At 33.8% G+C, this 72,089-nt stretch overlaps 3 protein-coding genes, 1 long non-coding RNA gene and 1 pseudogene across 8 annotated transcripts in view; 2 read left to right on the plus strand and 3 right to left on the minus strand.

The window, feature by feature from the left end:
• LOC120090963 (heterogeneous nuclear ribonucleoprotein 1-like) overlaps positions 1 to 2,181 on the plus strand; it is a 3,242-nt gene extending 1,061 nt beyond the window's left edge. For all 3 annotated transcript variants that reach the window (XM_039048698.2, XM_039048696.2, XM_039048697.2), the window contains 2 exons: positions 161 to 1,364; positions 1,659 to 2,181. In XM_039048698.2, coding sequence (XP_038904626.1) covers positions 161 to 1,364; positions 1,659 to 1,672 — 1,218 coding nt within the window. In that variant the 3' untranslated portion in view covers positions 1,673 to 2,181. The remainder of the gene's footprint in view (positions 1 to 160; positions 1,365 to 1,658) is intronic.
• A 5,614-nt stretch (positions 2,182 to 7,795) lies between these two features.
• Positions 7,796 to 10,061, minus strand: LOC120089682 (uncharacterized). 2 transcript variants are annotated; one of them, XM_039047042.2, is made up of 2 exons: positions 9,610 to 10,061; positions 7,796 to 9,255 (listed from the first exon to the last, which is right to left on the minus strand). In XM_039047042.2, exon 2 carries the CDS (start codon positions 9,226 to 9,228, stop codon positions 8,038 to 8,040), a length of 1,191 nt encoding a protein of 396 aa, XP_038902970.1. In that variant the 5' UTR covers positions 9,229 to 9,255; positions 9,610 to 10,061; the 3' UTR covers positions 7,796 to 8,037. The 2 variants fall into 2 exon arrangements, with proteins under 2 accessions (XP_038902970.1, XP_038902971.1); XM_039047043.2 differs by having other exon boundaries at positions 9,519 to 9,619.
• A 26,308-nt stretch (positions 10,062 to 36,369) lies between these two features.
• On the plus strand, positions 36,370 to 38,719 carry LOC120091717 (uncharacterized). Of its 2 annotated transcripts, XR_005485819.2 has the most exons (3): positions 36,370 to 36,562; positions 36,664 to 36,929; positions 38,447 to 38,719. It is a non-coding gene; the product is annotated as an uncharacterized LOC120091717 (long non-coding RNA). The 2 variants fall into 2 exon arrangements; XR_016524309.1 differs by lacking the exon at positions 38,447 to 38,719 and having other exon boundaries at positions 36,664 to 37,021.
• A 1,107-nt stretch (positions 38,720 to 39,826) lies between these two features.
• On the minus strand, positions 39,827 to 42,912 carry LOC150032427 (uncharacterized). Its single transcript, XM_090306902.1, has 11 exons — positions 42,572 to 42,912; positions 42,401 to 42,524; positions 42,244 to 42,357; positions 42,018 to 42,153; positions 41,325 to 41,857; positions 41,163 to 41,279; positions 40,892 to 41,090; positions 40,624 to 40,735; positions 40,291 to 40,536; positions 40,134 to 40,206; positions 39,827 to 40,066 (listed from the first exon to the last, which is right to left on the minus strand). The coding sequence occupies exons 1-11, from the start codon at positions 42,910 to 42,912 to the stop codon at positions 39,827 to 39,829; spliced, it is 2,235 nt and encodes a 744-aa protein (XP_090163028.1).
• An 11,612-nt stretch (positions 42,913 to 54,524) lies between these two features.
• LOC150032428 (septum site-determining protein minD homolog, chloroplastic pseudogene) lies at positions 54,525 to 54,965 on the minus strand (annotated as a pseudogene).
• Between the last annotated feature and the right edge of the window lie 17,124 nt (positions 54,966 to 72,089).

A 72,089-nucleotide genomic window follows, 5' to 3' on the forward strand; every position in this document is an offset into this window, starting at 1 on the left:
GACGTTTTTCTTAGATTGAATCTGATTCTCCCTAAATTTAGATGTGAATGTGTTCTCTGGATGCAATTTGTATGATTTGAGTAGCTGAATTCTCTTCTGGGATTATGCCAAATTGGTGTTGCTTGTTTTCTTGTTAAATGTAGTCACTTTCAATTTTCAGGTTGAAGCTAAAAAGGCTGTTCCAAAGGATGACCAGAATATGTTGAATAGAAATAGTGGTAGCATTCATGGTTCTCCTAGCTCGGGAAGAACGAAAAAGATTTTCGTTGGAGGTTTAGCTTCGACAGTCACCGAGGCGGACTTTCAGAAGTATTTTGATCAGTTTGGAACAATCACTGATGTTGTTGTTATGTATGATCACAGCACCCAAAGGCCAAGGGGTTTTGGCTTCATTACTTATGACTCAGAGGACTCCGTCGACCGTGTGCTGCATAAAACTTTTCATGAACTCAATGGAAAGATGGTTGAGGTTAAGAGAGCAATCCCAAAAGAGCTAACCCCAGGGCCCAACCGGAGCCCTCTTGTAGGATATAACTATGGTATGAGTAGGCCTAGTGGTTTTCTTAACAGCTATACTCAAGGCTATAATATGAGTCCTTTAGGAGGTTATGGAGTCCGGGCTGATGGTAGATTGAGTCCAATAATTAGCAGTCGAACCGGGGTTCCTCATTTTGGTACTGCTAATTATGGAGTGGGTGTGAATTTGGAGCAAGGGATGAGACAAGGCTATGGCAGGACTTTGAACATTATGAATAGTCAAGCACAGGAACAAATGTTGAATTCCTATTATAATGGCAATTCGAATAGGTACATTGCCCCGATTGGCTATAGCGGGGGTAATGGAAGAGGCGATTCTCCCTTAAGCTCGAGTACATGGAATGTCTGGGGAAATGGAAGTATGAGCACTGCCATGAACTCTTCCGGCCCCGGCACTTTCTCTGGCTCTGGAATGGGGAACTTCAGAGTGGCATATGGAAATAATGACGATAATTGGAGTTTGCCTGCTGTTGCTAATCATGTTGGAGGGAATGTTCCTGGCTATACTTGTGGAAACAATAATGGTTATGCAATTGGAGACAATGGCTTTGGGTTCAGAGGAGGCTATGGAAGAAATGGAGTAGTCTCGAATGTGGCAACACGAAAAGCATTTGTTGAAACAACCAATGGTTATGAGAGGTCATATAGGGACTTGTATCGTGATGAAGCGGTGCACGATGAATCGACCTGGCAGTCTGCTGCTCCTGAACTGGATGGTTCCGTGTCTTTTGGTTATGGTCTTGGTAACCTTGCTTCAGATGATCCAGCCAAAAGTTCTGAGAGTTTTCTTGCAAGTTATGATGTTTCAAGCAGACAATCAACTAGAGGTAAACACACTTTGCTTTATTTATAGCCTTTATTAAAAACACTCATTAACTTGCATACCATTCAGTTTTAGACTAAATACTCGCATTCTCGGTAACTAGGATGATCTTTGATTAACTTCGAAGAATAAGAAAGTGGTTTATGATTCTAGAATTGAGACGAGGATTGAATTGCAATGCTACAGACTCTGTTACATCCTATTCCGTGGTTGTTTAAGGACTAACAAGAAATGCTGCCTTGAAAACTCTGAATATACATTAAATTTGAACCTTTTGGTATCTTACTGTTGTGAACAGGAATTGCTGCGTAGAAAGATTGTTTGTTGTTTGGATTTTCCAACATGATTGGAGGAGTTTGAATATAATGCAATGAATCAAACACACGAAGAAGGGACACGGATTCGTGATTTTTATACCGCTTATTCAGTTGATGAGCTAAAAGAAAAAAAAGAAAAAAAAAAAAAAAAGGAACACTGATCTCATAACTTTTGACTTGGTTCCTCGATCAGAAGGCGATACATATCATATATATAGATTTTGAAAGAAGAAAGGTGACAACCGAAATCGAGCACTGTAATTTTTTCTTTTGCATTTACGTTATTTTTTTGTTTTCGTTAACAAGACATAGGCTTGTTTCTTGGGATTTGATTGAGATGTAAAACCAGATTGGCAGATAGAGATACTCCAGAAGAGTGATATTTTCAATTATTTTTATCATGCATTCCATATCAAGTGAGGCATGGCAGTAGTAATATCATTAAATGAGAAAAACAGATGATTTGTTATTATTATTTTTTTCAATACCATATATCCTTTCTTATGCTGCTGTTGCTGGTGCTGTTAGATTGTTTATCAACCAATGAAAGATGAAAGATTTGATGTTGGTTGAATTGTGATTGTTCTTTCTTGGCCATTTTTGGACCAATGTGGTTGAGATGAAAGAAGTTAATTCAGTTGTTTGGTGTTTCTGCTTTTGCCATTTGTGTTCTTTGGGAGTGGGGGAATTCATATCAGATGATCTTTTATCTAATTTTTATGGCCATTTGATTCTCATCCTTGTAGATTAGGATATGCTTTGCTTTTGGCTTTTGCATCTCTTCCTTTGGAGTCTTCTCTACCTCTAAAGCATTTCTAAGAATTTAATGCTTGTGGTCCTTTCTCTTTCTCTCTCCTCTGTTACAAAAATATAACCAAAGATGCAATCTCTCACCCATTCCTTCACTCATCAAACATATACACCAATTTATGGATCAAATCACACCTTCTTCTTTCTTTCATTTTGGCCCTTATTGGGTCCAGACCAGGGTCCTTCCTCACATGTTTTATTTTTTTTTTATTTTATTTTTTTGGAATCAAATATCATTTTGAGACTTTGAAATTTGTTTCTTCAATTTCATACATGTAATTTCAGTAAATTTTAAACTTAGTTCCCAGTGTTGGTTTAATTATGGTTGATTTTTTAGGTTTCGTTTGATAACTATTTTGTTCTTTTGTTTTTGTTTATGAAAATTAGGTCTATTGACATTACTTCTACCTCCAAATTTCTTCTTTTATTATCTATTTTTTCATCAATGGTTTAAGAAATCAAACCAAATTTTGAGAACTAAAAAAAGTAGTTTTTTTTTTGGAATTTGGCTAAGAATTCAATCATTGTACTAATACACATTATTGTAAGAAATGTGGATAAAACCTAACGGGACTTTAAAAAACTTGTAGCATTTTTACTATAAATTTTGAAAATATATTAACATACTATATTGTTTTTATATGAAAATTATTATTATTATTATTATTATTTATCCAATTTCGATAAAAATTAATTGAGGGATTAAGTTTTAGGTTTATTGAAAGTATAGGGATCAAAATTGGAGATTAAAAATATAGGATTAAAATTAAACAAATTTCAAAGTGTACGGACCAAAATGTTAATTTAATCTTTTTTAAAACTTCTATTTATTAAAACATGTACTATTGACTTCGATGTTAGAAATTTAATTTGTTCCTCTACATTATTTACATTATTGTTAAACAAAATCCCTTTCTTTTCCATTTTTCTGTTATCATGTTCCAATTTTGGGTTTAAATACTGAAACTGCTCTTTTAATTACTATTATTATTGTTATTACTATTATTATTTATTTTTCAATTATTTTGTGTTAGTTCAAAATTTTGAGTAAGAAATTATTTTAGCTATTGACTTTTGTCTTTTTATTACTTATTTATAAAACAGGAAGTCAAATGGAATAGGTTTGTATTTATGCCAAATGGTTAATTGAAAATTAATGGAACGACTAAAAATATAATTTTATACAGTATTTAGAGACTAAAAAATATAAAGTTACCCACTTTGGTCAATAAGTTTTGAGTATAAATGTTACTCATTCTAAATTTTAGATTTTTAGTTTGAATTTAGTTTTTATTTGATCTTTAAATTTAAAAATATTGATTTTTTATAATTTTTTATATTTGAATTTTGAGTTTATTTTTTATTTGATTCCTAGATTTAAAGATTTGAAACTTATATTTATGGATTTTGATCTTGGACGTTAAGTTTCAATTAATTAATTTATTAAAATAATGCTGATGTAAAATTTTTTTAAAATCCATTTTAATAGTGACAAAAAATGAAGGAAAAAAATTTAAAAGTATAGTTAATTTCATTCTTTTATATTAAATTAATAGAAAATTAACACAAATAACTAGAAGTAAACATGAATAACAATTTATATCTAAGGTAAAAATGTAACAAGACCATAGATTATAAAGAAATTATTTTAAATGACACTTAAAATACTTATAAATTACATCGAAAATATTTATAAATAACATCGAAGTATCATAGTTTATATGTGATAGATCGTGATAGACTAGTTTAGATGTCTATCATGACATAGATAGATATAAATAATAGTCTATCGCAGTCTATCACGGTCTATAAATTTTACCATATTTGTAAATATTTTGGTTTGTTTCTATATTTGGAAATAGTCCCAGATTATATGGAAAATAAATTCAAAACTAGAGGGTAAAAGAATAACAATTTGAAATTCATTCACTAAATGAAAACCATACTCAAAATTCAATGACTAAAAATGTATTTTACCCAATAATATATTTCAAATTTGGTAACAAAGATGAAATAGTATCGTTTAAAAGTTTAATTTTAATAATATCATATAATTTAGCATAGTTCAATTGACATCGTAAAAAAAATATCATATAATTTAAATTACAATTTTTATGCTTCAATTTTAAAAGCTTCAATTACATCTTTAAACTCATGCCTAAAACATTTTTATATTATGAAACAGACCATTATACATATGAATTCTAATTGTCGGTAATTCTTTTATATATCTAATCGTTTTGTAATAAAAGACTAAGAGATCGTAGGTTCAATCTATAGTAGTCACCTATTTAAGATTTAATATTCCACAAAAATTTCCATGACACCTTTAGGATCAAGTGAGTTGTCTCGTATTTGTGCTAATTTGTTGATTGTACAAGATTTTTAAAATAACAGGTGTAGTGGGAGTAGATAAGAGATAAGAGATCGTAGTATTTTAAAATAAAAATATATATCATTTTTCAGATTTACTATTAATTATATAAGAATTTTATATTTTAAAATATATTAATTACATTATCTTTCATCAATAAATTTTTGAAATATTTAGTTCTTTTATTATTACATCATTTTCGAATTTTGACTTTGTATTTTTTCTTTATTAATCTTGGTTGATATCCGCTTAATGTAAAATATTTCAAATTATTTTTTCGTTTTAGAAGATTTCGTCGTTTTCTTTTATATTTGTAGTTGAAAATTGATTCATTCTCTATTGAGATCCCAATTATATATTGAATATACTGGTAGTATACTGAAATGTGTAAATATGCATAATATGTACCATGATTTATTTTTTGGTGTGTTTACAAATATACCGAAAAATGTAAATATTATTGCCTATATTGTTCAGTATATAAGACAATATATTATACCCATTTTCTTGTTCATGCAATTATCAAATATACTCTAGTTTGTTTCTATAAAATTTAAATATATAGTGTTATATATATCTAATATATTTTTTTCCTCCTTCGAAACTTCTTGTCATCTATTCTTACTTTTATTTATACGGATAATCATTTTTAGATTTTAAGAGAAACTTTTCTTATTTTTGGGAACTTCATAACAACAATGGTGTAATTATAACCTAGAAAGTCCAAAATATTTGTGTGTGCTGGGCCCATTTCATCATTTAAGGCCCATTTGGGTAGATTTGCAACCTTACACACACACACACACATATATATATATACCCAATTGTTTGAGTTTACTGTGATGGTTGTAATAAATTTGAGAAAAAGTAAGAGATGCTTGTTCTCTTGTTTTTTATTTCATAATGACTTAATTAAATTGTATGATTTAACCTATGAAGAAGAGATTTATAATAAAGGTTGTCTAAAGCAAGATCAAAGTCCATAGAGTACTAGGAAGAAATATAAGAGAACACATGTCCCAAAAAAGAAAAGTTAGCACCTCAAGGTTTGGGCTGACCAATTATATACCAATCAGGAAATAACCGAGTTATGCCTGATTTGATACCTTATAACCTCGAACACTGAAAATATCCCTAACATCATCGACGTTACACATAACTGAAGGCGAATGTTAGAGGAAGGACCTGTAAAGAGCTTCATTCAACGACCCCAAAAGAGACTCAGTCCCCTAACCTTACTTCTTGTATGTTTAGCTTAATTATACATTAATACACTCCCCATACTAACTTAAGTATAAGAGTACAATAAGCTCAACACCACATTGGTGCTAAGATCTCTTACACAAGTCAACTTGAAAAGCAAGACCAAAACGAAAGAAGCCGCGGGCGGAAGGTCAAGCTCATGAGGGGTCCGCAACGACAACAAGTTCACACGAGATGATCTGAATGACAAAAATCATAACTTGACATTGTAGGAACCACATGGAATAAATTTGTTTGAATAGTCGAAGTTATAAACAACACATGAATGATGAATGATGAATGAAACCTAAACATTAATGAAAAAGGGATAACAGCCATCCAAATCAGACCAACCAAACCGACCAACTGAGTTTGGGTTGGTTATGTCGGTTTTGTCAGACACCACATTTCTATCATGAGATTCTTCAACCAAATTGGCATTCTAATTCTACTCCATCCCCACTCACTACTCTTAAAATATATATACATATATAGTGTAAGGACAAAGGTTTGTTATACAAACCAAATTGTTCTCTTAGTGGAATTCGACGTGTCGATATTTTTATATATGAAATATCGACATATAAGGTGAATTAAAATTTTTCATATCGTAAAAAAATTCATAAAATATAAATTTTCATAATTTTTTCTAGAAACATCTATTGACATCGAGATTTCCATAAAATTGAGCTCTTGATATTTTCGTCGACATTGACGTTATAAATTTTAGTTTCTAGTGTGAAAGTACAAAATAATAATAATTATTAAAAAAAAAAAGAAAATTAGTTAGTAATCAAACAATTTTTTAATAGTTAGTTGTAAAATAACTTATCATAATTTAGTTGTAGTGACAACTATTGAAAATCATAACCTCGTATTTTATTTATGACTATTTTTTATTGGAATTAGAGTATTTTATCCATCAAAGTGAGCTTAACTCAACCGTAATTGATATGATCTTAAAATATTTTATCTAAATCAATCTTTCTAAAATCAATTTGAACCTTGGTTCATTATCAAAATATTTAGACCTTGTTCTTACACTTTGTTGTGCTTTTCCCATGAACATTACGATGGAGTGGAGAAAAATGAAAATAGTAATAAACATGGTTTTCACATTAGGGCTACGATAGACATGATTATCCCTAACGCGATCTTGTATAAAAAAAAATGGTGGTGCACTTTGACGTAAGTAAGAGGTTAGATTTCATTTATTTTTTAGATAGACAATTAATCATTAAAGGAGTTGAGAATGGGTTGTCTAAATCGATGCATTTTAAAAGAATGGACAAAATGGTATAGTTGAGAACCTAAGGTAATTCAGTCCCTTCCCCTACCAAGAGTTGATAAAAAGAACATTTACATCAATTATTTGAAAGCAAAAGTTAGACACTAATCACATGCCCACAGAGTGTCTCCATATTAGAATGTAATTGGATTCAAATTAGATTTCATCATATGAAATGAACAAAGACCTTGCTTTTCTCTTTTTGGGGTTTGGCCCCACCAACTTTTTCACCCTATGGCCATGTGCTTGTGGGACCCCTTTCCAATTATATGATTAGCTACATCATTACTTGAGCCCTCCTATAACTCTACTCATTCATTAGATATAGTATAATTAGAATAAAACATTCTACATAATCTTAGAGTAACGAGAATTTTATCAAATCATAGAGACTAATTATGAAGTTTTATCGAATTATAGAGATTAGATTCTAACTTGTAAAACCAAGTACACCAAATAACACCAACATTTGATAGGAACAAAACTAAGTAACTAAGTGACCGTGCTTGTTTGATTAAAAAGAAAAAACATCTCAAAATGCATAGAAGGGAAAATAGAAACAAAAGGAACCATACTACAAAACCATAATCCTTTTACTGATATAAGTTTTCTAATCCTAAGATCTAGTGCCGATGAACTCAGTCGATCAGAAGAACGCCCTGCTCCCGTAAAACACACGCGAGCCACTGTTTTTGGGCGATTGTAAGTTCGGGTCAGAGCTCGAGGTAGCTGAAGTTGGAGAACCATTAGTGTCAATATCCAAAGGAAGCTTCATCTTTGCCAATGACTCTGTGAATTGTTGCATACTTTTCATGTACATGTCCACAATGTCTTGTTGCACTACCTTGTCCTCTGCCTCAATGCTCACAGAAACTAATGGCTTTGTAATTGTTGCCTCAGTAGAAGAATCATTAACCTCACCATTTTCACCATTTTGTTCTTTCTCACTTGTTTCATTTGGTGCTGAAACATGTTCTTGAGTCGTCGTACATTTCGAACTGGCGGGAGCTTCCGATGGCGACGTTGGTGAAGAAACCGCATCATTTTGCACATTACTAGGTGGAGAATCTATCTTTGATTCTTCACTCGACTTGTCGTTTGACATCGAAAAGTTTTTGACAACTAAAATGCCCTGATTCTCACCTTCTGAAATGGGCAAGCTCTCAGAAGATTCCGAATCCAGATTCGAGCACGGGATACCGAAATACTCAGACACCATTATTTGATCTTCATTCGCAATCTTCGGATCGGGGAATTCGATCATGTCCAAATCGCTTGGATGTGACTTGGTTAAATCTGAATCCTCCACCCCTACAGTTGTTTCAATGGTCCGGATCGCCATGACCTCTGGAGACGCTCCATTATACGAAAGAGATAGCTGCACGAACCCGGCGGGAGAATGGAATAAATCTGTTGACGAAAGACTGAATTCTTTCTCTAACTTGTTATCAACAGCAACAACTTCTGTTAGAGGGATCAAAGCAAAACCAAGCAACTGATCTTCAAGATAATTCTTGACCCTGCTCAGCATCCATATCTCGCATTTAAGCATCGTATCGATCGACCGAACGTCGAGGCGAACACTCTCATTGAACACAGGATTCCTCCCACCACCATTGATGGTTTTGGTGGAAACAGAGTTTGCAGGATCTGTTGTAAATGAAAGCCTTGCATACACATCTTGCTTATGGTAAATACATATATTATGAATATCTCTTGCTTGGTGAACAAACACCTCAAGAACACCAACAACTTCCTTTCCTTCCTTCTCATTTCCCACAACACATTCCTTTTTCTCTTCCTCTAAAACACCCAATTTCTCAACTGGGGAAGCCATTATTATTATTATTCAAAAATCAAACACCTGCATCAAATTTCAAACAAACAACCCAAAACTCCTCATAAGATATTTATATATATATATACATAACTTTCATCACAGTTCTACACATCAATGAACTAAAAAAGGCCCCAAATCAGAGAGGAATAAACAGAAAAATCTCAACCAAACAAGCAAAAAAAAACCCTCAAAAGTAAAGATAGATTGAGAAAATAGAGAAAACCCAGAAGTTAAAAGTGGAAAATAAGCGAAACCCTAAAAACAAAATTCTAGAAGAATATACCAACCAAATTGACTTGAGGAGAATCCCAAGAGAAGAAGAGGAAATTGGATAAAAGAAAGCAAAATAAAGAAGGGTTGTGTTTGTTTGTATCTTACCTTTAGGCTCCAAAGTCCAGAATGATAATCCGGAAAATCTGGTGAACTTACAGAACTCGAAATCGGCTCTATAGTGGAAATAATTTATATATATTGTGTGTGTATATATTATATACAGGGAATTTTTTGTGGGTTTTCAGGATCCAGAGGAATGGGGTTTTTTAAATACAATACAAAGTTCCACGCCTGGGGCCCAAATTTGACCAATGAGACCAAAATTTTCATTCTTTTTTATTGAAAAGAACAACACTTTTAATTTATTCCCGTCAAGAAGGTAGTTTAATTCAGAGTGGTGGCTCTGTTCTGATCTGCAGAGTTTTTGTTACTCTTTTTCTGAGTGCTCTCCTCAGCTTTTGAATCATCAACATCTCTGTCTATGTTTAATTAGTGATGAACAAAGGTTACTCAATATGATGAACAAAGGTGGAGAAAAGATGGAGAATTTTCCATATTTCTATGAAGGTTGAATACTTGGTTCTATTTGGAAGAGTAATTCTGAAGTGAAAAGTACTTTTATTCATTCAAAATCAACTTTAATACAATCCACATGTGTTTAAAAGTATAGAATTAAATATTAAATTGATTTTGAACGATGAAATATGTGTTTCAGAATGATTTTAAACATGAGAAAAATGATTTTAATCATTTCAAAATCATCCCCGCATATTGTATAGTTGACTCCAATCCCATTGAAAGAATATTTTTTTTTTCCAAAATAAAGTTTGCCACTTAGACAAATTATGGTTGGATGATTGAGTAAAACTACACAAAGATAGGTCAATCTAAACTGCATCTAATGAAAATGTCGATGTTTTTTTTTTGTAAAAATTATAAAAACAAAAACAAAAACAAAAATATGTTAAAATTAGTAGATAAAAATTGATTATTACTCTTGGTTGTAATAAAAAAATTGACCTCTTGTTCTATTACCTATTTAGTTTGCATAAGAGTACTTTCTTAACCATTACTTTAAAGATGACTTCTATTCCATATTAATGAATTAATTCAACTCATTATTTTAATGGAGTTTTTTTTTTTCTTTCTTTTTTTTTTTTCCTGAAATTTGGAGATATTTTGTAGCTTTTCTTGATTATTTACTATTAATATATACTTTGATTTCTATATTGGGTTAACCAAGAATTTACGATTACAAATTTATACACAAATCATGTTAGAATGTTCCACTCAATCTCTCAGTTATTTTTGAGACAGTTCCAAATATAGACATTAGACCCAAAGTATTAGTAAATATAATATAGTGTAAAAAAATTACAAATATGACCAATATCACTAGTAAGAGTCTATCAACGATAGAAGTCTATCGCTGATAAACTTGACTATATTTGCAATTTTTTAAAAATGATGTTATACAATTGGTTATTATTCCTTAAAATGCTTCATTTGCCATTACCCATTATTTTTTATATACATTTATCAATAACATATTAATAATGGTTTAATACCCAAAAATATATCTTATCATTCTTAAATAAAGTACTTATTTTTACATACATGCCTATTATTAATGAATTAATCACAATGTGCGTTATCACAATTTCAACAAAATTTCATAATATTCGATTATTCATAATTTCTTATTGAAATATTTATCGAGATATCTTAAATTTGAGTAATAAATTTTGATATGGATATTTTCATTCTCTTGGGTCTAACAAATTCCTATATGAGACAATGATACCCATTTATTGCCTTTTTGTGTTTTGTCAGTAAAAGACACTTCTTTTGATATTTTCAATTATTAATGCTCCAACCCTTTTTGTCAGAAGCAAAAGCTTTATCAATGGCACTTTGTTCTTCAAATTAAACAACTGTCAAAGCCCTTTTGCGTTTGGAAAATATATCTCATTTCATACCAGTGAATGGAAAAATGGGATTTGGACTTGTCGGATATTATTGTGAATACGATCAAAGTCTTACATGATCAAATAAAAGGAAGATCGTGATATATATGTAAAAATAACTATCACTCGTTGGCGTGCATGAAGCTTTTTAGGTGAAACTAAAAATAAAGTTGTGGGAGTTTATGTCAAAAATATAATGTAATTATAGAGATATTTCATGGTTGTTGTCACCTAACAGACACAAAATTAAAAGTTTAAAGATATATTAGACACTTTGTAAAGTTCAAAAACTTTAATGAACATTAAATCGAAAGTTTATAAATGTATTAGATACTTGATAAAATTTAAGGATTTATTGAACGAAAAATTAAAAATTTAAAAACTTATGAGATACTCAAGATTAGTATGCCTGTTTGAAAACAAATGTTTGGATTTGTACTTCTAATAACATTTTAAAAAACCTTAATCAAATTATAGTAATTCTAAAGGTGTGGCTTTTCAGAGGAATGTTTTCCTTTTTAAATAAATTTTCTAAGCTGTCAAAGTTACTTTCAATAAGTGCAAATTAAACAAAATAAGGAAATATACCAATAATAAACAAGCTTAAATAACAAGTTTTAAATTTAAATATACCAATAATAAACAAGCTTAAATAACAAGTTTTAAAATTTTGAATTTGTCTCAACAATTTCTTTCTTTAGAGACATTACGGTGGCATTTGGACAAGAAATTGTGAACTGTATGAGATTATATAGTTTGAAGAGTTGTGAACTGTTTGGGTTTAGAGTATAACAAACTCTTTAGGCCAAGCAAGGAATAGAGTTCACAACTCCGCTCCTTTCAACTCCCTCTCCCCCAATTTCTTGGGTCAAACAACGCCTACAAGTTTACTATTTCCGGGCACCATAAACAATTGTAGTTGCAATGCATACTACCCCAAAGAGAAAATACCAAATAAGAGATTCTTATATTGGGACTATACTTTCAATTTTATGTGTAAATAAAAAATCTGTTTTAATTTTAGTATAATAAGTAGGGTATTGAGATTTGAATTTCTAACCTTAAGAAAAATAGTACATGTGTTAATTATCGCAACCTAGAAAGTAATATATAGATTTTGAACTTTCAATTTTATTTCTAGTCAGTTCTTTGACTCCAACCTTTTGATTTTGTGTCTAACAAATCATTTGATAGATCGGTGACTTATTTGACAATTTTAAAAATTCACTAATATATTAGACATAAAACTGAAAGGTTTTCTATTCAAATAGAAAAAAAAAAATCAATTTTATATTTTATTGATTCATTGGTTTTACAAAATGTTGAATGTGTGAGGGATTAGATACAAAATTGCAAGTTTGGAAACCTATTTAACATTTCTTAATGGATTTATAAGTAAAATGATCTTTTAAACCTATTCTTGAAAACTCAAGGACTAAAATGGCTAATTTGAAACATCAAGGAAAAAATGCACGCATTCTTGAAAACTTAATGACTAAATGGGTAATTTTCTTTAACTTCATTTATCCAAATTAATTATTTTACTAGTTTTTTTAATACACAATTGCATGATGAGAAATGAGCTTTCGACTTCAAAGGAGAGAGTACATATTGTCAATACTTTAAGGGGTGTTTGGTAACCCAATCCGAGTTGGATTGGGTGGGTTTAAATTACCCAACCACCATTTGGATTACCAATAAGCATTAAACGGTGGGTTTATATTGGGTTGTATGTCCTAAAACTCGCAGTTTGTAATGTCAAACATATTATATTATCAATAAAGATGTTATTGATATTTATTGAATAAAATTTGTTGTTGAGTCTGTAAATTGTATAATAACCAAATCCATTAAACTAAGATCCATGGCTATTACATGAATATTTGATCTTTATGTGGAGACATAAAGATAGATCGAGTTCAAGTAAATAGCAAAAACGGTCTATAGTATATGAATAAGGTTGGATACCTTATTCTGGTAACACTATTAGATAAGACCCACTTTGTATCTAATAGAAACAATGGGATCCTGAATCGTTCATGTTGAGACATGCGAGTGGGGGCATCATGTGCACAGAGTTTATATAAGATCAGGACCAAGAAACAAGTCACTCTTACTTTATAACGTTGTTTATTATTTAAGACTGACTGTTTCAAATCGATGACCTAGGTGACTCGACCTTAATCTTGAACTAACTATGAACTCCTGTTTATTCGGGTTTATACTTAGACTTGCATAAGTGAGGGTTGGCTCAATAGCATTGGCTCAATAAGCCTCTATTTCAGGGTAAGACCGGGTAAAGAGCTGGGGACTAGGGTGCAAGATGGAATTCACTCCTACCCATCTCTAGGGATAATAGAGAGGTTGTTCTCTTAAGTACTGATTTTAGGTCTTGAATAAGGGGCCCCACTCTATCATTGTCCCGAGAGAGACTCAGTTTAGTGATTGGATAAAAAACCTATTGTTCATTAGAGGATCAGTGGGACTTAAGGAGCAAGATGTAATATTGGGGGTAAAATAGCATTAGACCCAGCCATTATTAGGAACAACCAGTGAAAGGTCAACTTACTGATTATGGTTAAATCTAGTGGATAGAAATATATTTATAGTGAGGAGAGTGCTGAAGAAACTCTTATCACAGAGAACCTATAAGCGGAAGCAAGATTGTTCCAAGTTCATTGTGACAAAATTACAAGCATTCATAAACATACAAACAAGTTATGCATTTCAAAACAAATTACCACATGCTTTCACTAATAAATACAAAGGGACGAGAGACATATCTTTGAAGAACTTTTCTTCTAACTTTCTCTCACTCTCGTGGAGTATGGAACAACACCTCTCGCAATCACCCGGTTCGTCTACCCAATCGTCTGGTCATGAATAAACTTCTCCACGAACAAGTAACCTCTTTGGACACCACCACTCAGTGACCTTAGTATTCTCGGAATGAGAATCCAGGAGGTGTAGTTCTGTTAGATTTGGTAGAGGGAAGGAGGAAACAACAATCGTACTCAATGACCAAGCAAGTGGGAGAGGTTGTCTATCGTATAGACTGTTGTGCTTGATCGTTTAGTAAAGGTACACGATCGTTTAGTAAAACAGGTTAATCGTTTACACGATCGTTTGGTGAAGCTCGCTTAGGCGCGCAATCGTTTAGTAAAAGATAGCACGATCGTTTAGACAAATGCGTGTGTACATGATCGTTTAGACAAACACTTTGAGCTATCGTGTAGTCTCTCGTGATCTAAACGATAGGTAGTGTACTCGAATGAAGCAATGCAACGATCTTCCACAAAAATGAAAACATTTTTTATTTTATCCGTCAGTTATCAAAATTGAATAAAAGCTCTCATTTTCACACACGGTTAAGAAGAAACCACCAACAATTATTTCATAATTGTTTTAATTATAAATAAATATAATAACTAACTTATCATGTTTTAATATCACACCATATGCAACATTTAAACCATAGTCCTTTTCTTATTTACTTGACATAAATCATATTTACATCATTTTCCTCCAAATTGTATCTCATACATCATGTCAACTATACATCATAGTCCTACTATGAGTAGATACCTCTCGGGCCATGATAAGGTGTGTGGTGCCACATCGTTAAAACCCCGGAATCAGTCCTTAGGGGAGCAATCTATCTACTTACCCTTGCTTCGGGGAATGAGTAAATTCCATCTATAGTTGAATTTCCAACTTTCAAATCAGACGAATCCCCAAAGTGGTAGGTTTGAGTCGGTAATCTGGCCATTCACACCCACGTAAATCAAAGGACTGCCCTCAAAGGCAAGAGTTCCCAACTCACTCAGAATTAAGGTCATGTTACCTATAGTCATCCTAGTGAAGTGAAGTCTCTATCATGAACGACGTTATATAACGAGACTAAACACTTCGTGGTTCGATCTTATACAAACTCCTTTGTATAGAATACCCCTACTCGCATGTCTCCACATGAATGATCAGGATCAAACCATCTGTAGCACGTTACAACACTTGTAGCTATCTACAAAGCGGGCCGCATCCATGTGTCACCAGGATAAGGTTTCCCCTCATATATCTATATAAGACAAACCATTTTGGTTATCACTTAAGGCATGATCCACTTGTATGTCTCTACATACATGCTTAAGTTACAACGACAACCAGGGATCTTAGTTCATTGGTTCATGGTAAATGCAAATAAAACATCTCATGTTTCATAGATAACAGTGAAGAAAATATCTCATATTATTACATCACAAACATTTGTTCAATACTTATGTTTACAAACTACAGGACCCAACGAGAGTTTAAGGCATCAACCCCAACAAGTGGCAACCATCGAGCTATAGTGGGGTATCTCGGTGGTTAATAGAATATTGATTAATTCAGATTAAAGAGTTTAACCGATTAATCTCAAATCATTAGAGCTCGTGATCTGTAGGTCCATAAGGCCCTTCTAGTAGCTCGTAAAAGTGTTCAAATTCGAAATTAGGGTTAGGGTTTGGATAATTATATTCGATATAATTAACGTTTAATTTTGTTAAAAATTAAACGTTAATTGGAGAGTTCAAAATATTTAAGTAATGATTTAAATATTGATTGCATGAATAAGGATTCATGTGTAAATTAGGTATTTTATTAATTTAATATTTGATATTAAATTATTATTTAATTAATTAATTAAATCAAAATTAATTTCAAATTTAAAAAGGAAATTCAAATTTTTAAATTTAATTTAATTTATATTTAATTTATTTCTTAAATTAAATGTATTTAATTAATTTAAATTTTAAAATTTGATAATTTTAGTGGATTTACCAAAAATGGGATTTTAGAGGATTTTTCCACAATTCAACACTTAGCCCACTTCCTAAGTGCAATTTGAAGTGTCAAATTATTGAATGAGTGAGTGCTTGCATGTTTGAGCTTGATAAAAACTTCAATTTCTAAAATTGAATTGGGCATGCAATCTGAAATTTAGAGAAATTTATGCAAAAAGTCATTTTTGCTTTCAAAGCTCTCCAATTCTACCTTAATCCTTCTCAATTCAAAGTTCCACCACTTAAATCTAAGGTTGAGAATAGTAGAAAAGATTCTCTTGGTGGTCTACTAAAGATTTGAAGGTTCATTTCGTGGTTTTAGCAAGGAGTAAGTGGAATTATTCAAAGGTAATAAACTGAAACCCTTGTTTATGAAAAACTTATTTTTAAGCATGCTTTATACTCCTACTCCAATTAAGTGTAATTAGAGTGCTTAATGATTATGTTAGCTTCTACTTGATGCATTTTTATTCCATCATTTGGTATCAAAGCATGATTTAAGTACTCAACAGTTTGGTGAGTGAATTTCTAGAGATGCATGTTTGGTTGACTGATATGGTGTTCATCTAATTTTGGCATTAGATTTCTCTTTGATTTTGTGGCTATATATGTAATTGGCTCTTGATTGATGAGCTTAATTGTGTGCTTAAGGGTATGTAATTTTATTAGAGTCAATTGAGTTGAAACTAGGTTGTAATTGAAGATTGAAGCGAACAAGCTCAGTTGGAAAAACTAGAGAAGAAGCCACTACCAGGCAGTGTCGCGACACTACCCATACAGTACTGCAATGTTGTTCTTCCTGAAGCCTAAGGCATTGTAACGTCCCAGCACAAAATCGCACGCGCACGTGAATTGGTTTGCGAGAGCGGTCCTGTTCAATCGATTCTGTGACATGAGGTTCGGTTCGACCTAATTTAGACCGATTCAACCTTTTTTGGAGCTTTGGAGGGCCGTTCTCGTGGTTCGGGTCGGTTCGAGCAATCCAGAGACTTCTTCAAGTTGTTTTTAATTTTTTTTTTGTAATAAATTAGTTTTTGTTTGCTTAGAATGCCAAAGTTGGTCCATATCAACATTGTTTAAATATTTTATGCATGTGATGTATGTTCTATTTAAATTAAACATGTATGTGCATATTGTATGCCATGTAGATTTAAAATTTCACCATAGGAAAGCATGTTTCATGCATTAATATATATTATAAATTTGTTATAGTATATATAATATACATGTTTAGGGTTTCATAAGAATAATATAATTGTTATATTAATGTATGAAATGCTTAAGCATATGTTATAGCATGTCTATGATTTTTTAAGGGTTATAAAATGAATTAGATATTTAAAATCTTTAACAAAGATAAGATGCATGCTCACTTAGGTTTAATGACAACTTGTTTTAATAGTTAAAATAGGTCGTTATCTTATAAAATATGGTTACAAACTCAATCGGTCTATAATCTTGTCTAAGGTTGTAGACTTAAGTTGACGGTCTATGGAACACCTCCTACCTGGGGATGATAACCGAAATACTGAGCGTTGTTAACTGGATTTATGAGCATGCATGAGCGATGTAAGGTTTTAAAATTGGTTTATCACCTAAACATCGTAGGTTAAATCCAATTATAAACGTTATACTTGGATAAACCACACAGACTTAGGTTGTTTGGTTACCTGAAATAAACCTAAGTAAAAGTATATATCCAAACATTTAGAATACTTCAGTGGGAGATTAATAACATATACGATGTATTATTCTTAGCTCTCATGTCTCTAAAAGTTCACACCGTGAGATTCATGCTCGGCTTCATGTCACTCTGGGAGTGACCTCCATTCGAAAAGTGTTTTCATGGGTCAATAGCAAGGTGAATAGGGGAAGTAGTTCATAGGAAGTGGGTGAAGGATATGTGTCAACATGTCTTATGGTCTCTTCTATTAGTTTGGACCGTAAGACTCCTATATTGTGCCTACTTGTTGACTTTAGGCAATCTGTGCTAGTTGTTTAACAGACGGTCATCCCCTCGAAGGGTCGTAACATGGGATTCGGAACAACTCAAACTCCAGGAATGGATAAAATTTCTTAGGTCAATTCCCAATCTTGACTATCCAATTCGTTAGCATCGCTGGAGCCAACAACTGAAGTCTGAAAATGGAGGGTTACACTTATAAAGTATTAGTAAAGAATATTTGTTGGATACGACCCACTTTGTATCTAGTACAAACGATGTGATCCTGAATCGTTCATGTTGAGACATGCTAGTGGGAGCATCCTATGCAAAGAGTTTGTATAAGACCAGGACCAAGAAACAAGTCACTCTTACTTTATAATACTGTTTACTGTTTAAGACTGATTATTTTAAATCGATGACCTAGGTAACTTGACCTTAATCCTGAGCTAACTATGAACTCCTGTTTATTTGGAATTATCCTTAAATTTGCATAGGTGAGGGTTGACTCAATAGCGCCTACTCAATAAGCCTCCCATTTCAAGGTTAAGACTGGGTAGCTAGTTAGAGACATAGGTTGCAAGACGAAATTCACTCCTACCCATCTTTAGGAATAGTAGAGAGGTTATTCTCTTAAGTATTAATTCCAGGTCTTGAACAAGGGGGCCCACCCTCTCATTGGCCCAGGAGAACTCGGTTTAGTGATTGGATCACAAACCTATTATTCATTAGAGGATCAATGAGATTTAAGGAGCAAGATGTAATATCGAGGGTAAAACAACATTAGACCCAACCATTATTACGAACAACCAGTGAAGGGTTGACTTACTGATTATGGTTAAATCAAGTAGACAGAAATATATCTACAGTAAGGAGAGTGCAACCATCGAGCTATAGTGGTGTGTCTCGGTGGTTAACAGAATATTGATTAATTCGGATTAAAGAGTTTAACCGATTAATCTTAAATCGTTAGAGCTCATAATCTGCAGGTCCATAAGACCCCTTTACTAGCTCGTAAAAGATTAAACCTTGGATTAGAATATTGAGCGAATTTGAAGTGTTCAAATTCGAAAGTAGGGTTTGGAATTTGAAATGTTCAAATTTCAATTTAGGCTTTGGATAATTATATTCGATATAATTAATGTTTAATTTTGTTAAAAATTAAATGTAACTGGAGAGTTCAAAATATTTAAATAATGATTTAAATATTGATTACATGAATAAGGATTCATGTGTAAATTATGTGTTTTTATTAATTTAATATTTTATATTAAATTTAAATTAATTTCAAATTTAAAAAGGAAATTCAATTTTTGAAATTGAATTTAAGTTATATTTAACTTATCTTAAATTAAATGTATTTAATTAATTTAAATTTGAAATTTTGACAATTTTAGTGGATTTATTCCAAAATGGGATTTTAGTAGATTTTTCCAAAATTCAACATTTAGCCCACTTCCTAAGTACAATTTGAAGTGTCAAATTGCTGAATGAGTGAGTGTTTGCATGTTTGAGCTTGATAAAAGCTTCAATTTATGAAATTGAAGTGGGCATGCAATCTGAAATTTAGAGAAATTTCTGTAAAAAAATCAGTTTTGCTCTCAAACCTCCCAATTCCACATCAATCATTCTCAATTAAAAGTTCCACCACTTAAATCCAAGGCAAAATAGTAGAGAAGATTCTCTTGTCGTCTACTAATGATTTGAAGGTCAATTCCGTGGTTTTAGCAAGGAGCAAGTGGAGTTCTTCAGAGGTAATAAACTGAAACCCTTGTTTATGAAAAACTTGTTTTTAAGCATGCTTTATACTCAAATTAAGTGTAACTAAATTGCTGAATGATTCTGTTAGCTTTCGCTTTATGCTGTTTATTCCATCAGTGTAATAACCCACCGTTTTGTCATCTTCAACTCCCCGATTATTATGACACGTTTTCATTACTCTCCCCTTTACTCACCCATTTCTCTCTCTCTTTTCTCATCTTCTCTCTTCTTTCGCTGTTCGATTTTTCTTCCTTCATCTCATCTTTTCTTTCTCCCTCTGGCTCTTATGGATTGAATTCTTCTCAGACTTCATTCTTTTCATTTTCTTGCTGAATCCTACATTTCTCTTTTTCGGTTTTCTTTGTATGCCTATTTTTTTTAGATCTAGTAGATATGAACGATTCTTTAGTAGATCTAACTATTTTTTTTTGTTGTTCTACTGTATCTTTTTGTTTAAATCCAAAATCTTTTGGAATATTTGGTTTCTGGGTTTGGATTTGTATGTTTTCATCTCAATTTTCTCATGTTTTATTTGTCATTACATGTTATTTTTTTCCTTTTTTTTCAATGATATGGACTCGATTTCACGGAAACGATTTGCATGATAGATCTATTGTGTGGATTTTTTTCCATTTGTATTTTTTGGTTTCGATTTTATAACTAGGGTTTACAGTTCTTCTTCATGTTTGCTACTTTTTTCGGCTATTATATGCTTTTCCTCTTCGTGTCTGATATTTTCTTTTTTGTTTTCGCTTTTATTACATTTTTTCCCACTTGTGTTATGTTTGCTCTGTTATTTTTTCTCCTACTGATATATTCTTCTTCTTCGTGGGTGTTACCTCTTTCGATCATTATATGTGTTTATTCTTTGTTATTACAACCAAGTCTCTATTCTTTTTTTCATTTCTATTCTATTTTCTTCATCTCTATTCTTTCTTTCCCTACCGATATCAGTTCTGGTTCGTATCTATTTGACTGTTGCAATATATTTTGTTTCCTTCTTCCACCTTTGACTTCAAAGTTTTTCCATTCATATAAGGAAGCTAACAAATGAATGATTGCCCTACACAAGGTATGCTTCCTTCCTTCTATTCCAAGTAAGATCTGTCATTAACGTTTTCAAATTTTTGTTAGGTGACATCTCTGCTCTACCTCCCTATGTGTGGATTGTCTCGACCTCCATTCACTTTGAACATAATCAAAAGGTATGTTCTAGTCTATTTTCTTTGTACTTTAGTCGTATTGGCCTACCCTCTGGTCTAACTATACTTCTTTTTCTTCCTTGTAGAGCACAAACTAATCAAATATACCTTTCGTAACTAGTTTGAGGTTCGTAAGTTTTATGTTCGGAGTAATCTTTGTTATAGTCTAATGTTTGTTACTTGATTTGGTGAAGATTTGAAATGTATTATGGTTTTGTATTTTTACACATGTATATTGACATTATTGGAGACATTTTTCTTTGGGACATATCTGATCTGTTACCTATGAGTGACTTGTGATTTGTTGTAAATAGTTTGAGGTTCATAAGTTTTACATGTCAAACGTTTGCTGCTTAATTTGGTGAAGATTTGTAATGTACTATTATAATGTAATTTTCTTCTACTTTCAATATGAGGCATCTTTCATTTCCTGTGGCTGTGCCAAGCATCCTTCTTTGTTTTTGTTGAAAAATACTCATAGTTGCAACATTTTTTACATATCCTTAAAGTGCATTCTTTTTAGTTGGTTAAAAAATATATAAAAATCAAAAGTGTTTTTTTTTTTTCTTTAAGAAATTACTCATAGTTGTAATTCTGTTTCGAAAATATATTCTAGTGTAATTTTTTTAAAAAAAAATACTCATAATTTCAACATTGTTCCTGGAAACATTTTAAAAGTTAGAACAATGGGAATATCGATAGTTTCTTTAAACAAATTTGAGTAATGTGTATAGTTAAGAAAATAGGTGTATAGTTGAATATTGATCAACAATAACAAAGCCAAAAAATGTCTTTACAAAAACTGCACCAGATACCCCAACTCAACTCAATTTTGCATCCCAAAGACAGACTTCCAAACTCGACTCAACTCAACTCAACTCAGCACCTTAAACACAGACAATTTAACCCTCAAGATAATTTAACTCCCATATAATAATTACCAACTTAATTCAGTTCAACTCTCTGCTTTTATCGCGTGCCAAACGCTCCCTTAACAATTATTTTGCAAGTTGTACTATGAATAATAAAATGGTCCTTTCCTTCTCTGAGAAGCTATAGTTCTACTTTATATCAAATATGAAACATCATTTTACAATAATGTATTGAATATTAGGGCTACTTTTTGGTCAAATGAATGCATTTTTTAGACTTGCTATTTTACTACTTTTTGTGTAGAGGGTTGATGAAAATAAAATGATTTGTGGAATGGAGATGATGAACTTGAAATGTTGAAGCCTTGTCTTGAAGGAGCCAACATTTTGGAAGGCTCTTACTTTTGAGATTTTCATTCATAAAGAAATCTCAATATATCATCCTTCCTTTTTCATTTATGCTTTAAAATTTATCAGCTAATTTGATTTTAGTTGTTCCATTTTTATTCTATTCTTTCAAATTTGTAATATTTTTGTTATAATTTCTAATTTTTACTTCAAAATAACTATGATGCCATTACCATTAATTACCATTTAATATCTCATTAATCATTGAGCAAAAAATTTGATACCTCACATCTAATTTAATTATATGTGCTTCAATTATTTATGACTATGGTAATTATAAGAGATAGTGCTTGTCTTTAAAATGATTTATAAAAGATTATTGTTAAGAACCCAAATAACTGAATTTCAAAGACAACAAATCAAATAGGAAAATTTCTCTATTACTCTTCCAATTTTAAGGAATATATGTGTTTCGTATTTTAAGTTTTCAAGATGTATCTTTTCAGATATATTTGGTCTTTAAATTTTCAAAATATCTTTTAAATCATCTAGATTTTAAAAATAAATGAAGATGGTTTGAATAATTTTATGACATTTTAAATTAAAAATATAATTTAAAAAGATTATCTTTCCTTTCTAAACTTGTTTTTCAAATGAAAATGTCAGGTAATTATTTAAAAATTACTTCAAGTGTCTTTTAAACATATTTCTAAAATGTTAATGACTAAAAATTACAGTTGAAAATTCAGAAATCAAAATACACTTATTCTAAAAAATTTGAGTACTAAAAATTTACTTTTTGAAAACTCAAAATACTATACATACTTCTTCTTCAAAACTCGAAGATTAAAGATGTAATTTTAGATCTCCCAAAATAAAAGGTAAAGTTATTTATTTATTTTTCTATTTATTTTTTTTATAAAGTGAGTGTGGGGAAGATAAAGCATATGATTGTTGACAGAAATAATGAATGGGAATTTTCTTTTTCAGGTTTCAAATATTGTTGACTTTTGCTTCTTTACTTTTCTATTGATGTACATTTTTCTTTTTGTTGCTTTTTAATGGTATGTGATGATATATATTTCCCACTTCTTTAACACCTAAAAGATCCCTCTCATGGACCACATGTGACTGGGATTTTCTTTTGTGTACTATATTTTCTACAAGTTGTTTTAAAAAATTAGGCCAACCAAAATTTATTTTAAATTTAATTTGTAGCACTCTTTGATATATGAAATATTAAAATTAATGCTAATTCAATCCTAAGTCGATGAAGTCAAAATTTTACTATTCAATTTCAATTTTGAGAGATCATGCGAGGATATTGTAATGGTTAGATGTAAAGGAGTATTTGGAGTTCATGATCACCTATATTTGGAGTTGTTGCGGTTGAAGAGGGGTAAGATTGATTGCTTCGATTTTCTCTTTTTTTTAGTGGTCATTGAATTAGATCATTTTCGGGCTATATGATTACCTTAAAAGGAAAAAAAAATCATTATTTGCTAAGACGATCTAGGACGAGGTCCTTCGATTGGCTTCTTTGATGAAGATTCAATATTTTTGCCATATCAACTGATTTCAAAACAAGGTTGTTGATGGTCTTATTCGTTGGGTGTGTGAATGACAATGGTTCTCATATTTGGTCGAGGGCTTTTTCATTATAGGTGCTAACTCTTGTCAATCAAGACAAGGACCCTATTTTGTTATCATTTTTTATGCTTATATTTCTTTGAAAAAAAAAAAAAAAGAAAAAGAAAAAGAACATAATTGGTTGAAATCTCAAAATTTTGAGATTGGAGTACTCAAATAATTTTCATTAAGGGAGTATTTCATTTTCCCTCTATTTAGATAGAAATTTTGAAATTTCAAGATTTCGAAAATGTAAAATTATCCACAAATCTACCTTTATAGGAGAAAATTCGTAGATTTGTATGATTTGATAGCTTTTTTAGTTGGTCAAACATTTTTTTTTTAATTGATGACCATTTTTTCTCACTAATAATAAATTTGTGGATTATTTCTTCTTTTCATATTAATAACAATAAACAGTTTATTCTTGGGATATTTTTAAATATAAAAAATATTTAAAAATATTTACATTTTATAGTAAAAAATTTCAAAAGTACAAAATATTTTTGGAATTTTTCTATTTATAAGAATTTGTTTTTTTTTCTTTACATTTTCATTTAGTTAAATTTTCAATTTTCACATCCACAAAAACATAATTTTTTCATAAAACTTTTATGATTTTCAAGATATCCTAAAAAATATTTTAATTAATTTTTCTATTTTGTATTATTGGTTAAAAAAATACCTTTTGTATACCCTTGTATGAGTTCTTTTTATACATCCTATGAATGAGCTGCTATGGTATTTTTGGATATTTTTGAATATTTCATTCAATCAATGAAATAGTTTCTTATCCATAAAATTTAGTATTATTTCATAACTAGATTTAAGCAACATTTTAGTACATTTCTAACCTTTCGATAGATTCTCTCTCATCTTTTAATTATAGATTAGATTTTCTCTCATCTTTTAATTTCGTAATATTTAAAGTAAAAATATATCATTTTCAGATTTATTATTAATTATATAAAATATTTTAAATATCATTAATTACATTACCTCTTATCAATAATTTTTTTAAATATTTAGTTTTTTTCCTTATTAACATCATTTTTCAAAATTTAACTTTGTTTTTTTATTATTATTTTTATTAATTTTGGTTGACATTCATTTAATGCAAGATGTTTCAAATTAATGTTTTCTTTATTTTAGAAGATTTCTTTTATTTATTTTTCTCCATTTTTCTAGTTGAAAATCGATCTCCTCTCTATTGAGATCTCAAGTATATATCGAATATATTGAAAAATGTAAATATACATCGCATATACAATGTTCTTTTTTTTTTTTTTTGTGTTTACAAATATATTGAAAATGTAAATATATATCGCATATATTGTTAGGTATGTAAGAATATATATTATACAAATTGTCTTGTTCATACACTTATCAAGTATATCTTTGGGTTGATTTCAAATATAGGAAAATGAACCAAAATATTTACAAATAATAGTAAAATATCATAGTCCATCTGTGATAGACCGCGATAGACAATGATAGACTACTTGTGTCTATCATGATATCTTGCTATAATTTGTAAATATTTTTAGCAGTTTTGTCATTTTAAATAGTTTTCCTATATCCTGATGTATTTCTACAAATTTCATATATATTATATTGTATATATGAAATGTAGCTTATTTTCTCGTTTGAAATCGCAAGAAATTTCGCTTACAAACTTCTTTTGGTATTATTATTATTATTATTTATATATATATATATATAAACTTAATAGTAAGGAAGGCTAAAAAGGTAATTGGACCAAACTTTTATGTAAAATAATAATCTATTAAACTATCCATGAAAAAAATAGAAAAGTTTTGATAATGATATAAATAGAAAAGTTTAGATAATGATATAAGTAGACCTATTTATTTAGGTTATAGGGGTAGAAAATTTTTCTTGCAATGGCTAGAAAGAAAGCAAGAGTCCAAGAACATGTGCAACCCATTCCATCTTCAAAATGATAATTAGTGTATTTGAAATAAGCCACATGCATCAACAACACATGAGATACAAATACAAGAAAATGGTTTGAATTATAATCATGGTCATATATTTTCAACATTGTATTCATTTAAAATGTTTTTTTTATGGACCAAGAAATTTTCAAAAGTCATATCATATATAAACAAACTATATAGACATTCAATATATGAATCTTGATATTGATAAGGAGAAACACATGTGGTCAAAGAGAAAACTATTAGAATAAATATTATATACTAGATGGAGTTTACATTAATGACATGTTTGAAAGTAATTCTAAAATAGCCAAAATCACTTGTCATTTTTAAAATCACTCGAAACATATTTTTATAATAATTTAAAATCGATTATCATAATATGAAAAAATCTGTTTAAAAGTGTCAAATCAAATATTGAATTGATTTTGGAGTGATTAAAGTTGTGTTTTGGAGTGATTTTGAATATGATAAAAGTGATTTTATCTAATTCAAAATGTAACATCCTAAGTTTTAGATAGACTAATATTAGTTATTTTGAAATTATTGGAATTCATTTCATTAATTTTGGAATCGGAGCCAAATTTGAAGATAATTGAATGGCTAATTGAATTATTTAGATTAGTCTTTTGGTGATAATTAACTTGAATTTATTCGAGGAAAGATTTGAAGTTGTTTGAATTAAATTTTCAGTGAGATGAGAAATTTTAGGCTTATTTAATGAAGGAATTGAGGTTTTGCGAATTTAAAATTCATTAAGGATTTAGATTTGAAGGAATTAAAATTTAAGAAGGAAAAGGAGAAAATGTGGGTATAAAATTCTATCCCTTTTAATTTTGGAGTTTGGATCCAAAATTGGGTTAATGAATTAGAAAATTGGATTAGTGAATTAGAAGAAAATAATTGGATTATTTTATTTGGTTAAGACATAATTAAAGATTTGGAAAGATTTAGAGTTTCGATTTTTTTTATAAAAAAAAAATGGAAAAGGAGTTAGGTTTAATTTAAAATTAAATATACTAGTATGTGAAATTAAGTGACAAATTCAACTTAACACATTGTCATTAAAATCAACAAAGGAAATGCACAAGTCAAAGTAGAAAGAGATGCACTAACAATTGCTCAAATAATAAGATCTTAAGGTATTTATATGACTGAATCCCTTAGAAATTTAGCTTAACTTAAAAAGAAGGGATATGTTTTATTGTTAAAAAAGTTATGATCATAATATCAACGTTTTAAAGGAAAAATAAAGGAAATAAAAAAAAGTGCAAAAATAGAAATGATACAAACTTGGAAAATACACAAACAAACTCCATTAGATCAATCTCACTCTCTGGTGCTTCCTAGGTCGAATTCACCTTTCTCAAGGCTGAATCCTCTCAGACACACACTCTCACATGGTAGGGATGATCTAAACCTAGGGTTCTTTAGATGAACTCTTGCTTTTTTAAGGGTTTCTGAATGTGATAGTGAGATTGCTCCTTAAGGAAGCTAAATTTCAAGGATGGTTGAAGAATGAGGTCTTCACTCCTTCAAAATGATTGAGGGATGACCAAATTTCATGTTCTAAATAACTCCCGGGCAATTTTGACGCTGAAAAATGGTTGTGGATCGAGAAAATAGCAACAATGAACGATTGGGCACAATTATAGAATATAGACACTACAACAAAATATACAATCCATGACATATGCACAGTGGCACATAAAGATGAGAGAGTTCACACATTTTTAACCGAAAAAAAATGGAGTTTTTCAAACTTTTCGAAATTCATGACAGTTTTTTTTGTGTCACAAATTTTGACTAAAAAAACGAGTCATTGAATGTAGAAAATGAAATAGGCGTGATTTTGGCGGGAAAAGATAAAAAATCGAACTTTTTGACTACTATGATAGTTTTTTTTTGTGTCAATAATTAATGACTATAATTAATCGTCATTAAATAATGACAATCCTTTAGATATTAAATTATAAAATGCAAAACAATTTTTGTAGAGTTTATAGAATTTTATTATTGTATTTTAATATCATCAATCTATGACTTGTATTAATTGTCATTAAAAAGTAATTAATTAAAAAAAATAGTTGCTGTATTTGGTAACTAATTTTAAAATAGAAAAATATTAATGACACTTAGTAAATTTTATTTTTAAATTAGAGAAAACTCATTATGGTGTATGGTAAATGAATTTTAAATTAGAAAAATATTAATAGCGTTTATGTAGGTTTTAATTTTAAGTAGATATTAGATTCAATGAAGAAGATTGAGAATATGAAAGAAAATCATACTAGTAATGTTGCACTTTACTAAATTTATACTATAATTTGGACAATTAGGACAACATATTAACATGTGAGCTAAAGTAAATGTCTTAAAATTTTTTATTCATAGGTTGTGGAGTTTCATTTTAAAAGTTGCCTCATTCAATAATGAAAACTCAATATATTTAATGGTTGTAACATTAGGGGCATTTAAGTAAATAAGGTTCAATGACAATTTTGAAATTAAGAAGACCTCCATTCTTAATTAAAATATATAACATTTATGAATATTCCTAATATTTATGAGTACCAATAATGGCCACCAGCCTTAACTGATAAAGAAAAGAAAACAAAAAAATAAAAAAATAAGAAAATAAGAAAAGGGCTAACTAGAAGAATAGCCAAATAATAAGTTTCCTTTTTTTAAAAATGACAAAATGTGTGGTGCGTCCGTTGGGTTCGTCTCATCACATCGGTGGATGGGTGAGATGTAGAGTTGAGTTAATTATTTTATCTAAAACGAGAGGAATCGTCGGTTGCATAGGGATCGTCTGAGGATGGCATCTGCTTTGTTCAATCTTATTGTCTCTATGGTTCGTGATTGTGCTGCTTCTTGGCGGGTTGATCTGTCAGACATATTTAAATAATAATATGTTTAATTAAAGTATGGACTATTTGTGTGGATTAATAATTTATTATTTTATTAGATTGTGCCCTATTATGTGATCTAATTAATTAAGGCCCTAGATTCGTATGAACTTAATGGGTAAAACCCATTCCTAGTTAATTAGGATTTAGTGGGAACCCTAATTGAACTAGTATATAAAGAAACACCTTAGGGCTATGGTCCCCAATATACCAAAATAATAAACACTCTGTCTTTCTTGAATCCAATCTAGAGAGAGATCCCACTAAGGGCATTCGGAGTTTTGGTTGAGGAAGACTATAGTCATCCATCATCATCTTGAAGCTATCATCAATTTTGCAATGGAATCCAGTATATTATTCTTGACAATTTGACATGAATGATCCTAGGGCTTATCTATTCAATATAAATAATTTATGCTAACAAGTGGTATCAGAGCATGAATTTCATGTTGGATTGTTAGTTTATGCATTTTCCATTGACATTGTTGATTAAATTTTGGTTTCGGTAAAGAATTTAAAGAATTTTTTTTTAAAAAAATGGTCGGTTTACTATAACAGCATTGTAAACTCATCGACGGTAGGATGGAAATCTCGACGGTCATTTTTTTCTTTGGCAATATGTTTTTTTGCAACTCGTATTCTTGTCTGTGCTATTTGGTATACCTATCACCGATTATGAATGATGTGCTAGTGGTGGATTAAAGTGAATTTATTTTTTGGTTGATTATTTTGATTGAACGTGGTTTCCTAAATTTTTTTTAAGAAAAAAAAAACCTTAGTTCTATTATTGTTAAAATTAAGGATGTTCAGTTCAACATTCTTGACAAAAGTCCACCAATGTGAAGAAATCCACTGGAAAAAAGTTAAAGACCGATCGAAGGAGTTAGGTCTTTAGTTATTGCAAGTTTTACCCATCAAGACCTTCAGTTAATGACTGACTAGAGTTGCGTTGGGTGAAGGTGTCGGTCAATTACCGATTAAAGTCTTGCTGGCGATTCTTGGTTTTAATTATCAGTTTTTTTTTTCTTTAATTCTTAATGGATGACTTTATGAGTTCGGTTTTAAATTTGATTAATAATGGAAAAGTTAATGTTGTCGCTGTTTTTTTTTTCTTTTTTCTTTTTAAACTGAAAAGTTATGTTAATACTTAATTGATGAATATGAGTTTTAAAAAAAAAAATAACTGAATTGTGATTGATAATTTTGGACATTGGTGGTTTTTTTTAAGGTTAAAAAAAATGATTGAATTTAGTGAATTTATTTTTTTTAATAGTTTGATAATATTGAATTTGTCAACTATTTGGATTAATTGCTGATTGAACTTCTTGCCCGCGTTTCAAAGTTATTGATTAATAACTTGGTGAAATTCTTGAAAAGGGTTCTTAGTTCTTGATTGATAAGTTTGTGAATTAAAATCTACAATTTGATTGTTTTTGTGATATTCACATGTTGTTACTTTAATTGTATTATGTGTATGCAATTATTAAGTGAATTTTGTAAAAGACTATTTGGTGTTCTTCCTCCTTTATTTTTTGTACAATAATATTATTATATTATTGTATCTTATATTTTAGATTGAATTGGTCAAAAATAATATGTTACCAAAGTAACCTCTATTATCTAGATCGTTTTAATTATGAAATATAAGATGTGCATATTCATGAATTTATGCGGATAATTATCGACCCAAAAGAAGATAATTATTTGGCCAAATTATGGGTATGCATGTGGTAATGAGTATGTGGCAATTATAAGGATTGCTCATGTGAAAAGTAGTCGGTCCAAAGAAAGGCTATTTTTTTTTTTTACAGAGTTAATTGTCAGTACTTTGATTACTACGTTGAGAGTATCATTTACAGTTGGTGTTTTTTGCCCAAAGATTGGATATCAATGTTGTGTAAGGTATCTTGTTAAAGGGGCCCACCACATATGTGAAATTATTTTGTTATGTTTTAATTGTGAGCATATGTTTTGTTGTTTATTATTTCAGTTGATCTTACTCATCTAGAAATCTAAGTTCCATCCCTAAGTTGAATACATCGAACTTCAAGATTTGGAAAGAAAGCCTAGATATACTTCTTGGGTGTATGAATTTGGACCTTACATTAAGGACCGATAAACCTACTTCTACTGAGGAACAACCAAATACGGCTAATATAGAGAAGTAGGAACGGTCAAATCGCATGTGTCTGATGATCATTAGGCACTCCATTCCAGAGACTTTTCGGGGCTCTATCACGGAATGTGAAAATGCCAATAAGTTTCTTGCTCAAATTGAGAAATATTTTACTAAAAATAAGATAGGGGAAGCAAGTAGTCTTTTGACTTCTTTAACTTCTATGAGGTATAAGGGCAATGGGAATATAAGGGAGTACATTATGGAAATGTCCAATATCGCAGGTAAATTAAAGGCACTTGATATCGAGATAAATGAAAATTTACTCGTACATCTGGTACTTATCTCTCTTCCTGCACAATTCACTCAGTTTAAGATAAGCTATAATACTCAGAAGGATAAATGAAGTATTAATGAGCTTATCTCACAATGTGTGCAAGAAGAAGATAGGATTAAGAGAGAAAGGACAGAAAGTACTCATTTGGCAATAGGCTCTCATGATAAGAAGAAAATGAGAATTGTGGATGCTGCAGAAGGGACATCTCAGCAGAATAAAAACAAGAAACAAACTACTGAAAATCCTTGTGTTTTATGCAAAAAGAAAAGTCACTTCAAGAAAGATTGTCCAAGTACGCCAAGTGGCGTGTAAAGAAGGGTAAACTTCTTACTTTGGTTTGTTCTGAAGTTAATTTAGCTTCTGTACCTACAAATACTTGGTGGGTAGATTCTAGTACTACTACTCACATAAGTATATCAATGCAAGGTTGCCTATGGAGTCGGCCGCCAAGTGATGCTGAAAGATTCATCTATGTGGGCGATGGCAAAGCAGTTCCAATTGAAGCTATTGGAAATTTTAGATTACTTTTAAAAACTGGTTGTTATTTGGATTTGAATGAGACTTTTGTTGTACCATCATTTAGACGGAATTTAGTTTCTATTTCCAGTTTGGACAAATTTGGTTTTTCTTGTTCTTTTGGAAATAATAAAGTTAATCTTTTTCAAGATTCTAAGCTTATTGGTACCGGTTCTTTAATTGATAATCTATATATGCTTGATTCTTTTGCTTCTTTAACAAGATCTTGTTATCTAATTCATGTGGTACAAAGCATAAATTAAATGAGAATTTTGCTATGTTATGACACAAGCGTTTAGGTCACATTTCTAAACAGAGAATTCAGAGACTTGCGTCAGATGGAATTCTTGATTCCCTTGATTTAAGTAACTTCAATGTTTGTGTGGAATGTATTAAAGGAAAACAAACAAACATAAGAAAATTAGGTGCCAACAGATGCTCGGACGTCTTAGAACTAATACATACAGACATTTGTGGTCCATTCCCTACGGCCTCTTGGAATGGACAACAATATTTTATTACGTTCATAGAAGACTATTCAAGATATGGGTACGTATATTTAATTCATGAGAAGTTTCAATCCTTGGACGTTTTCAAGTCTTTCAAAGCTGAAGTTGAACTTCAACTTGGAAAGAAAATTAAGGCTGTCAAATCTGATCGTGGTGGTGAATATTACGGTAGATATGATGGATCAGGTGAACAACGTCTAGGGACCTTTGTCAAATACCTAGAGGAATGTGAAATCGTCCCACAATACACTATGCTGGGCAATCCCAACATGAATGGTGTAGCAGAAAGGCAAAATAGAACACTTAAGGATATGATAAGAAGTATGATTAGTCATTATTCTCTATCATAATCCCTTTGGGGTGAGGCACTAAAGACTGCAACATATATCCTTAATAGGGTACCTAGTAAAGCAATAGCCAAAACCCCTTATGAGTTGTTGACAGGAAAGAAGCCTAGTATTAGGCATCTTCACATATGGGGTTGTCCAGCTGAGACTAGGCCTTATAGGGCTAATGAAAGAAAATTGGATTCAAGAACTATTAGCTGCTATTTTTTTGGGTATTCTGAGCACTCTCGGGGTTTCAAGTTTATGATCCCACTTTTAGATCATTGTTTGAGACAGGAAATGCTAGATTCCTTGAGGATGTTGAGTTTGGGGGGGAAGATAACATAAAGAAAGTTGTCTTTGAAGAGGAATTGGTTTCTTTTCCTCATATGATTATAAATGATGTTCAGGCTCCAATTCTTGACTTCATTATTGAACCAATTATAGAAAGACAACATTGAAGTCTCCGTTGTTGAACCTGAAGTTCAAACTCAATAACCTCAAGAAGTGCTACTAAGAAGATCTACTAGAGAGAGAAGAAGTGCAATTCTAGATGATTATATTGTGTTTCTTAAGAACATCAGGATGATGTGGGTGTAATGAAAGATGATCCAATCAACTTTCAACAAGCTTTACAAAGTTCTAACTCTCAAAAGTGGATAAGTGCTATGGAAGAGGAAATAAATTCCATGAAAGACAATGACGTTTGGGAACTTGTCGAACTACCATCAGGAGTGAAACCCATAGGTTAAAATGGATATTTAAAACCAAAAGGGATTCACATGGCAATATCGAAAGATATAAGGCTCGTCTTGTTGCAAAGGGTTTTACTCAAAAGGAAGGCATTGATTACAAAGAGACTTTCTCTCCGGTTTCATCGAAAGACTCTTTTCAGGTAATCATGGCACTGGTAGCTCACTTTGATTTAGAGCTACACCAGATGGATGTAAAAACTGCGTTTCTCAATGGGAACATTGATAAGACGATTTATATGGTGCAACAAGAAAACTTTGTATCTGATAATTCAAAGTCTATGGTGTGCAAATTAAAGAAATCAATCTACGGTCTCAAGCAAGCCTCTTGTCAATAGTATCACAAATTCCATGAAGTGATAACCTCATTTGGTTTTGAGGTGAACATTGTGGAAGATTGTGTATATCACAAGTTTAGTGGGAGTAAATCAATCTTTCTGGTGTTATATGTTGATAACATACTCATAGCTAGTAATGATGTAGGTTTATTGCATGACACTAAGAGATTTCTCAAAAGAAATTTTGAGATGAAGGATCTTGGTGATGCTTCTTTTGTATTAGGAATTAAAATACTGCGAGATCGTTCTCAAGGTATTTTGAGATTGTCACAAAAGGACTACATTCAAAAGATCTTGAGTAGATTTTGCATGAAAGACTGTGCGCCGGGAGATACCCCAATCGCTAAAGGTGATAAATTTCATTTAGGTCAATGCCCCAAGACCACACTCGAGACTAATGAGATATAGAAGGTTCCCTATGCATCGACCATTGGAAGTTTAATGTATGCTCAAGTATGTACGCATCCATATATTGTGTTCATAGTTGGAGTGTTAGACAGATATTTGAGTAACCTGGGGATGGATCATTGGAAAACAGCCAAACTGGTTATGAGGTATTTACAGAGAATAAAAGATTATATGCTTACTTATCGGAGATCATAAGTTTTGGAGATCATTGGGTATTCTGATTCTGATTATGTTGGATGTCAAGACACTTTGCGATCCACTTTAGGCTATATCTTCATGTTGGCTGGAGGAGCTGTATCCTGAAAAAGTGTTAAACAAACACTTATGGCTTCTTCTACCATGGCTGCGGAGTTTAAGCATGTTATAAGACATCTAATCATGAAATATGGTTGCGAAATTTTATCACTGGCTACGAATAGTGGTTGGCATAGAAAGACCACTAAAATTATTTTGTGACGATAAGTCAGGCTGTGATGTATTCCAACAACAACAGAAGCAATACGAAGTCAAAGCATGTAGACGTGAAGTTTCTGGCTGTTAAAGAAAGAGTTCGAAATGGTCAAATTTCGATAGAACACATAGGAACAAACTCTATGGTGGCATATCCATTGACTAAAGGTTTACCACCTAAAGTTTTTCATGAGCATGTTGCTCACATGGGTGTTAGTCACTTTTCTGATTCCATGGTTTAGTGGGAGTTTGTTATTGAGGATGTTCTTTGACCTTATTTTGTTTATTTTTTTTATATAGAATAAAGTTGATGGTTTATGTTTTATTATCTACTTGTTTATCATGCATGCAGTTTAGCATAAAGTTTTTTTTTTAGAATGATCTCATTAAGGAATTTGGACCAGTTGGAAACAGGCATGATCTAGATCACTTTGCATGTAGTTTCCATGCCATCCATCCATACTTGATCTATGTCATTGAATGTATTGGAATTGGTGATCAAGGAAGGTTTAGTTACAAGGATAGTGACGAAAGCCGCCTTGATTCCATGCTAATATAGGAGATGGACCAAATTGAACTAAAGGGGAATTCTATTATTGAAATAACCTGTGTATGCATGCTTAAGGTTTATGTGATTTAATTATATTAGGTACATAGACATAGCCCAAGTGGGAGATTGTTAGACATTTAAATAATAATATGTTTAATTAAAGTATGGACTATGTATGTGGATTAATAATTTATCACATTGGGTTATTTTATTAGATTGGGCCCTATTATGTGATCTAATTAATTAAGACTCTAGATTCCTAATTGAATATGAACTTAATGAGTAGAAGCCTATTCCTAGTTAATTAGAATTTAATGGGAACCCTAATTGAACTGGTATATAAAGAGAGATCTTAGGGCTATGGTCCCCAATATACTAAAATAAGCCCTCAGTCTTTCATGAATCCCATCTAGAGAGAGATCCCACTAAGGGCATTCAGAGTTTTGGTTGAAGAAGACCATAGTCATCCATCATCATCTTGAAGCTATCATCAATTTTGCAATGAAATCCGGTATGTTATTCTTGACAATTTGACATGAATGATCCTAGGATTTATCTATTCAATATAGATATAAAGAATTTATGCCAACATGATCTTCTTGGTCTTCTTTAGTTTGTTGGATGTTTTTGTTTGAACTTGGTTTCTTGTGTTGTTTTTGGTTTGTGGGGTTTTGTTTGTCTCTTCTTACCTCTGGATGAATTCTATTATTTTCTTGTTTCTCTAGTTTGTATGTCGGTCTTCTGATTGGATTGTTTTGTTGGCTTATCCCTTCTGACATCTGTTTCTGTTGGTACTTTATTTGCTGTGGTGCCTTAATCCAGACTAGGAGTAAGAAGTAATTAAAAAAAAAAGATAAAAAAATCAAATCATAAACACCCAAATTTCAAACTATTCGAAAACTTTTCAAATTCATTGAATTCAATAAATTTGTGTTGGATAGAAAATTTGAATTATCTTCTTAAAAAAACTAATAATTCAAAATCTTACCATTCATTTGAAAATCAACGTAGTAATCAAATTTTAAAATATTTTCCTCATTTGTACTATTTAAAAAAAAAATTATGAAAAGTTAAAAAATCTAAAATTTAAATATCAAGTAATTAAAAAAAAATCTAAAATTTAAATACTAAGAATCAATTATCAAATTTAAAGACAATTTTTTCTCCATCTGTATTTATTAAAATAAGAAATTATATGACAGCCGATTTCCCAAAGAAGAAAACCCTAAACGTGCGCAGCCATCTCTTCTCCACAGCAGTCCTCAGATCCTCTCCACTCTCCTCACACATCCATTTTATCCTCAGCTTCTTTAATCCTGCAAGTCAGCAACTCGCAACAAAGGTAAAAATCATTCGCACATTTTTTCTTAACCTTTTGTTTGCAAATCCATTTCAAACTTTTCATTAATCTCATGAATGTTATGTTTCTAATTTCGAAAACAGTTTGAAACTTGTTTGGATCGATTTTTTGTTGCTCTACCTATCCTGAATGCAAAGCCTAAAATGGAGGACGATGGGAAGAATTTGGTGGCGAGAAGTGGAATATAAAATTTTGGTGGCTAGAATTTTAGTGGGTTGCAATTTTGTAAATTGGGTTTTCCATTTCTCCAGACATTGGAACATATTGTACAGAAAATCGTGGTTATGTCTTAAACACAACAGATTGACCAAAGCATGTTGTTTGGAAGAGATATCTTAACGCTAACAAAGTTGGTAGATCTAAATTTAAATAGTAGAACTGTTTTGAATTCTTAAATTTTGTACTTAGAAGTTTATATGGGATCGATTTAGACTTGAGTCTTATGAAGATTTCTTGATGTGATAAATATTTTTGTAATCAACAGGTACATGTTTCAAATGTTAAATTTACCTGTAGATCGAGATTTTTAATTAAGTTTTAAAATCTTTTTTCGTAGTTCTTGAATTTGTTTAAATTTTAAAACTCTTGTTAAGGTGAGGGTCATCTCCTTTGAACATAAAGAATGTTTTGTACCATATATTTTGAGTGTACGTTTTGATTTATGTGATATAGATAAGACTTTTGTTGGGTTGTTAATAGATGTAAAATATAATGACATTAATATTTTGAGAAACATGATGCATTGTTAAGTGTATTATTGAGAAACATGTTGAATTGTTTTTTTGATCAAGTCTTAAATTTATTGTATTAAGAATTTAATAATTTTTTGGCTTTTTAAATTAAATTTGATTGTAGTTTGAGATTTCTAATTATGTCTTAAACTTTTTGTTTATACTTCAAGATTGTTTCAAAGTGTTCGAACTAAGTTTTAAGACTCTTGTTAAGAGAAGGACATTTTCTTTGTGCATGATGGATTTTTTTACTATATATTATATATTATTATGTTTTAATACGGCATAAATATTGGACGAGATTTATATTTATATTTTTGTAGCTATTCTCTAAAATCTATGAGAGAAGTTTTGAATTGTGAGTATTTTTTGGAGGTATGTTTACTCTTTATCTATTATGTTTATATCTTGAGAGAAATATTTATGGAAGAGAAGTAAGTTTAAAAAAAGAAGTTTTGAAGTGAGTATTTCTTTTGGTGTCTAAGAGGTATATTGCATTTCTTGATGTGATAAATATTTTTTTCATTCAAAAGGTATATGTTTCACTTGTTTATCTCCTCCTAAAAATAAATAAATCAATAAATCAATAAGAATTTTTAATTTTTGATACAATATTTATTTCATTTGACTCTATTTTTTCCAATAAACCCATGCGTTGGAATTCCTACTTTGTGGAAGTAAGTTTTAACATCAATATTTTGAGCAAGATTGATGTTTATTGTTTGTTATATTGTTTATTTGTATTTTTTTTACTTCTAATTAAGTTTGATTGTAGATCCAGATTTCTAATTAAATCTTAAACTCTTTGTTTGTAGTTTCAAATTGTTTCATTGTTGTTCGACATGAGTTCTATGACTCTTTTCAAAGTTAGAACATCTCTTTTGAGCATGAAAAATGTTTTGTATTGGGTATTTGAGTGTTATATTTTGACTATGTGACATGAGATTTTTGTTTAGTTGTTAGTAGAAGGAAAAATGTAAGAACATCAATATTTTGAACATTACACATTTTTTTTATGTTTAATAAGTTGAGAAGATTGCGAACATTAAAAATGTATCACTTTTGAGTTTTGTTATAATTGTTGACAATGATGTACTTAGTTGAATTCTAAAATGAATGTTATTTTTTTTACTAGGGATTGGACAAACACGTTGGAGCGAGGAAACCACCAAGCAGGTTATTTATATGTGTTTTTTTTTGTTGGGATGGTGCTAACACTTAGTTGTATTTCATTTTTTTTTGTAAATAACTTAATCAAAGTTTATTTACTAGTTTTGTTGTAAATAATTGTAATTACTAAATTTATAAATAACTTAACAAAAGTTCCGTTATTGGTTTCGTTGTATATAGTTCCATTGTATTAACGTTACAAATTACTTTTATATATAAAAGTTCATATTTATGTTCATGTACATTTTTTTTTAAGAATAGGTGATATTATTATACAATAACAAGGGGGATCCCACAACTCGGGATCAAGGCATCAAAGCAACAAAGCACATGCAAAAACAGGGCAAGAAAACCAAAACAAAACCAACAGAATAAGATCAGAACAAAACCAACATAAAAACGCAAACTCGCAAACCACTAGGAAGAAAGGTAGAGAAAAGAATCCAAAACCCCACAAATAAGGGACTACAGCAAAACAGAGAACAACATGAAGTTCAAAAGGAAAAAATCCGTACATACACTAGATAAGACCAAGAAGATCAACCCGCTAGGAAGTAGCACGAGCACGAACTATAGAGACCATAAGGTGAACTAGTGTAGAAACTGACCTCGGTCGACCTCCATGTAATCGCCGATTACGCTAGTATACGGACGCACACCGGAAAACATGGAACAACTTACTATGCACCCTCTTACCTGACCCCACTCGGCACAACCAATTCAACTCTACATCCCAACCAGCCACCGATGCGTCGAACCCAGCTGACGCAACACACTAGACCACACCTCTTACCCAAACTCACACTGAAAAAATAAATGATCTTGCGACTCCACCTCCCTCACACAGAAGACACCCCCCCTCTGACAACACACCCCAATCCTCAACAAACCTCGCGTACCCAACCTGTCCCTCACTACTAACCACGCATAGAAGGAGTGACGCGGGATACCACCCCTCGCCCATAAAATACCAGCCCAAGACACCCTAGGATGACGAGGACGTATACTCTTCCAAGCACTAGCGATAGAAAACCGACCACTAGCATTTGACACCCAAACCCAATAATCCTCTCCCCTCACCCTAGGCCCTACTGCCTGGATAATACCCCAGATCTTAAGCAGCTCTCAAGACACTGTAGACTACCTCTAACCTTCCTCACCATCCATGAACTCTGACAACCGCGCTTTTAAACTACTCCTTGTATCATGAACCACTGTAGACTCGTATGAATCCAAAATCGCGCCCCCAGTAACCAAGGATCTCACCAAACAAAACAAGACCGTCCATCGCCAATCATTAAACGAGCCAGATGCTTGAATCTATCTCTACTTCGCAAGATAGCCCTCAAGCACCAAGACCTCCCAACCTCACTTCGAACAGCCCACAACGACTGCCTGCGCAAAAATACGCCTTCATCCACGCCACCCATAGTGACCCTAATTTAATTAAGAGAAGCCAAAGCAGCTTCATAATAGCAGCCTGGTTCCAAGAGGCCACATGCTTCACACCCAAACCCCCCTCTCCTAACGGCAAGCACATCCCATCCCATGCCACCGGTGCACTACCCCGACTCACCATACTACCCTTCCATAAAATGATCAACCTCATGAGTTACACACGCAGGCAACACGAAGATATTACACCAAAAAACCTGAAAGGACTGTAAAATAGACTTAACAAGCTGCAATCTCCCAGCAAAGGAGAGGGACTTCGCTGCCCAACTTCTAATACGAGTTGTAATCCTCTATATCAAAGGCGCACAATCCACAGCCCTCAACCGACCTGCCAATAAAGGTAAACCCAGATACCTAACAGGCAACAAACCAAGAGAGACACTCATATACGTAGCTAGTTTCTCCGCCTCCTTGGACTCCACACCCACAAAAAACATATAACTCTTCCTAACATTTGCAACTAATCCAGATAGCTCTGCAAACTCTGTCAATACCTGCCTCACAAACTCCAAAGAATCTCTCTCAGCTACACAGAAAATCATCAAATCATCTGCAAAAACCAAATGAGTTAGGCCCAAACGCTCACACCGATCATGGAACCTAAACCATACAGGATGTTTATTCAACAACCTAGACAAAACCTCCATCAACATCACAAACAAAAAAGGAGACAACGGATCCCCCTACCTTAACCCCTTCCTACCAGGAAAAAACTCTTCAAGGGAACCATTAACCATCACAAAGAACTTAGGTGAAGTAACACAAGCCCTCACCCAACTAACAAACTGAAGGGGCGTACCTATAGCCAACAACATACCAAACAGAAAATCCCAATTCACCAAATCGTATGCTTTCTGAAGGTCTACCTTTAACACACAACGCGACTTCCATCTGCCCTTCTTATAGCTCCCCTCGAGCTCCTAACACAATAAAATGTTATCGAAAATCGACCTACCCGGAACAAACGCAGACTGATTACCACTGATGAAATCAGGCAACCACAACCGCAATCTCTCAGCTATGATCCTCAAGATACACTTATACACAACATTGCAACATGAAATAGGACGAAACTCCTCCATACGTTCAGCTCCTTCTGTCTTAGGGATGAGAGTAATAGCAGTAAAATTAACTCCACCAGGCAGGTAACATGTCTAAAAAAAATTCAGCATAGCGTCATAGAAATCATCCCCAACCACACTCTAAGTAGCTCTGTAAAAATCCACCAAAAACCCATCAGGCCCAGGAGCCTTCCCAGACTTCATCGTAAATAAAGCCTTCTGAATCTTTTCCTGACTCACTAGCTGACCAAGAGCCTCCACCCCTTCCTTGGGCCAGCTGAACTACATAATATCCTCAATTCGGGCAGTAAGATCCCTATAACCCACATGCTGAGCCCCTAAGCAACCTTGAAAGAATTCTATAGCCACTGCCAGCCTATCATGCACCGTCTGACGAGTCCCTCCTACATCCACGACCGTAAATAAACCACTGCAATTGCGATGAGAACGAACACAACGATGAAAAAAAGCTGTGTTCATATCACCTAACTCCAGCCACCTGACCTTAGCCTTCTGTCGGAGTGACGCCTCCTCCAATCTCGCCACGGACCAAAACACCTCAGTGGCCCGAGCCGCCTCCGCACACATCGACTCTGCATTAGGATTCCTTTCTACCGTAGCCTGAGCAACCTCCATAACCTGCCTAGCCACTCGCACCTCATCAGCTAACACAGAGATACGCCTACCAAACAATGTACGAAAAACCCGCTTCACTGCATTCAAATTTCGCACAAAACTAATCATAGGAGACACATCCTCAGACCTTCTCCACACTGACCTGATAGTATTAAGAAAACCCTCTTCCTCCGCCCAATGAGAAAAATAACGAAATGTAGGAGACGGCCTACTCCTCGTCTCCCCTGTAGAAACCAAAAGAGGGCTATGATTAGAAATCCCCCACTGACCAACCCTAATCTCCGAATACAGAAGCTACCTTCCACGCCTCATTGGACAAGCATCGATCCAAACGGTGCAAGATACCATTCCCCTGAAGTTTATTAGTCCAGGTAAACCAGTTACCTATCACACCCAACTCAACCAGATCCGCCTCTAATAACACCTCATCAAACTCCATCTCCTTCAAGCTAGGGCAACTACCAAAATCCTCCGAACTACTACGAATAGCATTAAAATCCCCCAAAACAACTCCAGGAAGCTGCCATGAGGCACACACATCAATCAACTGAGACTACAGGTTCTTCTTCTCGCTTACGTGATTAGAGGCATACATAACACCAATACGTACCCTAACACTAGATACAATATCCACTAAGGTTCCAGAAATGAATTGATCCCCACTGACATCAATGGAAAAATCATAAACATTCTTCCGCCACATCACCCAAATTCTCCCAACTCCCTGCACACTATAGTTACACACACAACTCCAGGCATCGCTAAACCTGCCCATCACCATACAAAAAATTCTCACGACTGATCATCGTCTCAAACAAACAACAGAAAGTAACCGAGGAGAAAGCCAGAAAGTCTGCCACCACCCTACACTTAACAGGGTCATTCAACCTCCTAACATTCCAGGAACACCAAATCATGAATCTTCCAAGAGTTCACACCTACCACTACTCACTAGGCCTTTGCCCAAATTCTCGAACATCCCATCCATAACAAACAACGGATCAGGATCTGCCTGCACTAATGCCAATGCCAACGAGTCTTCCCCCTTATCATACAAAACATCAAACTGATTACGATCATCAACATGCTTTATAAACCCCGTAATTCTAGAGGACCCATAAACTACTCTGCTCTTCAAGGGCGCCTTACCCGGTGACCCACTACCACCCCTATGCCCTACACCTCCTCTATCACGCCTACGCCGACTAACTTTAGTAAACTCTTCAACCCTCTCCATGCCCTTAATCTCATCCACTAGGCTAGCTCCCCTCGCACCCATATCCAAGTCTTACCCCTTCCTCACACTCTCATTTCCCCCATTCTCCTTTAAACACCCCTCATTGACTACCATAATACACAACTCCTGACCCTTTTCCACACCCTGTTGTTCATACACCGCCATAGTATGCCCAAAGGAACCACAACAAAAACACCTACGAGGCTTCCACTCATACACTACTGGAATAATAAACTCCTAACCCCACATTCTAATAGTGACTTAAGGGGCATTAACGAATCACTATCCACCTGAACACAAACCCTCGCATACGATAACCTTCGCCGCTCTCTTGTTGCAACATCAAAAGAGGTTTACCTACGACACTATCTAACACTGCTAAACCCCTATCCGTCCACAATTCCAGGGGAACATGCTCCAGTTTAATCCAGATAGGAACAGAATAAAAAAACAAAGGTTTCAGGAACAATACCTAGAAACCACTGTAAAATACAGATGAATTATAAATGTAATAACAAGTATGAAATGAATAGTTATCCATCATTAAAAGCATTTTTTGATATTTCATAAATATCATGAGATGTAGTTATGTGACATTGAAATACTGTCATCAATTAGCATAATTCAATGACTTTTGGACAATGTCAAACTAAGGTATTATTGACACTGTAAATGTGTCATCATTAATGTTTTTGTGATAGATTTTCAATATTAAGGTAAATGATTAATTGACAGAAAAAGTCCACTTTTGAGACATTTATTAACGATAAGAATTTGTCATAGAAAATGTTACATGATAGGTAATAAATGTTACTGAATGCTTATTGTTGATTGAATTTGAAAGTCATGAAACAACCAATTATGACACATTTTTCATATCATCTATACACTTTCCTTGATGGTGGATTCAAGAATTGAAAAAAGAGTCAATTAAAGTGGTAATGATAATAAAAAAGGTATGTAAACCCGTTTTTGTTGTAGTGAGAGTTTTGATACATGCGTATCACTTTGCAAGATGTGGGGTGGGCACATCACAGACAATTTCTGTAAAACAGTTAAAAACAATGGTTACACTATAGGTTGTAAGAGGACCTATACATGATCATTTTATCAAATCAAACCAACTAACATGGTAAATAACATGTAAATAAAACTTTCAAATCATACATCTAAAATCATGCATTTTGTACATTTATCACCTCAAATTTGCTTTCTTTTTGGTAGTGAAAAACAGAAGCAATTGAAAAGGTCGAGAGAACTTATCTGCATGTGTAACCTCTTGTAATTTTCTTCAAGAACAAACCTTGTTATCCATGGATGTAGGCTAAGGCTGAACCAGTTTAACTCTTAGGGGGTGTTTGGCCCCTAAGTTGGGTTGGGTTGGGTTGGGTGGGTAAAAAAAATCCACCCACCGTTTGGTTCACCAATTATTAAAGAGGTTTATTATCTCGTTATTCGCATTAACTCACATTTCTCATCTCGTTATTCGCGTTAACTCACATTTCTCATCTCGTTATTCGCGTTAACTCACATTTCTCATCTCATTATTCGCGCTAACTCACATTTCTCACCTCGTTATACGCATAAACTCTCCCAATTACTTTCCTCCTATAATAATTACCAACTCAACTCTACTCTATACGCCAAACGCTACTTAATGTTTCTCTTTTCTCCCTCAATCTCTCTTATCTTCTCTTCACTTTGAATTGTTTCCAGTTCTTCTTTCTCTTCTCTGCCTTTCGTTCCTTTGATTGTATTAAAATCATCTGAAACAAAAGACATGCAACAAGCTTTCTTCCTTTGTTGAACTTGTGGCTAATCAACCTAACAAGTAGTTGATATTTTCTCTGCAAGTGTCAGCATCATAACAAAATAAATACACATATGAAGATGTTTTTTTTAAGATTTTAAATAGTACGGACCAACATCAATGTACATTCTTTAATTTTTTTTTTTCAAAAACTTGGTAAAAAAAGAGTAAAAAGATGTGCTTATGCAAGAATAGGATTCATTCGAGAACTTATTGAAGACATTAGCATTGTCATCCAAAACACTACTCGTCTAGTAATTGTACATGAAGTAGGTCTTATCATGTGTTAATAATTGTGTAATTTTATTGTAATTTCATGTATTATGTTTAGTGTATTTGATGGTTTATTGGTTTGGTTAGGATTTGATATCTATATTTTCTCATCAAGACCATAGAAATACAGAAATACGATAGATATTTCTTCATGGTATCAAAGGCCAAAATTAGGGCCAGACATTAGCATTGCTCGAAACCACCGGGCTTTCTCTCTCGTTCATTTGCTCGTCTGGCATCCGTCCTTCGTCACCCACGCCATTTTCCTAATGCTGCACAACCACTAGGTCTATCCGAACCTCAGATCAGCCTCCGTGCAATCTGTCTGTGCAATCAGATCGGCCTCAGATCAGCTTCAGATCTGCCTCTTGATCCAACGTTGTCTATCCAAGCCTTAGATCGGCCTTCGTGAGATCTGTTCGTGCAACCAGTTTGGCCTAAGATCAACTTCAGATTTTCCTTCAATCTGTCCGTCAGATTTCACCGCTTGTTTTGACAGATTCACATCGACGACGTCCTGTCACTCAATGGTCGCAGTGTCATCCTGTAGGTCACTTCTCTTTAGATTTCATTGGCCCTGAGGGTTACGAAAGTTTGTGATGGTTACAGAATATTATATCTCACAATCTCTCTTTGTTTATTTTCCTTTGTAATGAAAAAATTGACTTATTTTGTCACTATGCTTGATGGTACCAACTACATTATTTGGATTTATTAAATGAAGAGTTTTTTTTTTTAATTGGTTGCAAGCTATGGCGGATTGTTACTAGAACTATCACTCAACCTATCAAAGGCCTTACTGAAGAGTAAGTTTGGCCTTACTGAAGAAGAGAAGGTAGTAAGTTTGTTGAAAGACTAGGATTAATCACCAAATAATCACTTGGTTGGATCCCTGCTACACACCCAATTTGATGCATCCATCCAGAATATGAATCTGTTCGTGTTGCCTTATTACATTGCAGTCCTTTACTTGCCATCCAATTGCATGGTCGTTGAAGGACTGTAAGGTTCGATGCGGAAGTGTGGATCTAAGAATGTGTGGATCTAAGAACCAATTAATCTTCACGAATTTCTTCCCCAACATGACACAAACAAATCTCAAAACGAGAACACCCAAAAAACACATCAATCACCAAATCACTATTTGGTATTCTTCTTAGGGGTTGAGAATTAATAGTAGCAGGAATTGGAGAGTTTTTTTTAGACAAAAAACTCACAGACACTCTATGATCTAAATTAAATTCAAAATTTAATTTATTAACAACCAATTTATCATATATTATATATTAAACTATATGTTATATCGAATATAACATATAACCTATAGTTTTTATATTGTATCAAATACAATATAATCTATAGCTTAAATTCTCTCAATCAATCATGGTATTTAATATAAATCAAATTTATTTAAAATTAAATTATATGAATCTCATATATATAATTAGTATTTGAATCATATTCAAATATTTAATTCCTCTCAAAATAAACTTTATAGTATAATGTATCAAATACATTATATTAATTATATCATATATAATTAATTTAAATTAATTGTATCATATATAATTAATTTTCTTAATTAATTGAGCTACATAAAAGACTTTATGGATAGATTGAAACTCAAATGATATTTGAATAATTAATTAAATTATTTTATTAAATTACTCATTCATTAACTGTCAGTCACTCCACTAAAGACCGACAGTTGCACTCATCGCACTACAGACATATTTCTGTGTCCATTGGATATAACCAGTTAACAGTGTGATGACCCTTCATAAATTGCTCGTAAGTACAGTTGGACCAAAATTACCGTTTTGCCCATGTAGTTACATCTAACTCTTTAAGTACTATTAATCCCATCTAATGAATAATAAATCATAGTCCAACTATGACCAAACCCTTCTCGGGCCAAGAGAGGGTGTGGCGCCACATTGTTCAAGCACTGGAATCAGACCTTGAGAGCAATTTATGTTGTATGGTACTTCTCCCTCTTACTCTCATCTTGAAGTCTTTGGATGTGCATGCTTTCTAAATGATTACGTATCTCCTGTCATGTCACCTTTTGGGAACATCGTATGTTTTCTAGTCCTTTCTCTTTTCATGCTTTCCTAACTAGCCCCCATCCATCCTTCACTGATCCCTCAATTGACCTATTTCCTACTTGTGATCCGGCACCTGACCCTGAGTCTTCCATACTGCCTATCTCAGAGCCCGATTAGTCTTATCCTTTTGTTGTACTCCCAGATCTACCATTTACTCCCGATGTGGAACCTGAACTTGCGCCTGTTCGGCGATCCACCCAGGTAAGAGAAACTTCTCACCATCTCAAAGACTATCATTATTTTTCCACTGTCATGTCTTTAGTTGAACCTTCATCCTATCATGAGATCTGTACTAATCCTCTCTGGTAGCAAGCAATGGATGAGGAACTTTAGGCTTTAGAAAAAACTCATACTTGGGATTATGTTGAGTTACTTCCTGGCAAGAAGCTTATCAGATGTAATTGGATCTATAAAGTCAAGACCTGCTTCGATGGGTCCGTTATGAAGGAACTCGTATTGAAGGAGATATTTGAACAGAAGCGGATCGTCCAAATTCCATTTTTATTGAAAACTTAATTTACAGCAAATATACAAGATATGCATTCAAAATAAATTACAGCATGCTTAAATAAGAAATAAAGGGTTCAAAAGATATCACCTTTGAAGAACCTTTCTTCATGTAATTCCCTCGAACAATTACGAGCCTCAAACTCAACAACTTCTTGAAGACCTTCTTCAAGAATTTCACAAATCAAATAGATCGGACACTACTACAGTGAGCCTTTGGTATTCTTAGGGTGAGAACCCAGGAGTGGTGGGCTCTGACTATTTTGGTTAGGAGAGATTGTTTGAGTTTGGAGGAGGAAGAAGATTGAAGAACACATAACGATTCTACAAAATTCAATCGTACAGTAATCTCAAATTAGCAAGAAAGAAGAGAAAAACATTTTCTTTTATTCCTCTTGCCACAAAAACTATAACCACCCACTAAGGTGGTTGGAGAGAAAAGAGGGAAGTTATTATTCAAAATAATAAAATAATATAAATAAATATGATCACTAACTTATCATGTTATATTTATATTAAAGTATATGTTATATCAAATATAACATATAACCTATAATTTTAATATTGTATCATATACAATATAAAATATAGTTTCTTTTCTCTATTTTATGAAATTTAATATAAATCATATTTATATTAAATTTAATAACTATGAATCACATTCATAGAAAATATTTGAATCTCAAATATTTATTTCCTCAAATTAAACTATAATGTATCAAATGCATTATAACAATTATATCATACATAATTGAATCAATTTAATTATATTCCCTCTTATTAATTTGAACAATTCAAATTAACCTAAAAACTGATTCTCAATAAAATCCCTTTGTGCTACCAAGTGGACCTTATGGACCTATAGCTTGAAGCTCCAACGGTACATGAATAATTAATTAAACTCTTTAATTACATTATCCACCATCTGTTAACTATCAGGCACTCCACTAAAGACCGACAACTACACTCTTTGCACTACAGATATATTTCTGTGTCCATTTGATATAACCAATCAACAGTATGATGACTCTTCACAAATTGCTCATAAGTACAGCTGGGCCAAATTACCGTTTTGCCCATGTAGTTACATCTAACTCCTTAAGTACCACTGATCCCTCTAATGAACAATAAATCATAGTCCTACTATGACTAAATCCCTCTCGGATAAGAAAAGGGTGTGGCGCCACATTGTTCAAGACACGGAATCAGCCCTTAAGGGAACAATTTATCTACTTATCCATGTTTCGGGGAATGAGTGAATTCCATCTTGTGTAGCTATGTTCCCAGCTCCCTGATCAAACAAATCCTCAAAATGGTAGGCTTGTTGAGTTGATGATCTAGCCATTCTCACCCATACAAATCAAAGGGCCGCCCTCATAGGTAGGAGTTCACAACTCACTCAAGATTCAAGTCATGTTACCTATGGTTATCCTGGTGAAATGTAAGTCTCTATTATGAATGGTGTTATATAATGAGACTAAACATTTCATGGTCCGGTCTTATACAAACTTCTTTATATAGAATATCCTTGCTTGCATGTATAATAAATGAATGATCAGGATCAAATCATTTGTAGCACTTCTTTATATAGAATATCCTTGCTTGCATGTATAATAAATGAATGATCAGGATCAAATCATTTGTAGCACTTTACAACAATTGTAACACCTACAAAGCGGGCCATACTCGTAGTGTCATTAGGATAAGGTACCCAACCTTATCCATATACTACATACCATTTAGGTTATCACTTAAACATGATCCACTTGTATGTCTCCACATACATGTTTACGTTACAACGATAATCTTGGGTGTTAGTTTATTGGTTTGTGGTTAATGCAACTAAAATATCTCATATTTTATAGACAAAGTGAATAAAATATCATATATTTTATTAATCACATAAGAACTTGTTCATACAAAGTTTACAAACTATAGGACCTTACGAGATTTATGGCATCAACCCAAATACGTTAAACATTATAAGACTCGTTTGGTGGCCAAAGGGTATTCTTAGGAGTATGGTATTGATTATGAGGAAACTTTTGCTCCAGTTTCCCGAATGACATCTATTTAGAGTTGTTGGTCATAACAACTGCCAAACAGTAACCTCTTTTCCAAATGGATATTAAGAATGCTTTCCTCAATGATACTCCTTGTTGGGGTTGATGTCCTAAATCTCGTGGGTCATGTAGTTTGTAATTGTAATGTACAAACAATTTATTTATCTAATAAAATCTTAGGCATTTTATTTGACATTTAGTAGCAATAACCCACAAAACCAATAAACTAAGATCCAAGATTGTCTTCTGTAACTTGAACATGTATGTGGAGATATACAGGTGGATCATGTTTAAGCGATAATCTAAATGATTTGTAGTAGATGGATAATGTTGGGTACCTTATCCTTGTGACACTACGAATACGACCCGTTTTGTAGTTGTTACAATTGTTGTAAAGTGTTACAAATGATCTGATCCTGATCATTCATGTGGAGATATGGGAGCGGGGGTGTTCTATACAAAGAGTTTGTATAAGATCGGACCACGAAATGAATAGTCTTGCTATATAACACCGTTGATAGAAAAGACTTACATTTCATTAGAATGACCATAGGTGACTTGACCTAAATCCTATGTGAGTTGTGAACTCCTACCTATGAAGGCAATCCTTTGATTTGCATCGGTGAGAGTGGGTAGTTCGCCGACCTAATATGCCTACCATTTTAGGGACTCGTCTGATTGAGGAGTTGGGAATGCAGCTATACAAGAAAAAATTCACTCATTCTCTATAGTTAGAGTAAGTTGGGAAATTGCTCCCTTAAATGCTGATTTCAAGTCTTGAACAATGTAGCGCCACACCTTCTCCTAGTCCAAGAGGGGTTTGATCATAGTTGGACTATGAATTATTGTTTATTAGAAGAATCAATGGTACTTAAGAAGTTAGATGTAACTACAGGGGCAAAACGGTAATTTTGGCCCAACTATACTTACGAGCAATTTGTGAAGCGTCAACACACCGTTGATTGGTTATATCCAATGGACACAAAAATATATCTGTAGTGCGAAGAATGCAACTGTTGTTTTTTAGTGGAGTGACCGACAACTATTGAAAGTTGGTTAATTTAATTAAAGAGTTTAATTATTTAATCAAGTACTATTAGAGCTTCAAACTATAGGTCCTTAAGGTCCCATTGGTAGCTCAACTGGGATTATTGAGAATCAAATTAATTTTGGATTAATTTGAATTGTTCAAATTAATTGAGGAAAATTAATTATATATGATATAACAAATATAATTTATTTGATACATTATAATATAATGTTTTATTTGGGAGGAAATAAATACTTGAATATGATTCAAATATTAATTATATGAATATGATACATATAAAAACTATAGATTAAATTTAATATGAATTTGATTGATATTAAATACTATAGATTAAATGAGAGAATAATAAACTATAGCTTATATTATATGTGATAACATAAACTATAGACTATGTGTCATATTTGATATAACATAAAGTTTATTATATATATATATATATATATACTAAAGTAGTTAATGTATATATATGTGTGTGTGTGTTAATTTAAATTAAATTAAATTTTGTTTTAATTAATTTAAATTAAGGAGGAAGTTATTGTAACTCCTTCCACCCCACTTTCTCGTGGATATCGTGAAAGTGGTTTTCATGATAAGTTTTTCTTTTGATAGGAGTTAGAGATCATTCTTGATAGATAACTTCTCTCTCTCTCTTTTTTATCTATGAGAAATTCATCCTCTCAACACATCGCTCCCTGCCAAAATTAAGAGCAAGGCCCACACCTCTTGCTTGATTTCTCGCGTTATAGAGAATACTAAGGAATCATTGTTGGTGGTGTTTATTTGGTGTTATTGTGCTTGGAGTGAAGGAAACTCGACATGAGGAGATCCTTGAGCAGAAGCGGATCGTCCAAATTCCATTAATTATTGAAAACACAATTTATAGTAAAGATACAATTAGATATGCATTCAAGGTTAAATTACAACATGCTTTTACAAAATAAATAGGTTTCAAGAAACCTCACCTTTGAAGAACATTTCTTCAAGTAATCCCTCGTACTAGCCACGAATAGAACTCCTTCTTTGTGGATCTCCTTCTTCACACACGGACACTACCAAGCGAGAACCCTTTGTATTCTCTTTTGGGATTAAAGGATTCAAGCAGGCGTTGTGGGTTTTGCTTGAATCCTTGGTAGAGGGAAGGAGAAGGAGAGGATTAGAGGGGAATTTTCTCAGATAACTTTTCTCTGTGTTATGAATTGTTGGATGAAGATGATTCTCTCAAAACCACTTGTAACCCACGTTAGTTATTGAGAGAATATATGGGGAGGGAGTTATAACTCCTTCCTTTTTTTATCAATTTCAAATAAATTAATAAAAAAAGAATATATAATAACTACTTTATTATATATATACTATATGTTATATTAAATATAACATATAGCCTATAGTTTTATATTGCGTCAAATACAACATAAACTATAGATTTTATTATCTCACAACTATACATGGAATTTAATGTAAATCGCATTTATATTAAATCCATTTATATGAATCTCATCCATATAAATAATATTTTTATCATATCCAAATATTTATTCCTTTCAATATAAATCATATTTATATTTAATTATATGAATCTCATTCATATAAATGGTATTTAAATCATATTCAAATTCCTCTCATAATGTATCAAATACATTAGAATTAATTATATCATATATAATTCTCTCAATTAATTTGAACACTTCAAATTAATCTAAAGATTAAATCCCTGTTAAGCTACAATGGGGACCTTATGGACCTGTAGATTGAAGCTCCAACGGTACTCGGATAAATAACTAAACTCTTTAATTAAATTACCCAACATCCGTTAACTACCGGTCACTCCACTAAAGACCGACAGCTGCACCCTTCGCACTACAAATATATTTCTACGTCCATTGTATATAACCAATCAACAGTGCGATGACCCTTCACAAATTTCTTGTAAGTACAGTTGGGCCAAAATACTGTTTTGCCCCTGTAGTTACATCTAACTCCTTAAGTACCACTGATTCCTCTAATGAACAATAAGTCATAGTCTCACTATGACCAAGTCCTCTCGGGCCAGGAAAGGGTGTGACCACTATGTTCAAGACCCAAAATCTGCCCTTAAGGGAGCGGGGGAAGGAGTGAATTTCACCTTGTATAGCTGAGTTCCCAACTCCTAGTCAAACGAATCCCCAAAATGGTGGGCTTGTTGAGTTGGTAATTTGGCCATTCTCACCCATACAAATCAAAGGATTGCCTTCATGAGCAGGAGTTTATAACTCACTCAGGATTCAGGTTATGTCACCTATGGTCATCCTAGTGAAATGTAAATCTCTAATATTATTGGTATTATATAAAGAGACTAATCATTTCGTGGTTCGGTTTTATACAAACTCTTTGTATAGGATATCACTGCTTACATGTCTCCACATGAATAATCAAGATTAGATCATTTGTAGCACTTTACAACACTTGTAACACCTATAAAGCAGGTCATATCTGTAGTGTCACAAGGATAAGGTACCCAGCCTTATCCATCTACTATAAACCATTTATGTTATTATTTAAACAAGATCCACTTGTATGTCTCTACATACTTGTTTAAATTACATGAAATAACCTTAAATCTTAGTTTATTGGATTAAGTATATGCTTATAAAATAACAATTATTTCATTAACAACAATAGGTTTATATAGAGTTTAAAAACTACGAGATTACAAGGAGATTTAGGACACCAATCCCAACATAGAGATATTGTTCGTTGAGTTTGTGCAGTACATAGGAGAGAAGAATGAGAAGACTTTACGACTTTAAGGGTAATTTCTCCTTGGTTTTCGCGTGTTCTTTACAAGCATGCTATAGGGTATTGAATGTTTATCATGCTTTGTTTCCATCACATCTCTGATTTATGTATGTTCTATAAGATTAATTGAGAGACATGATTGCATATCACGCTTCTGCACGGGTTTTCCAAACCTTTAACTCTATCTGAAGAGGTATATATGAAGCCACACCTGGTACCTCTCCCTCACCTCAAAAAGTCTGTCTTTTTTGACGTGCAGTGTATGAGGCTAAAACAAGCTCCTCGTGCCTGGTTTACAACCTTCAGTTCCACTATCACCCAACTTGGTTTTACCTCCAACTCTCATGACTCAGCTTTTTTTACTCATAATACTCCTCATGGTATCCTTTTCCTTCTTTTATATGTGGATGACATGATTATTATTGGTGATGATCCTCGTGCCATATCCAATCTCCAACGCTACCTGGGAGAACACTTTGAGATGAAAGATCTGGGACCATTCTATTATTTTCTTGGTCTTCAAGTCTCATCCTACCCTGATGGGTACTACTTATCTCAAACAAAATATGCATATGTTCTTTTGTCCCGTTCTGGTATCACCAATCCTATCACTTCACCAACACCATTGGATTCAAATGTTTCCCTGACTTCTTTTGATGGTGTTCCTCTCAAGAATCCAACCTTGTATAGGTAACTTGTTGGCAACCTTATCTACCTAATAGTGACACGTCCAAATATTGCCAATGCGGTCTATGTTGTCAGTCAATTCATGTTGTCTCCTTGAATCATTCATTTCACCACTTTGCTTTGTATTCTGCATTACATTTGTTGAACCTAGTGTCCTAAATCTCATATTTCTTGTAGTTTGTATTTTGAAAGAATAAATTATTTATTTAATAAAATAAGAGGTATTTTATTTGTCATTCAGACTGCATTAATTTAATTCAATAAACTAAGATCCAAAGTTATGTGATATTACTTATCCAATACCAAGTGGTTCATGTTCAAGTTATAACCTAAAAGGTCTACAGTAAATGGATAAGGTTGGGTGCCTTATTTATCCCTCACTAAAGCTTAGAAATACAAAGAAATTCAAAGTTTGACCATCGTTTATCCCTCACTAAAGCTTGGTCCAACCGGCAATCCCCATTAAGAACCTCAACAACCGTGTAATTAACACGATTCTCAAGCCCTAAAAGAAGGTCGAGATTCCAGAGACCAACGTCGGCATCAATGGCTACCATAGAAAAGCCAAGGTGGGCCAAGGAAATGCTGACATTAGCAGTGGTCGTGGTCTTGCCAACGCCGCCTTTGCCGGAGGTGATGACAACGACGCGGGGAGTGTCACCGGCGAGCTCGGGCTTCCGATTCCATTGAAGGATGGATTTAACGGGGGTGAAAGAGGGAGATTTGGAAAAGGATTTAGGGTTAGGGATTGAGGAAATTAAGGTTTTGGAATGGAAGGAATTGAAGAAGAACGGATTGGGAAGAAGTTGAAGGCTTCGCATTGCCTTCAAATGTAAGAATTAGGGCAAAACAACAATGAGAAATTTGATTAGTTTGAGAGAAATGAGAAATGGATATTTTGAAGGGGAAAATAGAAAATAGAAAATAGAAAATTAAATAAAATAAATTTTAATTTAGGAGGAAAAAAAACACGCCAGGTAGGGATCGAACGTACGACTTTCTGATTAGGAAACAGACACTCTATACACTGAGCCACAGGCGCTTAAATAATTATCCTGGTAACACACCTACACAAGAAGGAATTCAATCCTCCCCCATCATAGGGAAAGTAAATAATTTTCTCCCTTAATAGCTGATTTCAGATCTTGAACAATGAGGCCACAATCTCTCACTGGCCCGAGAGGTGTTAGTTTATAGTTGGACTATAAACTGTTTGTTCATTAGAGAAATCAATGGTACTTAAGGAGTTAGATGTAACTACAGGGGTAAAACCGTATTTTGACCCAATTATAGTTATGAGCAATTTATGAAGGGTCGACTCACTGTTGATTGGTTATATCCATGGACACAGAAATACATCTAAAGTGCGGAGAGTGCAACTATCGATCTTTAGTAGAGTGACCAGTAGTTAATGAATATTGGTTGATTTAATTAGAAAAAGTTTAATTAAATTAATCCATATCATTAGGACTTCTAATCTGTAGATCCATAAGGTTTCCTATTTAGTTCGCTAAGGATAGCAAAAATGAATGATTTGAATTGTTCAAATCAATTAAAGAAATTTTATATTAATATGATTAATATAAAGTATAGTGAATTCTAACAGATATTAACTATAATCCAAACTATATTATAAGATAAATGTATTTGAATGAGATTCAAACGTTAGATTTATATGAGTTGGATTCATAAAGAAATATATGCATATAAATATGTGATATTTGTATGTTAATAAATTAATTAACTAAAAGGTTTGTTTTTGTGAAAAATGACCTAGCCTTCACCCTTCCTTTCTAATCTCTCTTCTCCAAAACGAATTTCTTTCTAAAAAATTCTCCATAAAAAATTCTTGGTGCCCTCACTTTCAATCTTTTTTTTTTATTCCAAGAGAATAATAAGGTGGCCTTAGAGGTGGTGTTCTTGTTCGTTGAGAAGTTCGAGATTGTTCGCGACCTTTGAAGGGGAAAAGAATCAACAAGGGTGAGTTCATTTCTTCCTTTCTTCTTTATTAGAAGTATGCTTAAGTCCTTTTGTATGTTTATCCTTTGAACATATCCATCAATGATTTTAGTTTTTTACAAAATCGTTTTTCAAACTTGTAAGACAATCGCATACTTCCGAGAGAATTTATCCATTCAATTGGTATTAGAGCCCAATTCTTGCAATTTTGATTTTTGATTTTTAGAAGCAAAAATTAGATAAAAAAGATAGGTTATTTTCTCTATATTATGAATGTGAGTTTGTAAATAGATGTTTTCAAATTTGGCACTTTAGATTACTATTTTTACTTGATTTGATCATGTAAGGGCCCGTTATTTTTGGGCATTTAATTCAATAATCGAGTCTGTAAATTTAGGTCACAAGTTTTGCAAGTATTGCTGATGATCGGGATGAAAACCGGAGGATTTCGCTGCAATTTCGAAGCAGATCGCTACATTCTGTGATGCAACGTCGCGATCCTGTACCCTAGCGTTGCGACACTCCAACACAAAGTAGAATGCAAGGATTCTTCGTAGCATCGCGACGTTAGAGTACAACATCACAATGCTCCGAGGCGAGGTGCATGCGTCGTCCGTCCAAGCGGTTGCAGGTTTAAGTTTTCCTCTGGGTTTTAGCAGCGAATTTTCTTTTTTTTTTTTTGTATTTTAGCTTATTTGAATTAATTAGATTGATATAAATTAGTTATATTAATTTAATTAATATTTTTTTAGGGGTGTCCAATTTGGTCTATTTTGGTACTTAATTTAATTTTGCATGTGATGTATGATTAAATTAGTAATATGCATAATGTATGTCATATAATTTAAAATCTCACGTTAGGATAAATATGTTTCATGCATCTTTTTTAATATAAGTGTTATATTATATGGTTGCATAATTAATTAAGCATGCTCATGCATCATACTAGAATATAATTGTTATATAGTATGATAGCATGTGAATTATTTTCATTAATAATAATATAATTGTTATATTATTTAATGAAAATGAATATGTATGTTTAATTTCATGGATGATAATTATAAATGTTATTATTATTGGATGAAAATAAACTTTGCATTGAGCATGTCATTGCTTAGATAAATATAATTGTTATATTTGATCAATGTCATTAGATGCAAATTATCAGTTTTAATAATTTCCTTATTTTGTAATAGTTATAAGTTTAATGAACTCGATTAAAATCTATAATCAAGAGTCGCATGCAAACATAGGTCCAAATTAATTTTAAATGGTTTAAAATTGATTCACCTAGACTTATGTTAAAGGTATTTCTAATATGATTAAAAATAGGTTAATCTTAAAATTTGTTTTAATAGGATTAAAATGAATTCCGTAAAAGACTAAATTTATAAAATAATTACCTATAAGGAACCTTTGTCCAAGGAACGTTTTGTCTAGGCTAGGGTATTTAAGCGGACGGAAATGGAACATCCTACCTGGGAACCGACTTGGGAGGTGAATTAGTCAAATATTTTATAAGCATGCAATAAATGTTTTTGTTTATTAAGGAGTTTAATAAATAAAATCACATATTGTTAAAATATTTAATATAAATTTTATATTGAGTAAATTAATAAGGACTTAGTTAAATTATTTAACTGGATTTTTATGAGTTAATAAACCTATTTTTTTTAAAACACTTAGTGGGAGAAAAAAGATGTATATGATATATTATTTTTCCACTCACATTCTCCCTAAAAGTTCACAAGGTGAGATTCATGATCGGCCTCGTGGTGCCTAAGGCGTATCGTCCCTTAGGAAGGTGTTTGTATGGATCAATATCAATGTGAATGGAGAAAGTGGTTATAGTAAATGGAAGAAGAACGTGGTCTCCTTCATTGGTTTGAAATTTTTTTTCCATGTTAGGCCTTGTGGCGCCCTGGGAGCATTTCCCTTAGGAAGGTGTTTGCATGGAAAATGAACATAACAAACTCCATAAATGGATAAGACCACTATAATTTATTGCACCAATTACGTTCTACCATGAGGCAGATTGGTTGGGTAGGATTATAGGGTTGAAAATGAAGGGTTATACTTACAAGAAAACATTAAGGTAGTTAATGATTTTAGACCAAATCAGTGGTAATTAAATATTATATGAATAAGAGTTATTTTTGGTGTAATATTTGATTGAGAATGTCTCAGTTCCATGAAGTTGTAATTGTTTGCCCCGAGGTGGCATTTATTCTAAATAACTGAAGTATCATTATAAAATAAAATGATGTTGGGGTTCATTATTTCTTTTGCTAGACTGATTGGATTAAAACAATTTTTTCATAAGTTTCTAATATAAGTAATTTATTTTGTATCAGCAAAATGACCTACGCGACACTGTACCTTCTTAAAGCTGAAAAACTAACTAGAGAAAATTATACAACTTAGCAGAAAGCGATAGATTCTGTCTTGGTCATAGACGACCTTAAATTGGTTCTAATAGAGGAATGTCCTCCGGTCCCTAGGCTCAATATGTCACGAAATGTTCATGATGCTTATGAGAGGTGGATCAAGGCCAATGATAAGGTCAAAATCTACGTTTTGGTTGGCTTAACTGAAGTCTCGATATAAAGGCATGAGACCATAATCATTGCAAAGATCATGGAATCACTGCGTGACATGTTTGGAAACCTTCCTCATAAGCCATGCATGATGCTCTTGAGTTCATCTTCAATGCATGGATGGTAGAAGGATCATCTGTTAGGGAACATGTCCTTAACATGATGGTTATGTCGCCGAGATGAATGGACGTCTCATAAATGAGCCCAGTTAAATGAGCTTTATTCTAAAATCTCTGCCAGATAGTTTCCTACAATTTTGTAGCAATTGTGTTAACCTTACCACCCTTCTCAATGAGCAGCAGACTTTTGAGTCTTTAATGAAAGTCAAAAGAACCAGTGGAGAGGCAAATTCTGCCTTCTCTAACAAGAAGTTCCACAAAAGTCCGTGAAGTTACTCTTATCAAAGGGTACTTACGAGCGGAAGCAAGATCATTCCAAATTCATTGTGGCAGAAATACCGCATTCACAATCAAACAAATAAGTTATGCATTTAACAACAAATTACAACATGTTTTGAAACTTAAATAACAAAGGAGCGAGAGACATACCAATTGAAGAACTCTTCTTCGCTTTAAATCTCGCTCTCGTCAAGTAAGCAACTCTCGCTATCCTTGCTGAGATTGTCAAGACTGCTGTCCACCAAATCACGCTGTCGTCTACCACCAAATGGACTTCTCACGAACATAGCTGCAAGAAGGACACAACCACTCAGAAACCTCGGTATTCTCGTTGTGAGAATCCATGAGGTGTGACTCTATTGGATTTGGTAGAGGGAAGGAGGAAGGAACGATCGTTTACCACGACCAAACAAACGGGAGATATCTGAAGTCTATCATCAAGACGAGTGTTTGATCGTTTAGTAAAAGGAGCACGATCGTGTAGTAAAAAGGCCTGATCGTATAGATGATCGTTACGTAAAATCGCTCGGACGCGCGATCGTTTAGCAAATGCTCCGCTATCGTTTAGGTAAAGTGCGCGTGTACACGATCGTTTAGTAAACTTTGAGCTATTGTGTATGCTTTCGTTTGCTAGGCAATGGGCAGTGTACTAATTCGTGTAGTGATTATCTGATCTCTTGCAAAATGGAAACCATTTTCATTTTATTCTTCAGTTACGAAAATTGATTGCAACCTCCCACTATCTCATTCGGTTACTGAGAAAAAATTGCCAACAATTATCCTATAATTGTTTAATTAGAAATAAATATAATCATATTATATTTATAAACCTATAGTTTAATATCACATCATATGCAACATATAAACAAGAGTCCTTTTCTGCTCCACTAGATATAAATAATATTTATATCCTTTTCCTCCAATTAATGTATCTCATACATCATATCAACCATATCATATGTAATTGACTAGTTCAATCATATCACATATAATTGAACTCCCTCTTGTCAATTTGAACACTTCAAACTGATCCAAAAAATTGATTCTCAACTTGAATCCATTGAGCTACCAAAGGGACCTTATGCACCTATGGTTCGAGGCTCCAACTGTACGTGAAAAACTGACTAAACTCTTTAGCCACGAGATCCACCATCCGTTAACTGCCATGCATTCCACTAAAGACTGACAGCTACACTCTTCTCACCACAGATATATTTCTGTGTCCATCGGATATAACCAATCAAAAGTACGACAATCTTTCACAGATGCTCATAAGTACAACTGGGCTAATTTACCATTTTGCCCCTGTATGTAAATCTAACTCCTTAAGTACCACTAATCCCTCTAATGAACAATACAACATAGTCCTACTATGTGTGGACACCTCTTGAGCCATGAGAAGGTATGTGGCGCCACATCGTTCAAGCCCCAAAATTAGCCCTTAAGGGAGCAATCTATCTATTTACCCCTGCTTCGGGGAAAGAGTGAATTCCATCTTGTGTAGCTAAGTTCCTAACTCCCAAATCAAACAAATCCCCAAAGTGGTAGGTTTGAGTCAGCGATCTGGCCACTCGCAACCATGTAAATCAAAAGACCGCCCTCAAAGGCAGGAGTTCCCAACTCACTTAAGATTGAGGTCATGTTACCTATGGTCATCCTAGTGAAGTGAAGTCTTTGTCATGAACGACGTTATATAACGAGACTATAACACTTCGTGGTCCGGTCTTATACAAACTCCTTTGTATAGGACGCCCCCGCTCGCATGTCTCCACATGAATGATCAGGATCAGACCATCTGTAGCAAGTCACAACACTTGTAACTATTCTATAAAGTGGGCCACATTCGTAGCATTACCAGAATAAGGTTTCCCTCCTATATCCATATACTACATACCATTTTGGTTATCACTTAGGACATGATCCACCTGTATGTCTCTGAAGGAACTCTTATACAAGAGTACCTATGAGTGGAAGTGGATCTTTCCAAAAGCATTGTGACAGAATTACTACATTTACATTCACACAAATAGATATGCATTAAACTACTAAATTACCAGCATGCTTAAAGATAATAAACAAGAGAACGAGTAAACTTACAAGTTGAAGACTCTCTTCACAGCCAGTCTTGCTCTCTTCATGAACAGACTCCTTATGTTCTCCTAGGACAACAAGCTTTCGTTCAACAACACCCCGATCGTCTACCACAAACGACTTCACACGAACAGCAGAAAAATGTGGACGACACCACCACTTGGAGTCCTTAGTATTCTCGGAGTGAGAATCCAAAGAGTGGGTTATGTTCAGATTTGATAGAGGGGAGGAGGAAAAGAGATCGTATACAACGATCAAGCAAGTGGGAGAAAGCAACGTCTATCGCATAGATAGGGTGCTTGATCATGTAGGAAAAGCTAAGTGATCGTCTATACGATTATTTAGTAAAGTTCGGGCGCTAAGCGATCATTTAGGAAAAGATGGGCGATCGTTTAGAAGAAGCGCGCGCAGGTGTAAGCGATCGTCTAGTAAAAGATGAGCTATCGTATACGCTTTGATTTACTAAGCGATGGGCATCAAATACAACGTGAGCTATTAACCGTATCTTTTCGATACCTTTTCAATAATGATAACAATTTTATTTTATTATTTAGTTACAAAATCTGAATGGAACTCTCCACTAATGCACGGTTACGGAGAAAATGGTGGCCAATTATCCCATAATTGCCAAATTAATAAAATCATAAATATAATCATATTATATTCATAATTTATAGTTTAATATCATATATCAACCATAATGTTTTCTCCTCCACTAGATATAAATTATTTATATCCAATTTTCTCCAAATTAATGTATCTCATACATAAAGTCAATTATATCATATATAATTAACTAGTTCAATCATATCATATATAATAGAACTCCCTCTTGTCAATTTGAACATTTCAAATTGAACCAAAAACTGATTCTCAACTTGAATCCAAGCTACCAAGGGGACCTTATGAACTGGCTCGAAGCTCCAACGGTACGTGAATAGTTGACTAAACTCTTTAGCCATGAGATCCACCATCCTTTAACTGTCAGGCATTCCACTAAAGACCGATAGTTGAACTCTTCTTACCACAGATATATTTTTGTGTCCATCGGGTATAACCAATCATCAGTACGACTGATGGAAATCGAATTCGAGATTTCTATGAGCAGTGGAAGAAAGATAATTCCAAATTACAATCATGAATGAACAATGCATTTACAGTCGACTTCAAACAAGTGGTTATAAAATTCATACAGAAATTACAGCATGAATAACTACAAATGCACAAAGGGATAATTGTACGAACATTTGCAGATGTGTCTCCACGCTCCGTTGCGCACGACCGTTCGAACAATAGCAACCTCGAACGCTCGATCTACACGACTGCAACACAGCACGAACTCTTCGCACTTATCCTCAACGATCGTCTCGGTCACAAACTTATCAGTAATAGCATGAATGGCCTCTAGAAAACCTCGACGGTATCGAGTTGAGTATGACACCACCAACAAGGCTACCTTGGTATTCTTAGTGTGAAAATCCAGAGGGTGGGCTCTGTTTGGACTAGGAATGAGGCAGACGAAGGAGGAAACACCGATCGCGTACACGACTGGACAAGTGGGAGATGGCGGAGACTTATCATATAGGTCGATGCCCAATCGTTTAGATAAAACTATGTGATCGTATAGCAAAAGCTATGTGATTGTTTAGCTCATCGTTTAGCTCGGTCTGTCGCCTACAGATAGTACACGATCGTTTACTTTAGGCAAGCGATCGTCTAGCAAAACTATGCGATCATTTAGTAAATATTGCACGATCATTTAGCTCGCCCAACCGTCGTTTAGTAAATCCATATTTTCTTGGCGACTACCGTGAGATCCTTTGCGCTGAGAGAAAAATCTCAAAAACTTTTTCAATTGTTTTGTATATCTTACTAAATTTAGGAAAATCATTTTCCTTTTAAACTCACGGTTACCATGAATCCAATAACCACCCACTCATTTGGTTATTAAAGAAAAATAATTAATTATCCAATAATTAATATTATTATAAATATAAATGACAACCAACTTATCATACCTCATGAAACATATAAACCATAGTTCTTTTTCTATTCCATGGTACTTAATGTAATTCTCATTTGCGTCAATCCTCCACTAGATGTATCTCATACATTATACCAATTATATGATATATAATCAAAATACCTCTTGTCAATATAAACATTTCAAATCAACACCAAGAACTGATTCTCAACTGAATCCATTGAGCTACCAAGGGGACCTTATGGACCTGTAGCTCGAAGCTCCAATGGTACGTGAATAACTGACTAATTCTTTAGTCACGGGATCCACTATTCGTTAACTGCCAGACACTCCACTAAAGATCGAGAGCTAAACTCTCCTTACCACAAATATATTATATGTCCATCTTAACCAATTAGAAGTGTGACAACCCTTCACAGATTGCTCGTAAGTACAGTTGAGCCAATAACCGTTATGCCCCTGTAGTTACATCTGTCTCCTTAAGTACCACTGATCCCTCTAATGAACATAAGTCATAGTCCTACTATGACTGAGTCTTCTCTTCCAAAGAGAAGCTGTGGCCATTATGTTCAAGCCTCAGAATCAGCCCTTAAGGGAGCAATCTCTTTACTTATCCCTGCTTCGGGAAAGGAGTGAATTCCATTTTGTGGATTGAATTCCTAACTCCCAGATCAGACAAGTCCCCAAAAAGGTAGGCATGTTGAGTTGATAATCTGGTCACTCTCACCCATACTAATCAAAGGACCGCCCTTAAAGGTAGGAGTTTCCAAAACACTCAGGATTGAGGTCGTGTCACCTATGGTCGTTTAGATGAGATGTATGTCTCTAGTATCAACGACATTATATACAGAGTCTAAACATCTCGTGGTCTAGGTCTTACACAAACTTTTTGTATAGGACAACCCACTCGTACGTCTCCACATGAATGGTTAAGATCTATCATCTATAGTAGTTTACAACACTTGCAAACCTCTACAAAGTGGGTTATATCCGTAGTGTCACCAGGATCAGGTATCCCACCTTAATCCTTATACTACAGACCAATTTAGGTTATCACTTAAGGCATGATCCACTTGTATATCACATATACATGCTTAAGTTCACATAAGATAACCAAGGAGTTTTGTTTATTGGATATGAGTAAATGCTAGAATTAAATAACACTTATTTTATTCATTAACAATATGTATCTTTACAAAACAACGAGACTCCGGGAGAATTAGGACGCCAATCCCAACAATCTCCCACTTGTCCTAATGACTCGAGAGACGAATGTACAATACAATATAAAAATGTACAATATATAATAAACTAGGGCATACCCCAGTATCATCTCCCACTTGCCCTAGACAAGATGCCGCATGTCCCGCAGATCCAGACTCTCCAGGTTTCCTTCAAACACTTTAGCCGTGAGGATCTTTGTAAAGGGATCAACAACGTTTTGCTTCGATGCGATCTTCGTGACTATCACATCACCGCGATGCACAATCTCCTTGATCAGGTGATATTTTCGTTCTATGTGCTTACCCTAACGATGACTCCGAGGCTCCTTTCAATTTGCCACAGCCCCGCTGTTATCACAATACAGTGTGCTAGGTGAATCCATATTTTGAACAATTTCCAAATTTGAATGGAACTTCCTTAGCTAAACAGCCTTCTTAGCTGCTTCACAAGCCACTACGTATTCGGCTTCCATAGTGGAGTCCGCGAACACTGACCCCAATGTCGATTTGCGAGAATCTCTATCGGTTGGAAAGTCAGAGTCTGTGTATCCTGTAAGGATCAGATCTTTATCTCCATACACAAGCATGGAGTCCCTCGTTCTCCGAAGATACTTGATGATCGTCTTAACCACCGTCCAGTGATTAAATCCTGGATTGGACTGATACTGACTGACAATCCCTACTGCATAGCAAATGTCAGGTCTCGTACACAACATTGCATGCATCAAGCTTCCTACAGCAGCAACATAGGGAATCCGTCTAATCTCTTCAACTTCATGAGGTGTCTTAGGACATTGATCCTTAGACAGAATGATTCCATGTCTGAAGGGTAACAAACCCCTCTTGGAATCCTGCATCCTATACCTGATCAACATTTAGTCATTTAGCTATCGTTTTCGGTCAAGATCATTATGAACACTTAGTAAGTCTTGTAAGTGTAGACCCGCCATTTTCAGATCTTATAGAACGGTATGAGTATGCCTCCGAAATAGAAGACAATGCAGCTATTCTTTGTTATGGATTTTAAACATGCTTATAACAGCTTACAAAATTTAGACATGCTTAACATCCACGACAAAAAACGAAGGTATCTAATATAACTATTATATTAAACATAACCCTAACATGCATACTATATATCATAACAATTATAACATATTGTCAATGCATGTAACATGCTTCCTACGGTGGGATTTTAAATCTACATGGCATACTGTATGCATATACATGAATTTATTTAATTATCACATAGATTTCATGCATAAACAATTAAATACTAACTGTTATGGTTTTCGTTTTGGCATAAACAAGCAAACAGATAACTAACTATTACAAACAGCTTCATAACCGTCTTTGAACCACTTGAACCGCTCCAAACCAAACCCAAAACATCTTGAACCGGGCTGGACGAGTCTGAACTGGACCAACCACAACCATTTGAGGCTGAACCAGATTGCACCTTGAGTAAACCGGTCGAACCGGTTGCTCTCGGTCCAACCTCAATATGTTGCTAAGGTCGATCATGTACCAATTGGAGGTAATCGTCTAGCATCGTCGCCTTCGGTTGAAAGGAAATACACAATCGCATAGTGTTTGTTGGAAGCTAGATGATCATTTAGCTCTATCGCATAAGACTAGACGATCGTTTAGTTCCATCGTAGTGTAATCGTTTAGCTCCATCGCATAGTACTAAACGATCTTACTCTTAATGATCTCACTCTAAACGATCTCGCTGATCTCGCTCTCAATGATCTCGCTCTAAGCGATCGCATAACACCATCGACTAGCACATTCAAGTCATTGTTTAGTATCCGCCGCAGCTAAACGATTGCATAGCTCCATCGTATAGAACATCATCGCATCGTATAGTATTTATCTACACGATTGCTTAGCTCCACGACCAAACGAACGCTTAGTGCTATTGCGTAGCATTTCATCACATCATTTAACGTGCATCGTTGCTAAATGATCGTATAGCCCCATCGTTTAGCAAAATCAACGAATCGTCTAGTTCCCACGACTTAAACTAAACGATCGCGTAATGCTATCGTATAGCAAATGAACACATCACTTAACTCCTGTACGTACATGATCGTTTAGCATTCAACATCACAACGACCAGCGCATATTACTAAATGATCGTCTAGCTTTTCTTCTCATCGTGTAGTGTCTGGAGCTAAATGATCGTTTTGCAACCGGACCTCAGCAACAGATTGAAGCAGAAGCTGAAAAATTCTGGAACAACAGCTCGACCTCCTTTGCTTGTTTCTTCAATTACATCTTAATTTCAACTCTAATAACTCCAAATAAATTATAAACTCTTGCTAACACATAAATGCACATCAAACAAGAGCCAATTACAAATTTAATTGAGAAATTAAAGTGAATTAAAATGCCAAAACAGAGAAAACCATAGCAGTACAACAGTTTCACATATCTCATGAAAAAACACCCACCTTGCCAAAATTAGACCGAATTGAAAGCTTAAAAGATGCTCTGATATCATTTATTAGAGTTAAACAACATGCAGCGAAAGTATCAAGGATCTATAAGCATTCTAATTCACTAATTTTGGCAAATACTAAAGCATGTTGTTCATAAAAATGGGTTTTTAGAACATACCTTTGATGAACTCTTCAAGAAAATGTTTGTTCAGCTGTTGTCTTCACTTGATGTCAACGTGAACCACCTTAAAGCCTTCTCTACTATGCTCTTGGAGCTTTAGGCAGAGTTGTGGGACTCAAGAACAACTTGTAGATGTAGAGAAACAAGGGAAGCTCACAGCAGCAAGTTGAAGAAGACAGCTTCTTCTTCACCACGATTTTTCTCTCCGAATTCTGTATTCCTCTCCCCCTTCAACAACTTCAATCTTCTTTATATATCAAGATGAACATGCAAAGAGATGGAGTGCATGGCTTGCAACTCATGCTTGGAGAATCAAGGTAAAAAAGTTCATGGTTTGTGTGTGAGCATAAAAGATGATGATAATGGAAAAAACTCTTTTTCCATTATGTGCCATGCAAAAACGATTTTTTTCCATTTCATTTTTAAAACACCAAATGACTTTTAAATCATTTTAATTTAAAATTTTGATTTTCTTAAATTAATTTCATAAATTAATTTTTGCACAATAATCATCTTTATATATTTAAATCATATTTAAATATTTTTTTCTCTTGTTCCGTTTAATTTGAATGTTTCAAATTAATTTCTCAAGCAACCCTAAAGCGTACCCATTTACGAGCTAGTAGGGGGACCTCGCGGACCTACAGATCATGGGCTTCAACGATCCGAGATTAATCGGCTAAACTCATTAGACCGATCTAACCCCTATTCGTTAACTGATGGGTGATTCCACTAAAGCCCATAGCTGAACTCCCCTCACTGTAGATATATTATGTCCACTCGATAACCATGATTAGTAAGTTAACCCTTCACAGGTTGCTCGTAATAACGGTTGGGTCGAATCTCTGTTTTACCCCCGAGATAATCACTTGTTCCTTAAGTTCCACTAATCCCTTAATAAACAATTGATTTGTGATCCAATCAACAAATCGAATTCCTCTCAGGCAAATGAGAGGGTGAGGCCTCTTGTTTAAGACCCAGAATCAGCACTTGAAGGGAATAACCTCTCTACTAACCCTAATTGGTTAGAAGTGAATTTCCTCTTGCACCCTATGTTCCCAGCTATTTATCCGGTCTTATTCTCAAAATGGTAAGCTTATTGAGTAGAGGCAATTGGTCTACTCTCACAGTTTGCAGATCAAAGGATAATCCCAAACAAAGAGGAGTTCATAGTTAGCTCAAAATTAAGGTTAAGTTACGTAGGTCATCACTTTGAAATCGTTAGTCTTAAACAGTAAACAGCGTTATAAAGTAAGAGTGACAAGTTTCGTGGTTCGATTTTTGATAACGGGCAGAAATGAACGTTATCATAGTGCTAAGTTCTTAAACAATGTTGCCTTGCGTTGATAAAATATGTTAGATTGCGTCCAAAAAGCATCAAATTCATAATATTGTGGTCGCATGCGTTCATCACATAGGAACAGTTGATTTTTGTATTTTTATACAGAATAGGCGTTGACGCAAGGCGGAAATTGTGATCATAGGAAATCATTGGTCAAACGCAGCATTACTACAAGACTTTGCGGTGATTGTGTTCTCAAACATTTGCTCAAGAATGATTGTCGCAACTTGGTTGACACAAGTTGGTGGGCGCATCTAGGTAAAAGGCATAATTAATCGCGATGGGACAGAAAGCTGATGACGGTCGAATCCGAATTAAGTTGATAGCCGCTAATGATAACAAGTGCATTTAGCTTTTCGGTGAAAAATATTTGGCGTATCAGTTAGGGAATTAAAGCCATCCCATTTGTGCAATCATAAGAGAGAAGCCACCTTTCATCCCAAAAGCTTTATAAATATCGAGGGCAACCTTCAGAAAAAGGGTTCACGAGTTCACAAGTTTTGTTCATAGTTTAGCCTTGTTTGTAGATTTTCTTTTACTTTTAGGCGGACGCGAGAGAAAGAGGTTATACCGACAGATCGTTCCGGTATGCTTTGGAGAGCGCCAGAAGCTTCAAGATCAGAGAAAGGGCCGACTCCTATGGAAGCAGGAATATCTTTTGAACTGAATAGAGATTGATAGTGTAAAAGCTTCAATCAGCAAGGGATTGCTACCAGGCTCTCTACCTTTATCTTCCATTGTTATTTTGTATTCAAACTCATTTATAGAGATGGAATTTACTTCTCTATATCTGTTCATTCTCTGTTATTTACGCATGAGTAGCTAAATCTGTTGAATAGGTTGAGAAGCATTTAGCTAGCTTAACTGGGGATCTTCATTCTATGCGATTATCTTGTATTATGTATGCTTCATTCGTCCATTAGAGATACTCAAGAGGCTAGTCTAAGGAAAAGATCTAGGTTTGGGAAGGTCAGGTCAGAATCTAGGCTCGAGAGAGTCAGATTAGAATGCATAATCAAGAGATAGGAGCTTAGGAATAAGCACTGTTTGCTATTGACGCATCGCATGTATACTAGAGATAGGATATGATTGTGTGCAGTCACCTTGCCTTTGTGCATCTTGCATCATCGCATAGGAAAAGAGTAGAGACTTAGGAATAAGTTCTATAGACACTTTTACATTCAACACATGCATCCTAGACTTAGGAGCATCGCATTTGCATAAGAAAATGACTTGCTGTGCATGGTTGTAGCATGATCGCATAGTTTGACGCATTCCCAAGTAATTCTAGCTAAAGACCTTCTCAACCCGTTCATCCGCATATCATTGCATCTATCACATAACTGACTTTCCTTAAATCCGCCGCATTTGTTTATTTTTCTTCACCGTAAACAACAACCTCAACAACTATTGATTTACTTGGTTACCGCAAAGTTTTCATAAAAATTACCACTGCAACCTATTTACCCAAGTCCCTGAGTTCGACCTTGAACTTACCAGGAACTCATGGGGTTTACACTTGGATTCCACTGAGTTTTTGGCACCGTTGCCGGGGACTTCGACAAAATAGTGTACTAATGGTAATTTTTTTGATTTCTTTGCAGATTCTCAATCTCTAGCGAGTTATGATCCGGAGATTGAAAGAACATTTCGATGCAGACTGAGAGACAATCGCCAACAATAAGAGAGAACACTAAGAATGGCGGAGCAACCATAAGCAAGGGTCGCTAACGCGAACAATATAATTGCAACCCTATCCTTCTGGCGAATGACCGCAATAGACCCAATTGGGACTACGTGTTGCCTAACCTCTATGATTTCTCTCCAGGAATCATGAGGCCAGAGTTAGATGGATCGAGGTTTGAAATGAAGCCGGTAATATTGCAGATGATTTAGGCTGCTAGGCAGTTTAGAGGAAGGTGTGGCGAAGACCCACACGCCCACCTCCGGAGCTTCATAGAGATCTGCAACATTTTTGTGTTCCTGAATATCTCTACCGAAGAAATTCGACCAACTCTATTTCCATTTTCTTTGTATGATCAGGCATGAAAATGGGCATATTCTCTCGAACCGGGAGAGATAACTTTGTGGGAACAAGTGGTGGAAAACTTTATCAAGAAGTATTTCCCACCAACTGAGAATGCCAGAAGAAGGAAATTAATAAAAAAATTTGAACAAGAAAATGTTGAATCGCTCAGTGATGCTTGGGCGAGGTTTAAGCAGCTGGTAAGAGACTGTCCACGGAATGGCTTACCAGACTGCCTATAGATAAAGATCTTTTATCTAGGACTGAATCCCTCTTCGCAGACTGCTGCTAATGCGGCAGCTATTGGTGGTCTGCTAGACAAAACATATGAGGAGGCAAAGAGTATACTTGATCACATTTCCAAATATCACGAGGATTGGCGGGAAAGCAATCAAAGATTAAGAATTAAAGATAATGATGAAAACAATGGGGTCGTCACATCCCTACAAGTCCAGATGACTGCGATGATGAGTTTGATTCAAGGCATCGGAATTAATAACACGGGAGCGAAGCAAGGGCAAGTCAACGCAATTGCTCAAATGACTGCAAGTTGTGTCATTTGTGGAGGAATACCCAGCAAACCTGCAATCAGTGTGCTTCATAAAGAACAATCCCTATTCCGACACATATAACCCCAGGTGGAGAACCACCCAAATTTTGCATGGAAAAATCAACAACAAAACTTCCAACCTGTGGCGCAAAAAGGAGGACCACTCGGATTTTTCCTGCAAAATAACGTTCAGCGTATAGTCAAGCTAATAGCTCCCAAACACTGCAATCTTCGTACTTAGAAAGCTTGTTGAAGTAGTACATTGAGAAAAACGAATCAATGCTTTAGAATCAAACAACATCCATTCGAAATCTCGAAATTCAACTAGGACAAATTGCTAGCGAGTTGAAGAATAGACTACAAGGAGCGTTATCGAGCTCAACTGAGCTTCCTCGTAATGTTAGGGGTACCGGGAAGGAACAATGCTTAGCATTCTCCATGCTAAGCGACAAAATGACTACAGAAGTAGGGGAGGAACCCCTCGCGACCAACTTAAATGCAGGACAACCGAGGACCTGTTGACCTACATTTCGGAAAAGCCTGAGAAAATGAACCCTGAAGTTGCGTCCACCCTCAAGCCTCTAGATCTTGAGACAGAAGAAATCCGACCACCAGCAATTCCGCAAAGATGGAAAGAGAAACAAAATGATGAAGACAAGATCACAATAGTGGTCGCAGTGCAAAATATTATGATCCCACCAAAAATGTGCGACCTAGGAATCTTCATGATACCATGTTCAATTGGAGGGGTCTACAGTGGCCGAGCACTATGTGATCTTGGGGCCAGTATAAACATAATGCCGCTATCAATCATCAAACAATTGAATGCTGACACACTCACACCCACAAAGGAAACTCTCCTACTCACGGACAGATCTCGAATACACCCTAAAGAAGAATTGAAAAATGTCGCAATCTCAATTGATAAATTTATCTTGCCGGCAGACTTCCTCATTTTGGATTATAAAGCGAACGAAGATGTGCCCATCATATTGGGATGACCATTCCTTTCAACCGATCGCGCGCAAATTGATGTGCACAAGGGGGAGATCGTAATGAACATTGATGGGGAAAAGCTCCGGATTAAGGCAATAAAGATTTCAGAGGACAAAGAAAAGAGGGAAAAACCATCGTGGACGTGAAAAGC

Source organism: Benincasa hispida, chromosome 11, assembly GCF_027475165.1.
Source record: "Benincasa hispida cultivar pf3 chromosome 11, pf3_genome.v1.1, whole genome shotgun sequence".
NCBI classification, from domain to species: domain Eukaryota; kingdom Viridiplantae; phylum Streptophyta; class Magnoliopsida; order Cucurbitales; family Cucurbitaceae; genus Benincasa; species Benincasa hispida.

Coding starts and splice junctions, on each gene's coding strand:
- LOC150032427 (XM_090306902.1), bottom strand. CDS start 42,912: ATGGGTGCGAGGGGAGCTAGCCTAGTGGATGAGATTAAGGGCATGGAG. Junction 40,736..40,891: donor TCAGTCTGCGTTTGTTCCGG/GTAGGTCGATTT, acceptor TGTTGGCTATAG/GTACGCCCCTTCAGTTTGTT. Junction 40,207..40,290: donor CTTGGTTTGTTGCCTGTTAG/GTATCTGGGTTT, acceptor AACTCGTATTAG/AAGTTGGGCAGCGAAGTCCC.
- LOC120089682 (XM_039047042.2), bottom strand. CDS start 9,228: ATGGCTTCCCCAGTTGAGAAATTGGGTGTTTTAGAGGAAGAGAAAAAG.